This window comes from Schistocerca americana, chromosome 5 (genome assembly GCF_021461395.2).
Source record: "Schistocerca americana isolate TAMUIC-IGC-003095 chromosome 5, iqSchAmer2.1, whole genome shotgun sequence".
In the NCBI taxonomy this organism is placed as follows: domain Eukaryota; kingdom Metazoa; phylum Arthropoda; class Insecta; order Orthoptera; family Acrididae; genus Schistocerca; species Schistocerca americana.
Window position 1 is genome coordinate 332,882,089 of NC_060123.1, and position 72,089 is coordinate 332,954,177.

The 72,089-nt window shown below is 39.3% G+C and overlaps 1 protein-coding gene across 1 annotated transcript; it reads right to left on the reverse strand.

Annotated features, from left to right (window-relative positions):
• Positions 1 to 8,310: 8,310 nt before the first annotated feature.
• LOC124616349 (probable cytochrome P450 6a23) lies at positions 8,311 to 26,307 on the reverse strand. The gene is made up of 3 exons (XM_047144658.1): positions 25,857 to 26,307; positions 17,084 to 17,320; positions 8,311 to 8,489 (listed from the first exon to the last, which is right to left on the reverse strand). Exons 1-3 carry the CDS (start codon positions 26,305 to 26,307, stop codon positions 8,311 to 8,313), a joined length of 867 nt encoding a protein of 288 aa, XP_047000614.1.
• Between the last annotated feature and the right edge of the window lie 45,782 nt (positions 26,308 to 72,089).

Genomic DNA, 72,089 nt, shown 5'->3' on the forward strand with positions numbered 1-72,089 from the left:
GTCACTTTTGAACCGTCACTGAGACCAGACCCATATTTGACCACTCCGCCAAAATGTCCAGTTTACGCGGTCATTAAGTATTTTTCCAAATGCAAAAGATTTCCGGACACTGCTCCGAGTATCTGGAACAGCAACTGAGCGACAGATTATTCGACTATTATTACACATCACTAAACGCGTGCACGAGGGCCGGCCGCGGTGGCGCTGCAGTCCGGAACCGCGGGACTGCTATGGTCGCAGGTTCGAATCGTGCCTCGGGCATGGGTGTGTGTGACGTCCTTAGGTTAGTTAGGTTTAAGTAGTTCTAAGTTCTCGGGGACTTATGACCTAAGATGTTTAGTCCCATAGTGCTCAGAGCCATTTGAACGTGTGCACGAGGAAGTGACTGATTGTGTGGCACAAAGTGTGCGACGTACTTTAGAACAACGATATAACCACGTACCACTTTCAAGACGCTGTCTCATCGCCGTTGGTAAGTGCTTTTATGCGTGGCTTGGTGCTGGTGTGAACTTCCGCTTGGTCTTCAAAACTACAGCACGTAAGATGGCCGGTTCGTCGAGTGCGTATAACAGATTCCCAATGCATTGCTTCATGCTTGAATTTGTAGGTGAGCGAGTGCAATTGTAGTTTCATTATTAAATGACATGCGTGGCAGTGCAAAATTAACTATTCACGATTGAAACCGGTATCCAAATTCTGTGTGTTTCCAGTATAGACGTATTGTTGTACGCGGTTCTAGGCGCTCAGTCCGGAATCGCGCGACTGCTACGGTCGCAGGTTCGAATCCTGCCTCCGGCATGGATGTGTGTGATGTCCTTAGGTTAGTTAGGTTTAAGTAGTTCTAAGTTCTAGGGGACTGATGACCACAGCTGTTAAGTCCCATAGTGCTCAGAGGCATTTGAACCATTTTCGTATTGTTGTAGAAGTGAATAACATATATCAACTTTATGTAACTCGTAGGTCCATACTCATAGCGAAGAATAATGCAAACATGAATGGTGGACGTGTCATCATATGGAGCGGAAGGGAAGGCGTTTGGCTGATACTCTGTCATGTGCCATCGGATTCAGCAATAGGTGCTACTGTAACAGCAAATCCCTTGCAATTGATATATGTGCTTTCTTAGAGGACAATGCGCCTCTAAATTATATTTCAGTTATCACGGTAGATGCGCTGTCTTATTTACAACGAACTTTTTCATTTCCAAAATTATTTCATTTATTTATGTCTTCCCACCAAGGGATTACAGTGAGTACGTCGAGAGCGGAAGAGCAGTACTATCACTGAGCGCAACATATCTTCGTGAAGTATAAAGGTCGTGGTCTGTGGTGCTCGCGACACTTACCAAACGTTAGGCGGCCGCTAGACCGCCGCACGCCAAAATTAATGTAGTTTGCTTGGCGCCCCTGCTCGCAGATTTGTAACCACTGGCACCGATACATAGCAACAAGAATAAAAATTGTTTTCAATTGTATTACAGCATTTGGTTTAGTCACCTTGGTAGTGAGGTTGAATAACTCTCAGACTAACTAACATCTCCACCGAGCCTGCTAACTTCCAACGTGGTATGACCGTTCCGGAAAAATTTTCATTATGGTGCAGAAGGACGGGAAAATCTCAGTACTGTCACACCTAATGTGATGCTTGTGCTGCGTCAAAACGAACGGGTTACGTTCGCACTTACTCGTGCTGAGCATCCTACACGATAACTTAATAATAACACCTGGTGGTTACTGTAAATGTACTCAATATACATGTAAGATGCATTCAGAAAAAAATATGTTGTAGAAGAGCCGCGAACGTCGACGAAAGAACAGGTGGCGAGCGCGCGCGACTTCAGCGATGCAACAACTCGCCTTCGCTGTGTCCAGAGATGCTGCCTGAGCGACGCGCAGCAGCCGGCCGCAGTCGTAGGGAACTAACAGCACGAACGAAAAATTAATTCATTGTCAAAAGTTTTCGTGGCACTGCGTGTTTGTTCCTTTTAAATGGTTCCTGTGGTATGACATAAAGAGTTACTTAGTTCCCAAGTAGACCTCTAACCGACTAAGTGGATATATCGGTGTGCGTATAGGTCTGATACAAGAGCGACCCACTGCGTGGTGAAGTGAGGCACCGCAGCTGGCGGTTAAGGCTTGGGAGAGGGAAAGGAGTTTGGATTGGTAGTACCAGTACTTTAATTTGGGTACACTTCGCGGAGGCAGCGTGGCTATTTAATCTGTTAGGTCCCTGCTCATACACGTGGTTGTGACGGTTGTTTCCTCCCAACGCTGAGCAACGGAATATACAGAGATTCTGTGGGATTTTCTCAATAGTCGCTGGTGATACTATGGTTTTGGCAAATTTAGGTGCACGAGCTATCAATTGATTGTCGTCTTGTGATCAGTATCGGTCGTCATGTTTGCTGTGGTAAATCCAACGTGAGCCTGGTTAGAGGTAGACTGTAGGTGCTGAGTTTTTGGGAATCGGTGGAACCGATATCCTGTTCGTGTTGTACGATTAGTGGTCGCGGCTCGCCAAGAGGTAATTGGGTTGTTAGCCGTTTTGCTGAAGTGGTTTGGTAGTGGTCGGTGTGTGTGTGAGGAGAAGGGAAAGCCTAGAACACATGTTCGTAGTAGTTGTTTAAATACCACTATCTTACAGCGGACCGAGAATTGGCTCGATTAATACGACCTGTTTCGCTGTATTGTGATAGAGTGCCCCTGTAGTTGAGTGGATAAGCGACGAGGAAATAAAGGAACCCTTTTACAAGCAGCACGCAGCTAACAAAAACTTGATTAGCCAAAGTGACGAGTGGCCGAATTCAAGTAGAGAACTTAGCGGGTCGCGCATTGTCAACACCTGAAGAGGTTCAGAATTTTTTAAATTGTCACTTAAAGTTAGATTTCAAGTGGCCTAAGAGCTTTGCAAGAACTTGCTTCAATGATACCTATGCTTCTTTCTCATTTAAGGTCAATGTGGATTCAAAGTTAACATCAAACATCAATTTTCTAATGTCAGGTCCGACAAACACACCTTCTTTTAATTTAGCTTCTGAGAGGTGTGGAAACTTTTGGCAGAGATTCATAAAACATGGTCCATCTTTAGCCAAAGCCTTCACAAACTGTTTCATAAGGCCTAACCTTATATGTAGAGGTGGTAGGAGTACGTTTTTTGGATCTACAAAGTTTTTGCGTAGAATGTTCTTCTCGCCAGGTTCCAAAGACTCCCTCACAGGTCAGTTCTTTCTGCACCAGTGTTGATCCCTAACCATACTGTACCATTCAGACAAGAAACATGGAAATTTGGTAAAGCCACCTTGCTGACCAAGGAGCACGCATGTTACTTTTAGATCGGCACATATCATCCAACCATGATTAGAATAGCCTATTTTATTTAGCACTATTTCTAGGTTTTCATAGCTTTCTTTCATATGTACAGAATACCTAATAGGTATAAATGCATACTTGTTACCATTGTGTAGTAAAACAGCCTTTAAACTACTTTTGGATGAATCAATAAACAGCCTCCAGTCTTCTTTTTTGTATTCAGTATCAAACTCACTCATCAAACCGTGAGTGCCTCAGTAGTGCCATGCGGGATTAGCCGAACCGTCTCGGGCGCTGCAGTCATGGACTGGTCGGCTGGTCCGGGCGAAGGTTCGAGTCCTCCCTCGGGCAAGGGTGTGTGTGTTTGTCCTTAGGATAATTTAGGTTAAGTGGTGTGTAAGCTTAGAGAATGATGACCTTAGCAGATAAGTCCCATAAGATTTCACACACACATTTGAACATTTTTTTGTCTCACCAGTACACTAAATCACCTTCTTTTTGTAAAAACGTGGAAAATTGCTGCTCTCTCTTTCTATACATGTATATGCTGGTTCCAACTGCCAATAAATTATTTTCTTTTAATGTAGAGCCAGGGAGTTCAGCTTTTTCTTTCATTAAGCCCAGATCACTAACCAAATCGTAAAGCTCGGTCTTAGTAAGCATTTTGGGCTTTAAACTTTCTATATTACAATGGAATTCATCATCATCTGCATCATCTAAATCACACTGTACATCAGAAAATACTTCTGTTGGTATAGAATTTAAATCATCTGGAGGTTAAGGAACCGGCAAATCTACGCCATGCTCCACAGGTCGAATGGTGGACGGAAGGTTAGGGTAGCTTATTAACTTCTTGTTTTGCAAATTATGACCAGTAATAAAGGAGAGAAGGAAACATAGTAGGTGAATATGGATTGGAGCTAAGAAATGAAAGAGGAACCCGCCTGGTAGAATTTTGCGCAGAGCACAACTTAAACATAGCTAACACTTGGTTCAAGAATCATGAAAGAAGGTTGTATACATGAAAGAACCCTGGAGATACTGGAACGTTTCAGATAGATTATATAATGGTAAGACAGAGGTTTAGGAACCAGGTTTTAAACTGTAAGACATTTCCGGGGGCAGATGTGCACTCTGACCAATATCTATTGGTTATGAACTGTAGATTAAAACTGAAGAAACTGCAAAAAGGTGGGAATTTAAGGAGATGGGACCTGGATAAACTGAAAGAACCAAAGGTTGTACAGAGTTTCTGGGACAGCATAAGGGAACAATTGACAGGAATAGGGAAAGAAATACAGTACAAGAAGAATGGGTAGCCTTGAGGGATGAAATAGTGAAGGCAGCAGAGGATCAAATAGGTAAAAAGACAAGGGCTAGTAGAAACCCTTGGGTAACAGAAGAACTACTGAATTTAATTGATGAAAGAAGAAAATATAAAAATGCAGTAAATGAAGCAGGCAAAAAGGAATACAAACGTCTCAAAAATGAGATCGACATGAAGTGCAAAATGGCTAAGCAGGGATGGCTAGAGTACGAATGTAAGGATGTAGAGGCGTATACCACTAGGGGTAAGATACATACTGTCTACAGGAAAATTAAAGAGACCTTTGGAGAAAGGAGAACCACTTGCATGAACATCAAGAGCTCAGATGGAAACCCAGTTCTAAGCAAAGAACGGAAGGCAGAAAGGTGGAAGGAGTATATAGAGGGTCTATATACAAGGGCGATGTACTTAAGGACAATTTTACGGAAATGGAAGAGGATGTAGATGAAAATGAAATGGGAGATATGATACTGCGTGAAGAGTTTGACAGAGCACTGAAAGACCTGAGTCGAAACAAGGACCCCCGGAGTAGACAACATTCCATTAGAACTACTGACAGCCTTGGGAGAGCCAGTCCTGACAAAACCCTACCATCTGGTGAGCAAGATGTATGAGACAGGCGAAATACCCTCAGACTTCAAGAAGAATATAATAATTCCAATCCCAAAGAAAGCAGGTATTGACAGATGTGAAATTACCGAACTATCAGTTTAATAAGTCACAGCTGCAAAATACTAACGCGAATTCTTTATAGACGAATGGAAAAACTGATAAAAGCTGACCTCGGGGAAGATCAGTTTGGATTCCGTAGAAATGTTGGAACACGTGAGGCAATTCTGACCCTACGACTTATCTTAGAGGACAGATTAAGGAAAGGCAAACCTACGTTTCTAGCATTTGTAGACTTAGAGAAAGCTTTTGACTATGTTGATTGGAATACTCTCTTTCAAATTCTGAAGGTGGGTATGGTAAAATACAGGGAGCGAAAGGCTATTTACAATTTGTACAGAAAGCAGATGGCAGTTATAAGAGTCGAGGGACATGAAAGGGAAGCAGTCGTTGGGAAGGGAGTGAGACAGGGTTGTGGCCTATCCCCGATGTTATTCAATCTGTATATTGAGCAAGAAATAAAGGAAACAAAAGAAAAGTTCGGAGTAGGTATTAAAATCCATGGAGAAGAAATAAAAACTTTGAGGTTCGCCGATGACATTGTAAGTCTGTCAGAGACAGCAAAAGACTTGGAGAGCAGTTGAACGGAATGGACAGTGTCTTGAAAGGATCATATAAGAAGAACACCAACAAAAGCAGAACGAGGATAATGGAATGTAGTCGAATTAAGTCGAGTGATGCTGAGGAAATAAGATTAGGAACGAGACACTTTAAGTAGTAAAGGAGTTTTGCTATTTGGGGAGCAAAATAACTGATGATGGTCGAAGTAGAGAGGATATAAAATTTAGACTGGCAATGGCAAGGAAAGCGATTTTGAAGAAGAAAAATTTGTTAACATCGAGTATAGATTTAAATGTCAGGAAGTCGTTTCTGAAAGTATTTGTATGGAGTGTAGCCATGTATGGAAGTGAAACATGGACGATAAATAGTTTGGACAAGAAGAGAATAGAAGCTTTCGAAATGTGGTGCTACAGAAGAATGCTGAAGATTAGATGGGTAAATCACATGACTAATGAGGAGGTATTGAATAGGATTGGGGAGAAGAGGAGCTTGTGGCACAACTTGACTAGAGGAAGGGATCGGTTGGTAAGACATGTTCTGAGACATCGAGGGATCACCAATTTAGTATTGGAGGGCAGCGTGGATGGTAAAAATCGTAGAGGGAGACCAAGAGATGAATATACTAAGCAGATTCAGAATGATGTAGGCTGCAGTAGGTACTGGGAGATGAAGAAGGTTGCACAGGATAGAGTAGCATGGAGAGCTGCATCAAACCAGTCTCAGGACTGAAGACCACAACAACAACAACAACAACAACAATGTCAACACTGCAAAAGTAGCAATCATCAGAATGATTTCTTGGCTCCCTCCATATCACGGGAACGGCAAATCTAAACGCTTTTTTGCTTCTTTTTGGAGCATTTTCCAGAACTTCAACACACAAGTAACATAGCTTATGGGGCGCCCAAGATTTATCTTGATCATCAAGTTTAGAACCAAAGTATGATAGATAACTCTCTTTCACAAAATCTATAATGTTTCTTTGGTGTCTCTTAATCACAAATAAAACAAAAACTGTCAGCAGAGTTTGTACAACCACGACTAGATATTCTACTGACCATATGTACAGGAAATGGGAAAGTGAGGTTAGGTTAACGGTAAACAAAACACCATCTGTTAACACAAAAATAGAATCGACCTTTTTTGCCAGCAAATGTATTTCAGCAGTGCTACCAACGTCATCTACATCCATTACACCTCCTTTATCATTTGAGCTATCTAAAACTTTCTTAAAAAAATAAATCTTAAAAAATTGCTTTATTTTATAAATTTAACAGTAAAATGTGAAGAAATGGTGGGTGATACAGTTTTTTAAGTATCATATTTGGATTTCCCACCCTAAAAAACATAAGAATAAGATATTTTCAGCAAATTTTTTCCATCGTTGGCCTGTGTATTCAGTTGTAACAGGTGCCAATTGCTGACAGTGTAAAGAATGTGGCAAATAATGAAATAAGTACTGCGTATGAAGTTGATCCTACCGTTAAAATTAAGGACGACATAGAGGAGTGGGCAATAGATGATTCAGACCATTTTACATCTAAAAGTACTCGACTTCTGGAAGAGCCATTCTGCTTAAATTTTCAGAAAAAATACTTGTTGGAGAGTGAAACAACCAGCTTCTGTCAATTCTCAGTGAACTGAGCGCTCAGATTACCGGTGTAAATAATAATACTGCAGATGTAAACACCAATGTTGAATCTGTAAAATCCGATGTAAATTTAAAAGTGGAATCTTTAAAGTCCTATTTAAAAACCGAGCTGAGAAAGACAGAAGTAGTTAACCATTTTATTTGGCATTCTAAGCAAACAAAAAAAGCATGGGGAACAAAATTTGCAGAAATGGATTACACATATTTTCTTTTTTTATATATAGAGGAGGAGACCTTTTTGCAATTATTCTTGTAAATTACGTCTCTGACCAACGTCAGTCCTCGTTTACTTGTCTGAAACGCAAATGCTGCGGTCCTCATATCCTACAAATATTCAGAACGGTAGACTAGCAACAGACTTAATGTTCATGGTTTTGTTTCAGACAGTAGCATGTAGAGATGGCATGGAAGTAACTACACCGGGATAAAAGTAAGGATAGGAATTCGACACCTCTAAATGACGTCCAGAGACAACGAAAAGGAAGTTAAGTAGGAGACATTGCAATACATGCATATTTATGGTTTGGTAAAAAAGTAATAAAAATACTGTACAACTTTACAGTAATATCAGTCTTAATGATCACTCTACGTAACACAGAAAAAACTTACGCTTGTTGTGAGAGCAAATGTATCAGTTGGCGAATTATAATATCTCACTGTAAGGAATAAAATGACATTAATTTTCCATCACAACAAAGAGTTATTTGTTGGACCCGATTCTCTAGTAAGTGATTAAAGGTTGTGCAGAAAGTCTTCCAGAGTTATCCAGCGTGGCTTCAGTTTCAGCCGCGCTTTCAACTCACAGACATTCGTCGATGCTCCACCCTCAAGTCGATTCCGCCGATTGGTGTCAGCACGACGTTGTCTGGAGCCATACGTAGTTTCGACTGCTTGTCTCCAACGGGCAGAAAGTAAAATTTTGACAGTAGATGAACCATCGCCAACTTCATCTGCATCAGCCCAAAACGCATCCCTACAACAAAAGAAAAGTACCATCATTTCGTTGTAGTGTGACTGAAGATGTTACTTTTTTCCACTCTTGAGGTAAGACTGCAATGAATTTCGGAATAATTCCTTGTACTGAACTAGAGTTGATTCATACCGATCACAGAGAGGAACTAAGTGCACAGAAACTAAGAAATCCAGTAGTAAAACTGTCTGCACAACAAATTACCCCATTCCTTTCTAGGATTATTTCAGTACTGACACTGCTGTGGGATGGTATTCTTTCCCTCACAAATATCTTGATCATATTCGTTGGATTTGGGACAGTGAACCAGCACGACTCTAACTAGTTATCATCAGAACTAAAACTGGAGATAAGACAACTACTATTAAATCCACACACGTTACAAAAATGGATGTATGTATATGTTTGTGAGTGTATCTTCCACATCTCCCCCTAAAGCTCTGGACTGATTGCAGCCAATTTGGTACACAGTAATCTTACTGTCAGGCAACAATCGCTGTGGTGGTAAGAATTACCTACCTATGAAAGGGGTGGGAGTGGAGGGGGGGGGGGAAGCGTTAACAGCGATCAATGAATTCCCAGACTTTATTAATGCAGTATTTAGAATGAGAGCACTTAGCGATTTACAAAAGGCATCACACAGTAAGATCTTTAGGAAATTTTCTCAGGCTGAATATCCCTACAAAATGATGAAAGGTAAAATGTTTATTGCTTACTACATTTGCGCCGTTCACTCAGTAAAAGTACCGCGTGAGCCATGACGTTATAATTTATTACTTGTTTACTACGAACAGGATTGGTCAAACATTTTACAGACAGTATCCACATAAGCCGCTGAATGTGCCTACAAAATTATATCATTGTACGACTCATATTTCAGGAGATACGACGTCGTAACCATTAAGCACAAGGCCAGGCGCTGCTTGGTACAGGCATGGACGCACAGCTATAAATAAATACCTGGCCAACGCCGGGTTTCTCTGCTAGTGTCGTTATAAGGATACTACAGCGATCAAGAGACATTGAAAAAGAAAAATATACCCTCTGTTTCATACGTGTTAAGTTCGAAACAAGATACCGGTCGTAGTTTTCTTTTTCTTTTTATCTCACTCTTTTTAGCATTTACAGCTATTTGTATTTAATTGTAATTTTGCACCTTTGTTTTTTCTGGATTTTTAGTTCTAATGACTAAAACCATTTTGTGTAACTTCCTGTCATCGATGAATGGCATAAGGTTGTTGTTTCACTTTCTAAAAAGAAAGGTGCACAACGCTACACAGACAAGAAGCGCATCGAAAGTGAACGGAGAGATGGAACGTAGGTATTGTGGATCCACCTAACAAACACTTTGTGTTTGAACTCCGTCAGCTCCAGCATATTTATTACCAGCTGACTTAGCAATGATCTGATTTTCGTGTTACAATTTGCCTTAATATAAAAGGATAAAATAAAAAAAAGCACAACGTCTATGAAAGGGGATATGTGCCACAGGCTAGTAAATAATTTTATTATTTAAAAGTCACAACGACAAATTGTAAAAAAAGGTTCAGTAAATACATAATTTTAGCTCATCTCTGCCGAATAAAAGAGATCAGTTTAACAAAACAAATAATTCCGTAGGCTTGAAAAAGGAGGACGACGATAATCTGCCCTATAAAATAAGAGTATAATAGGGAAAAACATTAAGTTATCAGAAACTACGGATAGGAAAGCTTTTAAATACAGAAGTCTCCCAAGACCAATGTAAAATTAAAAAATAATAACAATAATAACACAGCATGAGAAATTAAATGGCATCATGGAGAAGAAGACTATGGAGTGTTGAAAACAGGAAACAAGGAAAATATTGAGTCTTCTTCCTTACAAAATCACGATTATATTCTTACATGACTAGATTCAAACATGTCACGTAATCATCTTCACATCAACACGCTGCACTGTGGTCTCAGACTAAGTCTGGACCTTATAGTGTTATGCAAGTTCCAGAAAGAGCTTCGTGTTTCATGTTGATATAAAGGTATAAAGGTCAAAACATGCAAACGTAGTCACGTCAGGAAATAAATAAATTTTCAACAAACAAATAATAAAAACTAGTGTGCCATCAACCGAATAAATGCCATTAACAACGCTACCAGTTCCAGTTTTCCGGAAATAAATTGCAGCCATATTTCAAGATATACCGAGTTGGTCCAGGTTTTAGTTATCAAGACACACTCAATACATTACAGGTTCACGATTCAGGTGATTCTATTTCAGCTACTGTATCACTACTGACTTCATCCTTTTTATTTCCGTGAATATCATTTACTTAATCAGCCGCTTCGCTTTGTGTTAATACAAGTGGATTAGATGAAACGTTTCGTGCACCAAACAGCACTAACTGTGAGCGCTTTTCATAGACAACTAGTAGCAGATTTATATTTTCGTTGAGTATAAAATTGTGAAAGTAGCATAGATAAAATACAGGAACCGTAAGATTATCTAGTAGAACTAAATCTCGCGAAGCTGATGGAATTATATTGGGAAATGAGGCGTTACAGTTAGAAGGCTGAGTTTTGCTATTTAGACAGGAAAATATATGACTACTGGAAATATTACGCAAAAACCTTTCTGAAAGGGATAAATTTTTTAACATTGAATACATATCTAAATCCTATAAATACTTTCCTGGAGATATTTAGCTGGAGTTTAGCCTCGTACGGATTATAAACATTCTATGCGAGAAAAGAGTATTTGAATACTGAAGATTAGACTGATAGATCGAATAACAAATGAGGAGATACTGAACCAAACTGGGGAAAATAGAGATTTGTGGTACGGCCTAACGAACACAAGGAATCGTTTGATACACAGTTCTACGGTATCATATCATCAAATGGTCGTCAGTTTGGTAATGGAAGTATGTGGGGAGGAGGGGGGGGGGGGGGAATTGTAAAGGGAGACCGTAGTTCAAATGGATGCGCGTAGGAGTAGTTATCAAGAGATGAAGAGCATTGAACAGGATAACCTAAAGCGAGAGCTGCATCTATCGAGTCTGTGGACTCACGACCACAACAACAGCAGCAGTAATGATCGAACATTATGAATGATTTATTATTCTAGTTTTTCACATTAACTAAATATATTTTCCTAAAGTACTTAACGTTTCTCTATCTGTTCGCATAATCGTAATTGGCACCAGATGCGCGTTGGTTAGAAACTGCATTCAACGTAGCTATCATTCTAATTGTCACATATGTTCGTAATTAAAGTTATTGTGACACTTTTGCATCGTCTGAACAAGATGTGAAGATATTTTCACATGAGTTACGTAAAAAAACGGAACAAGTGCGAGTGGGACTTGAGCTTTGCGGTTTCAGTACAAACTTAGCTATGTGAATGGACAGTTCATCTACTCTTATTAGTTTTGATGAGTGAGTTTGCTAGTATGTACATAAGTGACATAAAATGGCAACATCTTTTGATGTCTGACCACTACAGGACTGTAGACTGTAGTAATTGTTATTAACATGAGCTTGATTTTCTCTAACTGTTCCTAAGGAAAAGGGGTCTTAACAGACGGACAAAGAGAAGGACAATAGTGCGATGCTATTTCGAGTCTATTTTTACCTACTGAAGAACGGAATACTAAGCGCAATAAACAATAAAGATGAAAGACGGAATGACTCAGCAATGCAGAGGCGAGGCCCTTCACCAAAGGGTAGATAGCAGTAGGGATGCCTGGATGCCTTCTGCTCCTCAGAGAAGTGCTCCGGATCGAATTTCTCGGGGGTTCGAAAAAATTTCCTATCATGATGAAGTCCCAGGACTGGAATGAACACCTTAGTTCCTTTCTCCAAGACACAGTCGTATCCTGGAAGCTTGTAATCCTGCACCACCTCGCGATTCAAAACTGTAGCGGGCGGATACATACGAAGGGTTTCTGAAAATAAAAAAAAGTACAATGGAGGTGTTTTAATAAGTACTCCACAGTTGCCCTCGATGTCGAGTTTTGTTTCCCTTAGCGATTGTAGTTCATTTGTCTGAAAATAAGTCAAGGATAATATAAGAGGGTATTAGCCACAATAGAGAAAGAAAATATCTGTCAGTCTTAATTCGTAAACCGTTAGGTGAATTAATTATTTTTTGAAGGGCATTGCAAACCAGATAGTATTTTAGGAAATGCATCAATATGTGCTGTTTCATCAGTACCAGCTTAGTTAATAACTATCGTCACACATAAAAATTCGTATATTACTTACGTACCATGTCATGGTCTTGTGTGGCCAGCACTCTGGTGTAACCGGTATTTTCATTGTTCAGAGTTGCAATATGGGTATTAGAATATGATAGTACGAGCGGCACATTATTCGAATTATTCTTTGGAGAACTGAAAGTAAGCCAGCACTGAACGTCATTGTGCAGGTTTTCATGTGCACATCGCACGTTCATTAGGAGTGAAAAGAGAGAATACCTTATAGAAGAATTAATAAAGTATGTGAAGGTGATGGAAGTTTAATTCTTCGTGACTTAATGCTATTAGATTGAGGGAATGGAAGGTAGGGGTTGCTGCAGCATAGGATACTCATTAACAGCAGTCACTGTATATTCAAGTAGAAACACTTAATCTTGGGAGTGGAGCCACAACTTTTGAAAACCTTTTTTATTCTTCCTGTGTCCCCCATGCAATTATTAAGGTTAAATTGTTGGAAAAAACACTAATATAAACTTGATTACTCCATTCATATAAAATAAAAACTCATTGCTCTTTGACCGTTAACAACAACTTCAAATACAAACGTATCATAAATCTTCTAGAAATTGTAACAAATATGACTATCTAAGGTCCAAAATGTTCCGTAATTGTTGCTTTCAGTGGTCTGAGGCTTGCCGTATGGCCGATGCCCAAAACCAGTAATAAATCCTAACAAAAACTGTTTAAGGTTCTGTGTTGCACTCTGTGGCTGATAACAAAAGTGCAGAGGGTGCTTTGTGGGAAACAGTTAATAGCGTACAGTGCTGAATAACGAACAAATAACAATGGCAGTAAATACTCTCTGTTGAGTAAGAGAAGTGGCGTACATTTTTAGAACACTTTTCAGTCTTTCGCCTCTAGACAGCGGTGCAACAGAAGTTCAGTGTATTTAATTATTCTTTTTTTAAGTGATAGCATACACTTTTAATGTGCTGAATCTTTTTCTGAAATTACAATAATTTCTTCGGAAAAATAAGGTTTTACCATACGTGAAAAAAATGTTCCAGGATAAGACTTGGTCATGTACCTAAAAACAAAAATTTTCTTGAAATACGCAATGTTACAAACGGGAAAATCTTGTTAGTATTGCATTTAACGGAATATTTGTTACATTGTTACTCTACTACACTAATAATCGTTAAGTGAAATCAGACTAAGAGGAAACATTATCAGAAACCAGTTGATTTTTAGATACGTTTCGTAATAGAAACTATTGAAAACGAGCACTAATTTCCATTTCAAAGACGGGTGAAGTTTGTAAGACATTAAAGAAACTCAGTTCAATCGCAAAGATCACATGTTCCGTTGTAGAAGATCTTTTCCCGTTATGAGGTATAAGACGGTGAAGACCAATGGAATATGGTTTAATAATCCACATACACAGAAGTCTGCTCATCCTGAAATTCTATAACTGCAAAATTAACAAAATCTGTCAATTAGCATTAATATATTATGTCTAGAACTAAAAATGGTCCAAACGCTGCACGGAACACAACCTCAAGTCTCATAAGAACGAAACAAGCAGAAAGTGCACTATGCTATTAATGGCTTTCTTTAGTGCATATTGCTTCATGTGATTCTAAAATTAGTCATTAGATTAAAACATCAACCAAGAAACACCATATATTTCTTAGTACACTATCCTAGCATTCTTTCCTACCTAAATGACAAATAACAAAATCGGGTAATGGTAGGTGGCGATAAAGCGGGAGTCTTCTAGGACACATAGGCAACTTCTAAGGTCCTGAAGGAATGGTGGCAAAGTAACGGTTCGTGGACTATTCATTCTATTCATGCTTTTATTTGATGTAATGGTTTTATATCACTTGGAAATGAGTGATTTTTGCCCCCAGTGATCATACGACTGCCGTTCAATAAGTCATGCAACATTTATATTTTCTCGACAAATTTCGGTTCAAAAAATGCGGTATTTGTTGTGGGACGTCGTGAAATAGTTTCATGAAGTTCTGATACATGGTGGCTTTCTGCATAGCCTTCAAAATGGCTTCTGTAGTGGAGGTGCGTTCCAAGCAGAGAGTATGCTTTGAATGAAAACCAGAGCATTGCAGATTTTGCATAGGTGCTTGTGGAATGTCTACGGACACCTGGCACAAAAGCATGGGGAGTCGCTGGGAGAGGCGTCTGCCATCATCGTAACAACGTCGCGCAAACCTGTCCGATGTCCAGCGTGCCTGCCGGCCGCATTCAGCCGTGACTCCTGCAATGTTGGAACGTGTGGACACTCTTGTTCGAGGTGATCGACGGATCCCAATCAAAAACTCGCAGCACAACTGGGTGTGTCTGTTGGTAGTGCTGACACACCTGTTCAGCAGCTGGGGTACTCACAGGTGTGTGGCTGCAGGGTACCTCGCCGCCTAACAGAGGGCCATAAAGGGCAACAAAGGACTATCTGGGGGATGGCTTGAGAGTTACGTGGCTAATCGTAGCAATACTTGGTCGAACATCGTCACAGGCAATGAAACATGGGTTCATCACTTCGAACCGGAACAAAACGGAAATCCATTGAGTGGGGCCACATCACCTCTAATGTGAAGAAGAAGTCAAAGCCACATCCTCAGACAGTAAAGTCATGGCGACGGTCTTCCGGGACTATGGAGTGACTATTCTGTCTGACATCCTCCCTCATCGTAAGTGTTCACCTCTGAAGTGTATTGTGCTACCCTCAGGAAATTGAAGCCATCGGCCTTGCTGCAGTGGTAGCACCGGTACCCGTCAGATTACCGAAGTTAAGTGCTGCCAGACTTGGCTACCACTTGGATGGGTGACCATCCGGCCTGCCGAGCGCTGTTGGCAAGAGGGGTGCAGTCAGCCCTTGTGAAGCAAACTGAGCAGCGACGTGATTGAAAAGTAGCGGCTCCGGTCTCGAAAACTGACATACGGCCAGGAGAGCGGTGTGCTGACCACGTTCCCTCCTTATCCGCATCCAGTGACGCCTGTGGGCTGGGTATGATACGGCGGCCGGTGGGTACAGTTGGGCCTTTCAAGGCCTGTTCGAAAAAAATTTAGTTTTTTTTTTCAAGAAACTCAAGAAACGGCGTCAGCGTTTTTGTCGCCTCAAAAATGCAAACGAACTTCTCCTTCTCCATGGCAAACATGATAATGCAAGGCCTCACTAAAGGCTACGCATCCGAGAGGGGCTCACAAAACTTCACTGGACTTTTTTCTCCTCATCCACCCTACAGCCAGTATCTCTTACCTTCCAACTTCCATCCGATTGACCTTATAAAGGATGCACTCCGTAGGAAGTACTACGTGGAAGACTGGGAGGTTATTGACACAGCAAGACTTTGGTTCCGACGTCAGCCAGTAAGAGTGGTACCATGCGGTCATACAGGCCCTCGCAATATGGTGGTGTAAGGCTATAGCATTAAGCGGAGATTACGTTGGAAAATAGGATTTGTAGCCAAAAGAGTGAGCAATAATAAAGCTCGTCGGAATCCTGAATAAAACCAACCTGCTTTCTGAAAAAAAAAAAAAATGCCTTGCATTACTTATTCAGTGGCCCTCGTACATCAGTGATTGGCCTGTATTGTAAATATATGAGCATAAACATTCAGAGCAATACCGTTATGTATGGACGTCAGTGACTGATCGTTTTGTATGAGTTAACTGTGTTATAATACGTGAAAAAGGAGTATACGCAGCAAGTTACGTAATTATATCGTTTGGTTGGACTGATGTTCACAAGTATAGACATAATGTTTTAACTACCATCCCAAACATTTGAAGTTACGTAATTAATTTCTTGTTTCTATGTGGCTGCATGTCTCAGTCCAAGTACATACTGAAATCCCCATCCTACAGCAGAGGACGAATACTGGAGCCGAAATAAAATGACGCAGACACTGCCAAACAGAGATACGTGAAAAAGGAGTATACGCAGCAAGTTACGTAATTATATCGTTTGGTTGGACTGATGTTCACAAGTATAGACATAATGTTTTAACTATCATCCCAAACATTTGAAGTTACGTAATTAATTTCTTGTTTCTATGTGGCTGCATGTCTCAGTCCAAGTACATACTGAAATCCCCATTCTACAGCAGAGGACGAATACTGGAGCCGAAATAAAATGACGCAGACACTGCCAAACAGAGATGGGTTGCATCACTCTGGTTTGGCCCCAATAGCCGATTCCTACGACACTTCGGCGTGGCAATTTCATTGTGTACCTGCAGAGATATACCTGCATACAAAAACAAACAAAAAAGTTCCGTAGTTTAATATTTTCGATGTGATAATTGTAATTAGGCTTTTCTCTGCTAATGGCCATTAATGTGTTCAGAATCCTACTTTAATAATAATAATGTATGATCGAAGTAATGAAAAACATACAACGTACCATTCACCACCTTTTCCAAGTACGGCATCTGGGTCATTATAATGTCGTACGTCACATCAACGTTGTTCTTTTTCAGTACAACGTCAATTTCTTCTTGCACCTTCTTCTGGATATCTGGATGTCTAGCGAGCTCATACAGACAGAAGCTTACGGTGGTGGAGGATGTTTCGAACCCTGCGAGGAAGAACATCCACGCCTGTGCTGCCACCTCCTTGGTCGTCAGCGTCTTACTTGTCTCTGTCAGGTACAGAATATGTTCGTAAACAGACTTTTACTTGTGCCATAAAACAAATCACAAATAAGTTTAAAGATACGAACCATCTTCTTACATTGAATCATGGGATACTAGTTTCTGAAAAATTTCACCCTGTGAGAGCAAATAAAAGAAAGGCGTACTTTCAAAATGTTCTTACGTTATTAACGAACTACTACAGCAACAGTAATAGCAGAAACCCTACCTCTAATGCTTAATACTGCTAAATTCGTAATATGGAGAAAATAGTCCGCAAACTGAAACATAATACTTGTCAATTCATACAGGATGTTTGAAGCAGTTGGTCCCATACTCTTAGGAGGCAGTACTGGTGTAAACTAAAACAAAGCAGTGTAAACGTATGTCCTGAAAAAAATGCAGCTACGGTAAGATATGGACCTCTTTATTTGTTTCAAGAAAGACGTTCATTTCTTATTTCAACCGCTAGTTGCCTTTGCACTTCTCCCACTGTGATGATAGTCCGCAGCACGTGGCCTAGCGGCTAGCGTTGCTACCTCCGGGTCACGGGGTCCTGGATTCGATTCCCGGCCGGGTTGGGGATTTTCTCTGCCTGGGAACTGGGTGTTCCGTCTTGTCTTCGTCATCATCCTCAACATTCGTGACAGAGGCTAAATCGGGCTGTGGATAAATTGGGACGTTGTACGGGCGCTGTCGACCGCGCCGTTGACCGCCCCCTAGCCAAACATCATCATCACTGTGATGCTAAAGTCAGTAACGGCCAGAGTCTGACAATGACCGAGTACTGAAGACGAGCATTTAGTAGACAGCACTGTATTTACAGATATGGCGAGTTTGACACACAATTATTTAATAAATTAACATAATAACTACGTGTGGTCAGGTGTAAATACTCGATTTAACATGAAATCAAATGATGTGGTTCGACTTAGTATCAGTGTTTGGGTGTGTAGCGTAAGTGACTGGGTTCATGAGACCACGTATATTAAGAGAGTAATTAACAAGTGCTGTCTGCACTTTTTTTTACGATAAATTACGCATGCTACTAGAGAACGTTTCCCTTGCAGAAGGCAACGTGTAGGAATAGGGCAGTACGTTAAAGAAATGTTTAAATTGCGGTGGTCCAATAGTAAACCCTCCCATTCACCAGGCTTTAATCACTTATATTAATAATTTCATCTCATCTTCATCGAAGCGCAAGTCGATGAAGGGGCTTCAAATAGAAAGACTTGCGCCAAACATGCGAATAATACCAAACGGAATCAGCTCGCTATACGATCACTTCGCCAATCGACAACGAGCACAGCTTAGAAAAGATTGCATGCTGTTCATGTGACAAAATACGACGACTTTGAGATGTGTTCTCAAAAGAACGTGAACCTTTGGATAGGTGAGCTGAAAGGTGGGTAAGAGTAGCTAGTAAACATGTTGTTGTTGTTGTCTTCAGTCCTGAGACTGGTTTGATGCAGCTCTCCATGCTACTCTATCCTGTGCAAGCCTCTTCATCTCCCAGTGCTTACTGTAAACTACATCCTTCTGAATTTCCTTAGTGTATTCATCTCTTGGTCTCCCTCTACGATTTTTAACCTCCACGCTGCCCTCCAGTGCTAAATTGGTGATCCCTTCATGCCTCAGAACATGTCCTGCTAATCGGTCCCTTCTTCTTGTCAGATTGTGCCACAAACTCCTCTTCTCCCCTATTCTATTCAGTACCTCCTCATTAGTTATGTTATCTACCCATCTAATCTTCAGCATTCTTCTGTAGCACCACATTTCAAAAGCTTCTATTCTCTTCTTGTCCAAACTATTTATCGTCCATGTTTCACTCGCATACAAGGCTACACTCCATACAAATAGTTTCATAAACGACTTCCTGACACTTAAATCTATACTCGATGTTACCAAATTCCTCTTCTTCAGAAATGCTTTCCTTGCCATTGCCAGTCTACATTTTATACCCTCTCTACTTCGACCATCATCAGTTATTTTGCTCCCCAAATAGCAAAACTCCTTTACCACTTTAAGTGTCTCATTTCCTAATCTAACTCCTTCAGCATCACCCGACTTAATTCGACTACATTCCATTATCCTCGTTTTGCTTTTGTTGATGTTCATCTTATATGATCCTTTCAAGACACTGTCCATTCCGTTCAACTGCTCTTCCAAGGCCTTTGCTGTCTCTGACAGAATTACAATGTCATCGGCGAACCTTAAGGTTTTTATTTCTTCTCCATGGAGTTTAATAACTACTCCGAATTTTTCTTTTGTTTCCTTCACTGCTTGCTCAATATACAGATTGAATAACATCGGGGACATGCTACAACCCTGTCTCACTCCCTTCCGAACCACTGCTTCCCTTTCATGCCCCTCGACTCTTATAACTGCCATTTGGTTTCTGTACAAATTGTAAATAGCCTTTCGCTCCCTGTATTTTACCCCTGCCATCTTTAGAATTTGAAAGAGAGTATTCCAGTCAACATTGTCGAAAGCTTTCTCTAAGTCTACAAATGCTAGAAACGTAGGTTTGCCTTTCCTTAATCTACTTTGTAAGATAAGTCGTAAGGTCAGTATTGCCTCACGTGTTCCAACATTTCTGCGGAATCCAAACTGATCTTCCCCGAGGTCGGCTTCTACCAGTTTTTCCATTCGTTTGTAAAGAATTATCGTTAGTATTTGGAGCTGTTGCTCATTAAACTGATAGATCGGTAATTTTCACATCTGTCAACACCTGCTTTCTTTGTGATTGGAATTATTATATTCTTCTCGAGTCTGAGGTTATTTCGCCTGTCTCCTACATCTTGCTCACCAGATGGTAGAGTTTTGTCAGGACTGGCTCTCCCAAGGCCGTCAGTAGTTCTAATGGAATGTTGTCTACTCCCGGGGCCTTGTTTCGACTCAGGTCTTTCAGTGCTCTGTCAAACTCTTCACGCAGTATCATATCACCCATTTCTTCTTCATCTACATCCTCTTCCATTTCCATAATATTATCCTCAGGTACATCGCCCTTGTATAGACCCTCTATATACCCCTTCCACCTTTCTGCTTTCCCTTCTTTGCTTAGAACTGGGTTTCCATCTGAGCTCTTGATATTCAAGCTTGTAAACATATCGAGTGTCAATTTAAGATTGGGTGATGATACTATACACTCAACACGCTGGGTTCACTGCTTCCATTCTCACCGGCATTATTAACAAAAACACAAAAGTGCATGGCCCATACTGGCATAACTGTCACGTCCACTGACATAATTATTCTTAAGGATTTGATGCCAAGGCCGCTGAACTGTCGTGAACCATCTGGGCTTGATCCACAGCTTGGGCCACAGAAAGGAATGGAAATGACTGCTATATGAGCCATAGCATGACTTCACGACTTCTGATCTTGATCCACTACCATGCGCACTGTTTGGATTACCTGTTGGGAATATCATAGCGTAATGCAAAAGACATAAACTACCTACCTGAAGTAAACGCAAACTACCTACTTAAATCTCCAAGGTATGCATACCTATGTCGGCTTTTAACCTTGACAGAGCTGGTTGAGTGCTAGTAATGGCAGAAATACTCATTACTGTTAATTCAGCGCAAGAGACCACATCATAGTATTACCATGTTCCAGTATCCTGGGTCACACATCAGAATCTCCCCACAGTATGGGAAGGAATCAGAGCAAGACTCACAAGACTCACTGTTGATGGTGAAGTGATAAATATTTTTACAGGCACACACCCCTGGGGAAATAAGACGCCATTTACGCATCACTGAAATGAAGTGTGGCTGTTAATGAAGAAAGATCCTGTCAGCAGATTATCAAAGGGGATTTCTTTTGCCCAACTACTTATTCCTACTGAAACCTATAGGGATTTTGGATCCGACATTATGAAGGCTGTTTAATGGTATTAATATCATTCTTAAAGTATCAATTACTGTTTCTCAATTAGATTCCAGATACAGTTATTCTCCAAAACTTTTACCACTCTCAGAGTGTGATACGTGACTAATCCGTTTGACAACCTCTAAAGTAGAAGCGCTAATTATTACATATTTAGAATAAAAACGCTGTATGTAATGATGCCTTTGTATCAACAACATTAAATCCCATGTCATTAAATGAGATCTTTGTTGCCTCTGATGTGAATGAATGCAGAATAACAGTACAGTATCATAATCCATAATTTTTAGGCTGAAACTGTGAAATACAAGACATCTGTCAGTATCACATAAGGACCAAATGTGATAATGGAGGAGTCAAATTATGGCCAATAGCTGCACCTGACGGCTGAATCATGGGGGCTTACTGCATGGGTAGACTGACCTTATACGCCATGTGAAGGCAATCTGACTAAGGGATGAGACCCTAAAATAAAAACATCTTGTCCTTCAGGTTGGGGGTTGTACGATGGGCTGGTGCCTCAACCACATGAAGCATTGAAACACTCGTAAGTTTCACAGAAAGAAGTGTGATGGATACGTTGGAAACATCCAAGTAAAGGAAAAATGCCACTATTTGGCAGCACAGATACTTTGATGACTGATGGATAGAATGTAAGTGGGCTCAATGTGAAGTAGTTTGTGTTATAAAGAAAGTAAAAACAAAGAAACACAAATATGGCAATGGTTAGTGAAACTAAGCAAAAATTTAAAGGGCACCAAAATGTGGCTTCAGTACATACTGACAAATAGTGGGCTAGAACAGTAAAACAGGGTACCTGCTGGAATTGAAATGTCAAGAGACATGAAGTGGAAAATGAGCCTCACATCCTAGAGATATGTAAATGAGACAATAATTACTGCACGATAATAAGACTGAAAGAGAATATTTCACCAAGCAAAAGAAGGGTAGAAGACACAGAGAAGTTCTATCGTACACTGCAGGCAATAATAGACCAAACAAACAAATAACATTACATAATTCCGGGTGGAAATTTAAACATAAGAGTGGGGAATGTGGAATTGGAAAACATGGTAGGAAAATATGGATAAGCACACATTAACAAGAATGGTAAAAGATTTAGTGATTTCATTAGCCATAACAACCTAAAAATCACATACAAATTTTTCCAGAAAAAGAAATACACAAATATACTTCAAGTGCAAGAGGACTGAGATCACTAATATACTATGTATTAGTCATAGAAAAAAGAAGAGAGTGATACAAGACATACTAATCTACAGGGGAAGCGGCATATCTACATATATTTTTCTACTCCCTAGTAAAATGATTCCATGGTCAAAGTGGTGGAGAAGCAGTACACATGAGAAATATTCGAAAGATAATGAAAAGTTTAAGATAGGACTGCTATAGAATTTTAGTGTAAGAGATCTTATCAAAGGCGACTGACTAAATATATGTTAGAAATGCCAAGAGCAGAAGACATAGGTATTGAATAGAACAACATCAAACAATGCATTATAAGAATAGCTACAGAGGTAGGGGGAAAAGTAGAATAAATAAAAATAAGAAAGGTGTGAGGATATGGAATACAGAAATAACAGAGACATTAAGAGAAAAACAGAGCGCATTTTTTAATTTAATAGAAAATGACAGAGAAGAATCAAAAGAAAAACAACGAAACCAAGCAAAGGAAGTGATAAAGAATGCTGGAGTAGGTCCGTCACGTAAACAGAAAATGATGTATGTGTGTGTGTATTGACTTCTCTTATAAAACGTTGTTGAGAACTCTGAATAAGTTGGAGACAGATACTGTGAAGATGGATGTAATAGAAATTCAGGATTCGTTGAAAAACTATAAAAATCTATGGAGCAATGATAAACAGTTGATGGAAGAAAGTGGATTATGGAGACAAAAGGCTTGATCCCATTCCAGAAACACTACTGAAATATTGATTTTTGCAAGTGATAATTATGTGCTCAGTTGGAAACAGTATACTGGAGCAGTGGAGGGTAACAAATCTAGCATCAGTCTTCAAGACAGGAGTTACATCCAGGACAAAAAGTTTATTTGAAATTCAGTAAGGGTTGAGGAAAGAAAGATCTTGAACAGATAATTTACACACAACGAATACAGTTGTGAAGAAGTGTAGAGAATATAACCTTTTGAAATATATATCTCAATCACACATTTTAAAAACTTTTTTGGGAAGGTAAATAGGAAGATACAATAGGAAAATTAACAAAAACATGGACACTCTACGTCTCACATGAGGATTAAAAAACCTGTATTGGAACTCAACGATAGTTCTGCAGTAAGGAAGAGAGCATCAGGCAATAGTTATAAATTAGGAAGTAAGATTAGACTGTAGCCCTTCTCTGATACTTCTAGCACTATTATTGATTTCATGTAGATTTATCTCATATAACATATTTGTGTGCTTATGTTTAATCTCTCTGTCACCCAAGTCAGTTGGTTACTATCATGCAAACTGTTTACACCCTATGTGCTGAATGAGGTAAGAAGAGCAGTACGATTAATGAATATTGCCTCAAATGTGGAAGAATTTTGGCTTATTCTTCACGGCATATATTGGTTAGCTCTGAACTACGAAACTCCGACTCAAAGAAGAGAATTTTCAGAGCCTGTTATACAACAGGAGCCGTGACGACTTTGCTGCCTTTTTTAGTTGCCACAGAAGATCGCCACAGCCATCACCTTCGTCTCAAATAATCAGTTGAGTGCTGTAAAATTCTAAGGACTAGTAATTTAGTTTCTTACCCAAATGATAATGCTCTTCTGTTCAAACTTTGTGTTGAGACATATATTTTATCCTTAGTCATTTACCTAGGTGGAGATCTTTTCCAAGAGCTGCAACGTTTTCAAGTATCCCACTTAACTGAATAGTAATTGCTTTCTTTAATAACGTTGAATAATTCTTACAGAGTAGTAAATTTCTTTGAAATTTAGTGATTGTTTTTTCTGAAGTACTCTGCATGCTTTTTGTGGAAGGATAGTTGTAGTTTTACCGAAGTATAATTACAAAGGAAAGATCTAAAATTTTGTTTGGATGTAATTCTTATTGTTACCTTAATACAGTTACAAAGTTATTTGCATAAATCTGTGATTCTTCAGTGTAATTAATGGCTAGTAGTCCGAAAGGGCCAACAGGAAGAAAATTAATGTACAGGTTTGTAACTGTATTTATATTTTCATCTAAGTGCAGTTAAAAGTGTTTTCATACTGCGGCTTAAAGAAAGTGCTCAGCCATAGTCTGCGTCCCTGACAGAATAGTTCCTGGGTTCCCATGCTAGTTAATGATTAGTTTTGTAGTATTAATGAAGTGCATTGATGGTTTTTATAACATTTGGGTGCTATAATAAGTAACTGGCTGCACTATTCCGTCTATAGCAGATTTACGGACCTCACATTTCACTTGTTCTAGCTTCTATAGAGAAGTAAACGTTGCCTAAGAAATGAAATAACAGTAAGAATAGGTGATATGGTTTTTTGGAACCAATTTCAATGGCAGTTTTTTTTCTTATTAATTAAACTGAAATAAGATCCTTATGTCCAAGTTAGTAGTGTTCTAACATTAATAATCAATTGCATGCAATGCTTATTAACTTATAGTGTACAGAGAATAAGTGTTATTAAGACCCAACTGATTCCAAAACGTTTAATATTCCTTCCACATAGTTCATGTCGAATCACTTTTAAAATGCTTGCTAAGTTGTTCTAGTGTTTATGTTCTATTTGCAACACACGATTCCAGTATCAAGTAAAATCACTACCAATAGTTGGCTTTTTTTATGAACAGTGCAAGTACTTGGTACAACTTTGCCTAATTAAGATGGCGACCAAATTGCAGTTTACTACATAGCTAATAGAACCTTCGTTTGAACCCCATTTGTTTTGCTTCTGCTTCCTTCCTATAGCAAGCTTCCGTGAAACGAAAATTGCCAATACCTTTCCATTTCACAGTCATTATCAATTTTATTTCCTTTCATAGCAGTAACATTATACTGTTATATACTGTTTAATACATATTATTTGTGTGGCGCCATTCGTTTGCGGCAAAGTACATAAGTTTTACATAAGTTGAACCTCTGCTCAACTCAGTGTGACCTGAATATTCCCATAAACAAAACACAGGTGAAGGCTTTCACTGTAAGGAACCCCTTAAAAGCCAAAATAAAGACTAATAACCAGCTAATTGAAAGAGTCTCTGACTTTAGCTACTGTGGCTAAAATATATCATTTGCCGACGACAGAGACATAGAAATTAAATTAAATCGCTAACCAATGATATGCACATCCAAAAGAAGAACATGAAATAAAACTCTCAAGGACACTCACCTCAAATTAAATGTGTAATGGCTGTCCCTACGCTGCTAGTGGGTCATGGAAAATGAGAGAGAGAGAGAGAGAAGTTCTGTACAAACAGTGGAAATCAAGATTTGTAAGAGGATGTTCTAAACGACACCGATTTGGAAATGAAGAGATCAGAGGATTTTTACAAATATATAAACTGAATGGTAAAATACAGCTACATAAAGAAATGGAAAGATCAGCTAGATTAGAGAACCCCAGAGCCTGAGTCAGAAAAGAACGGATAGATGGGTTAAATATGCGCCGTCCCCACTGACGGAACTCTGCCTCTGGGTTGTGCTGGCTGTCAACGTCGATGCCGAAGGCGCAGGAAGCGATGACGTCAGTGGCGTAGCGGGCAATCAGCTCGCGGACTTCCACAACACTTCCCGCAGGTGTGGCGTCAGCCAAAATCTGCGCACAGTCGCGCGCTATGCCGAACATGGCGCGCATTTTTCTCGACGTGAACGTGGGCGTCAGCTTCTGGCACAGACCCTTCCACTTGGTTCCTCCGAGGAAGAAGAGGTGCGCCGTAAGGTGATCTGTCTCCTCGTCTACACAGATGCCCTGGTCGGGAAAGTAGTTGAAATCCTTCACTACGATCGTTTTGATTAGCTCTGGATCCCTCACAACGAGAAGAGGGTTGTTTAATGAGTAAATACCCACGACGTCCTTGCCTTCTGTTTCAAAATAAATGTCTTTCATATCTTCACCCGGACACTTCCTCATTAGCGCTGTGTTCCAGCCATTTCCCAATGGGAAAGACGCCTCCAAGTATGGCAGACCCTCCCTCTTCCAGTAGGTGTAATTAATTTTAAATGTGACATACAGTATCGCAAAAACTGTTGACAGTAGAGCCAACATTTCAGTCACCCATGAATCAAAGAAGATAGCCATTTTTGGTTCCTATGGTCCGCCCTCGTGGTCTCGAGGTAGCATTCTCGCTTCCCGCGCATGGGGTCCCGGGTTCGATTCCCGGCGGGGTCAGGGATTTTTCCTGCCTCGAGATGACTGGGTGTTGTTGTGTCGTCTTCATCATCATCATTCATCCCCATTACGGTCGGAGGAAGGCAACGGCAAACCACCTCCATTAGGACCTTGCCTAGTAAGGCGGTGCGGGTCTCCCCAATCGTTCCCCTACGCTCTGTAAAGAAGCATGGGACTTCATTTCCATTTTTCCATGGAAACAAAAAGAAGGATTAGAACATTAGTATAACTGGATTATATGCATCGTAACATTTACTATTTATAGGACATACTGTAGGATCAAGCAAATGAGAAGCACAACTAAGTAAAATAGTAAATATGATTTTAAAACCTATTTCTGTTACTGTATTAGTATGTTGGTTTACATTCATTACGTATGTAAATGAAAACGTAACGTTTATTTGTTCAGAATCGTGTCTCTCCGAAAGTTCTTGACCGATAACTTTGATATCTTGACACAATGTTGCATTTAAAAACAGAAATATTTTTGGTATTTTTCTTGCAACAGTGTGTCCCTATTACGAAATTCATATATACTTCTGTATTAAAGGTATTTAAAAATAGGTAAATAAAAAACTCAAATTTATGCCAATCAAAGACTGTGTCGAAATTTCGAAGCAATTTGTCAAAAACTTTCTGAAATTTGCGATTAGAAACATCTACATTTATTACATAAGCAAAAACGTAGATGTTCATTTCTGCAAAATCTCAAATGTGCTTAAGTACTTCAAGGCTTGCTTTGCAATTTTGACACTATATTGCATTTGAATATTCAAGTGTTTTTATATACCTACTGGAATGTCATTTGGTGTATATGTAACAAAATGGAAAATTTTATAAAAATGTATACGTTGGTTGTTGAGAACCACCTCCTGTAGTAGCTGGTCGATTGCTCTGAAATTACTGAGACATATAATATAAAAAATATACATGTAATATGTAAATGGAAAGCATTGTTACCAAAAATCTCAAAATGTACTTTTCCGACATACTTCAAATTTATACATCTTACTGTAATAAAAATTTAGACACATATAGATGATATGCCTTTTAATATACTGTACGTAATAGTGATATGTTGTTAGCAAACAGAAAATCTGTATTTATGGTTTACTGGTTTATGATTACAATGCTACTACAGAATTTGAATTTGCAGTTATAATAAACACGGTTCGAGAGAGGTGCGACGTTGATATGGAGAGAGGGGTGGTGGAAAACGAACATAGAAAATGGGAAGGAGGAGATGGACAGAGAGAGGGGTGAGAGCAGATGGAGAGTAAGAGGGAGGAGAAGATTCATAGAGAAGAGAGGAGGAGGCGATATACTGAGAGAGGGGTGGAAAGAGGAGGCAGGAGGAGATGAAGAGAGAAGGAGGATGAAAAGAAAATTGACAGAGTTTGGGGCAGGAGATGATGGACAGCGAGCTGGAGAAGGTGGAGGAGATGGAGAAAGAAAAGAGACAAGGGAGAGAAGGGAATTAGGATCTATATAACCAATTCTCATGAAGTTTAGAAACGTGTGCTTTCTCTTTCCGTTCTTTTCCGTTTAAGCAGACTGAGCCATAGCAAAGCGTAGCCAGGTACACCTAGCTACTAATTAAAAATGTATATCACTTGTGGCTGCTTTAGTGTGTTGTTTACTTGTTAAAATTTCGGAATGATTATCTTTTTAAACTGAGCATTTCAGAATTATTTGTGACGTTCAGTTTTGTATGCAACAGCACAACATGAGAAACAAAGGACTAACAAAACGATTAACAAACGTCTCTCTTGCAAATTGCTATCTGTTTTAGAACTGTAAATTATTTGTGATTACGTTACAGGTATTCTAGATCAAACATGAAAAACAGGTTCGAAACCAATACCTTCTAATTTCTCTCCTCTTTCGCATCAGACGTTTTTGTGAAAAGAAAACTAGTAGAAATGTGTAAATGTAATACTATGAAATTATTTCATTAATCATATGAGAATGTCTCAAGTAAGCGTTTGTAAATGAACAACCGCTTAAGTAGGACAAAGCAGCTTCACGGAAAAAACCACTGTAGGTAAAGCCATGTTGGATTTACTCACATTTTCCTAAAAATCCTTTGCGAGTATGAAAACTGAGAATAATACAGTGTATCTGCATATCTTCTTGGACAATCGCATGGGCATAATTCTGCTACACCTCGTATATAACTTCTTGTCATTCAGTGAGTGTTAGAACCGCTTAGTTTCCTACATTCATACACACACTTACAAACACACACGTACACACAAATGTATATATAGATACACTCCTGGAAATTGAAATAAGAACACCGTGAATTAATTGTCCCAAGAAGGGGAAACTTTATTGACACATTCGTGGGGTCAGATACATCACATGATCACACTGACAGAACCACAGGCACATAGACACAGGCAACAGAGCATGCACAATGTCGGCACTAGTACAGTGTATAGCCACCTTTCGCAGCAATGCAGGCTGCTATTCTCCCATGGAGACGATCGTAGAGATGCTGGATGTGGTCCTGTGGAACGGATTGCCATGCCATTTCCACCTGGCGCCTCAGCTGGACCAGCGTTCGTGCTGGACGTGCAGACCGCTTGAGACGACGCTTCATCCAGTCCCAAACATGCTCAATGGGGGACAGATCCGGAGATCTTGCTGGCCAGGGTAGTTGACTTACACCTTCTAGAGCACGTTGGGTGGCACGGGATACATGCGGACGTGCATTGTCCTGTTGGAACAGCAAGTTCCCTTGCCGGTCTAGGAATGGTAGAACGATGGGTTCGATGACGGTTTGGATGTACCGTGCACTATTCAGTGTCCCCTCGACGATCACCAGTGGTGTACGGCCAGTGTAGGAGATCGCTCCCCACACAATGATGCCGGGTGTTGGCCCTGTGTGCCTCGGTCGTATGCAGTCCTGATTGTGGCGCTCACCTGCACGGCGCCAAACACGCATACGACCATCATTGGCACCAAGGCAGAAGCGACTCTCATCGCTGAAGACGACACGTCTCCATTCGTCCCTCCATTCACGCCTGTTGCGACACCACCGGAGGCGGGCTGCACGATGTTGGGGCGTGAGCGGAAGACGGCCTAACGGTGTGCGGGACCGTAGCCCAGCTTCATGGAGACGGTTGCGAATGGTCCTCGCCGATACCCCAGGAGCAACAGTGTCCCTAATTTGCTGGGAAGTGGCGGTGTGGTCCCCTACGGCACTGCGTAGGATCCTACGGTCTTGGCGTGCATCCGTGCGTCGGTGCGGTCCGGTCCCAGGTCGACGGGCACGTGCACCTTCCGCCGACCACTGGCGACAACATCGATGTACTGTGGAGACCTCACGCCCCACGTGTTGAGCAATTCGACGGTACGACCACCCGGCCTCCCGCATGCCCACTATACGCCCTCGCTCAAAGTCCGTCAACTGCACATACAGTTCACGTCCACGCTGTCGCGGCATGCTACCAGTGTTAAAGACTGCGATGGAGCTCCGTATGCCACGGCAAACTGGCTGACACTGACGGCGGCGGTGCACAAATGCTGCGCAGCTAGCGCCATTCGACGGCCAACACCGCGGTTCCTGGTGTGTCCACTGTGCCGTGCGTGTGATCATTGCTTGTACAGCCCTCTCGCAGTGTCCGGAGCAAGTATGGTGGGTCTGACACACCGGTGTCAATGTGTTCTTTTTCCATTTCCAGGAGTGTATATAATCCTATGAAATTATTTGATTAATCACAGTAGAACCTTAACCACAGTAGAAATAGCCTGGAAATAAACATATCCGTTCGAAATTAGTCACAAATAACGCGCACGCTAACGTGTCTAAGAGAGAAAGTCATAGAAATGGTAAGATTAAATAAATGTTACGAGTCCTTCTGTTGACGCAGTTTCGGAGTTCCACTTCAGTACTGCTCTCTTCTTATTCTTGAAGAGAGTCACATACACCTGCACACTCTGTTTCAAAGATTTCTTTGCCTTGGCCATTTTACATAGCCAGTTTCCTATTCAGGATATTTCTTTCAACTCTGCTGTTTTGCTTTCACTAATTATAGTTTTTACTGAATGAACATTTTTCTTCTGATACTTTTTTTTACCTCCTTTACACTACTCTGTGCGATGTAGTCATACCATTCTGTTAAAACGCACTGAGTCATCATTTTTCTTACAGAAAGGTTTATGTAATTTGTTAACTTACGCATTGCCAATTTTTTCCATGCAGCGTTATTTTCGAACTGAAATATTGCTTTTAATTTCTCAACTATTTCTTCTACTATCTTGTCTTTCCCGATATCCCTCTTTTAATATCCCTTTCTATCCTCTATTTATCACAGCGTTTTCCCCTGGACCTGATATTCCATCCTATGTAGTCAACCCATTCTATTAAAATGTTGGGAATCAACCATTTTCTTACCACAAGGCTTACGTCATTTGTGAACTTTAGCATTAGCAATGTTTTAACTTGCACTCCTGGCCTGAAATATTACTTTTACTTCTTCAACCACCTCTTCAACTAACTTTTCTTTGCCGGCCGATATGGCCGCACGGTTCTAGTCACTTCACTTCGGAACCGCGCTGCTGCTACGGTCGCAGGTTCGAATTTCGCCTCAGGCATGGATGTGTGTGATGTACTTAGGTTAGTTAGGTTTGAGTAGTTCTATGTCTAGGGGACTGATGGCCTCAGATGTTAAGTCCCATAGTGCTTAGAGCTATTTGAACCATTTTTTAACTCGTCTTCGTTGATATTCCTCATTTATTACCTGCACTTCCATCTTTTATTAGTTTAGCACAGCGTTTTCCCATGTATCTATTGTTCCACACAATTCTCCTTAGAATTCAGAAGATATTACGTCGTCTGAGACTTTTTCTAGTTCGACAGTTACTAATAAGTTCCTTTATATTCCTTCATTCCATTTTCAGTTATGAAGTGCGAAGTAAAAACTCAGTATTTTGCCTGCAGGAAACCTTCCAAGTTACGTATATAAGTTTGCTGCAAGTTTCTTCACAAACGCTGCAAACATCGGCGTTACAACACAATAGAAAAACTATATTCTGCGTTATGGATAATTTTATTATCGTATTTGTTATAGATTGCTATTACAATGTTTGATTAACATTCTATACCACTGTATTTATATATGCCTGCGTTTTGTTTCTGCTGATAGGGAAATTGCACATTGCTCTGTTGAACGCCGTTAAACTGTTATTATTATTATTATTACTATTATTGCGAATATTACTACGTTTACATTACATGTTCAAGTTTACAGTGAGAAAGTAATGTAGCACTATTTTTCTTTTGATACATTAATCACCTCATTAATTCCATTGCTATTGCTGCCATTCCTTTTTCTGGCGTACTATCTGTTTGCACCTCACATCGCAATTGAAATATTCTCAGATCTTCGTGTACGGTTTTTAGTGTTGATTGAGATAACGTTCGTGCGGTTCTAGGCGCTACAGTCTGGAACCGAGCGACCGCTACGGTCGCAGGTTCGAATCTTGCCTCGGGCATGGATGTGTGTGATGGCCTTAGGTTAGTTAGGTTTAATTAGTTCTCAGTTCTAGGTGACTAATGACCTCAGAAGTTACGTCCCATAGTGCTCAGAGCCATTTGAACCATTTTTTTGAGATAACGTCTGCGTCAGCGCCAAAGAGAGCTGCTTCAACTCCATTCAAAAGAACACTTGACAGTGGAGAACGTTTACATCTAGGTCTACATCTACATCTGTGCTCCTCAAGACACCTTACGGTGTGTGGCGAAGGGTACCTCCAGTACCTCTGTTACTGTACTCGTTGCCTCTTGTTAGTAGAAAGATCGACTGTCGATGAACGTCTGTGTCAGCTCAGATTTTTCTGACTTTTTTCGTCTTAGCCATCATGCGAGACATATATATGAGGAAGTAGTATGTTGTCCAATGTCTTCTCTCGGAATGTCAACAATAACCTACTCCATAATACACAACGCCTCTCTTATAGAGACTGCCACTGGAGATTAGATTGTTGAAATCTGCTAAACAACTTCATGTTTACTAATCGTTTACATGACGAAACGTGGCACTCTTCGCTAGATCTACTCCACATCTTCTGTAAGTCTCTTTCGCAAGTTGTTGTGGTCTTCAGTCCTGAGACTGGTTTGATGCAGCTCTCCATGCTACTCTATCCTGTGCAAGCTTCTACATCTCCCAGTACCTACTGCAACCTACATCCTTCTAAATCTCCTTAGTGTATTCATCTCTTGGTCTCCCCAAATAGCAAATCTCCTTTACTACTTTAAGTGTCTCATTTCCTAATTTAATTCCCTCAGCATCACCTGACTTAATTCGATTACATTCCATTATCCTCGTTTTGCTTTTGTTGATGTTCATCTTATATCCTCCTTTCAAGACCCTATCCATTCCGTTCAACTGCTCTTCCAAGTCCTTTGATGTCTCTGACAGAATTACGATGTCATCGGCGAACCTCAAAGTTTTTATTTCTTCTCCATGGATTTTAATACCTACTCCGAATTTTTCTTTTGTTTCCTTCACTGCTTGCTCAATAATATAACATCGGGGAGAGACTACAACCCTGTCTCACTCCCTTCCCAACCACTGCTTCCCTTTCATGCACCTCGACTCTTACAACTGCCATCTGCTTTCTGTACAAATTGCAAATAGCCTTTCTCTCCCTGTATTTTACCCCTGCCATCTTTAGAATTTGAAAGAGAGTATTCCAGTCAACATTGTCAAAAGCTTTCTGTAAGTCTACAAATGCTAGAAACGTATGTTTGCCCTTCCTTAATCTAGCTTCTAAGATAAGTCGTAGGGTCAGTATTGCCTCACGTGTTCCAACATTTCTACGGATTCCAAACTGATCTTCCCCGAGGTCGGCTTCTACTAGAAGAAGAAGGATGCCAAAATGACGAAAAATACGCAGTAACTAACAGCACTTCTTCTCTTGCACCTGTCCTTTTACGAGTCACAAATAATAACAGCTTATATGTGTACATTTTTTTCCGTAATAATCTTTCAGTTAAATCGTGTTTGAGAAGACATAAGGGGTTACACATAAGTAATATTTGAAGGTTCTATTTTCAGTTAGTCGAAGTTCGTAGACCCAATGATTTTGACCTAAACGCTACATTTATAATTGTAATTATTGAAAAGGGCCAAAACAATGATTTGAAACCCCGTAAAAACACACAAAATATGTTCGTAAGAAAACTGGTGTCAATCCACAAGATAATTAGCAACACGAAAAGAATATAAAATTGTGTGTCTAGCCTTACACCTGATCAAAGTCTGCTGCGTCTAATTCCAGTAAAAATGTTCCTACAAACAGAGCGGAAGAAAATACCTGAGTGTGAACGCTGTTCAGCCCCACATGGTTTCTATTCGGAAGTTTAATGGAAGCGATCACACGCTTGTGACGCTCGTACTAACTGCTTGCTACGCGTTCTGTGGCTCATGATAGTGTCAATCATCGCAAAGACAAACAGAGTATGTACTGCTGTGGTAACCTGGACGTGCACAGGAAATAATATCAGGGACGGAAGCGTCAAGCTTTTACAGGTGTCTTTTGAGCCGCGGAAAAGTACGACAGCATCACATGAGTTTTCCAAGTCACTTGAGGGTAAATATCAGGCGAAAACTCCATCAAAATACGCAGTTGTGTATTTATTTCACTGAGAATATTGCTTCACTCCCGCTTGTATGTATGTACGTACAGTATGTATGTGTGTGTGCGTGCGTGCGTGTGTGTGTGTGTGTGTGTGTGTGTGTGTGTGTGTGTGTGTGTGTCAGGGAGAGAGAGAGTTTTTACAGAGGGTATTAATTAGGGAGACAGTTTGGCTGTCTCTATTTGACGTGAAATTGCGCTAATAAAATTTTAACAAAGGAATTAAACAGATTGACATGATAAAACGGATGAAAACTTGTACTTTATATACTCTTTGAGTCGCAATGTAGAATTTATCAACAAACAAACAGATAAATCTGTAAGAGGAAACGCTGTAGCTGTTAGAAAATATTAGCCTAATTAGAAAATGGACTTTATGCAGAGTGCACTGCAGTTTCATGATGTCCCCTTTTAATTAACTGATTGTGTGGTGACGAAGTTATGCTACTTCAAATATAATTCGAAGACATACAAGCATGAGTTTATGATCCTGAGCAAAGCAGTAGCGACATTTTATACGAAATTCATAGGAATTGCAATTCTAGCCCACTGTTGCCACATCTGACACCTCAGTCGAATTTTGACTAACTTGTATGTTTCTACAAATCAGACACGTGATACCAATTAACCGCAGCATTTGCCGTGAGAATTTAATTACAATTAATTAAGTAACCTGAAAAATAACGAATATAATCTTGAGAACGTGCACTAGGCCAGTTTGAACTGCGTCTGTTGATTTAATACCTGCACCGCAAACCATCCAAGAAGTATCTAGAGAAGTGTAATCGACTGCTTTATTGCGCTCACGGTGTGTATATGAGTACTGATAATCGCAGAGTATTCCCGGCTGGATATAGGTGAATTAGCAGTAAAAAGAAAAACAATTTAGGTGCTTATTCCTGCAGAATAAATTTTCTGCAAGCCTATATGTTATACAACTTTCAAAACTGAATAAGCACTAATTCTTTCGCATATTTATAAAGCTGATGAAGTAAAATACGTAAACAACTGCGTATCGAACGTGATAGACGGATACTTTTAGTGCAGCAAAATCTGAAATAAGTTGATAAATCTGAAAAAAATAAGCGAATTAATAACTCGTAGTGACTAACATGCGGTGTCGTTCATTTGCAAACACAGTCACACGATTAATGATCGATATTCCTCGCAGTAACAAGGTGGTAGTTGTGGCAGCATAGGAATCACTTATGAAATTTATGTCGACAGTGTAAGTAAATAAATTGGAGCGTATTCAGAAAACAATAAGCTAAGTTGCATTCCCCCAGATGAATAACAAGAAGCTTACTGTCGATCTTCGCAATGACGAAATGTTCGATCACTAATGCAAAATTTCTCGAGTTGTTTCTGAAGTAAAACGGTGGCCGTAAGCTATAATCGGAAACTCAGAGAGCGGGGAATAGATTCGGAGTTCCATCCAACCGCAAATATTATCCTGTGTTTGAGTAAAATATTACACCCACTCGGTAGCTGTACAGTGAACACAGGAATGCATTAGGCCTACATCACAGTTTCTACCGGTCTTGCAGCTTGTCAGTTCGTAAAAGCATTCTTTATGAGGAAGAAAAACATGGTGTTATGCTGCACCTACACTTCGAAATTTTTAATAAAAATAAAATAACTTTCAGAATACGTGCCTTAAATATCGCCATACCACCAGAACTAAATTGCCTCCTGCGTATTGGTTTTCCATTACTCGAAGTATCTCAGCGGTGAATATGAGTGTGGCAATCTTCAAGAACAGAGAAGAAAAATATGTTCATGCTATTGACATGGCCGAATCTGATGAAACGCGACTTTTATGACAAATTTCAATGTTTGTATGATGGAACACTATAGTTTGGAATCTTACATTACAAAGATGAAAGAGCTGAGAAGAATGTTCAGAAACAAAGGAATGCAAGAGAGAAAAACTGTACTTCACATATATAAGGGCCAGTAGTACTTTCACGTTAACGATATCGCGTGTTTGTATCTCAGTATTTCTCTGCAAAATACAATGTAAAGAAATGAATGAAATATATTACTAGCAAAGAATACATCACGTTACATATATGTCAGTTGTATCTCGAAAGTCTTTCGAACTGTATTGCTTAAGTGCAGTACGGGATACAAGCTCAGCGTAGTCGATTTCTTAGTTTCAACTAGCATTGCTGTCCTGTTGTTCACTTGAACTATGTATCCCCTGCTTCACTAAACCGTAAATGAAACACCCGATACAAATTAAAAGCTCATTCGAAGTGTGTTGCTTAAGTACAGTACGGAATACGAGTTTGTCGTAAGGCGATTTCATCGTTTTCACTAGCATTACTGTCCTGTTCTTCACCTGAACGATGTATCCTCCGCTTCAGTACACCCTAAGTGGAACACGGGATACAAATTGTAGATGTGCTGTTTATTTCGTCTCCGCTATTACTAACAGTCTTTTCTTACGTACATATCAGTATTACTGATGACAGAAGGACCTACGTATGTAATATATGTATACCAGACTTATCCGGAACACAGAACTGTTTTTGTGGTGTCACCGCCAGACACCACACTTGCTAGGTGGTAGCCTTTAAATCGGCCGCGGTCCGTTAGTATACGTCGGACCCGCGTGTCGCCACTATCAGTGATTGCAGACCGAGCGCCGCCACACGGCAGGTGTAGAGAGACTTCCTAGCATTAGCCCCAGTTGTATAGCCGACTTTGCTAGCGATGGTTCACTGACAAATTACGCTCTCATTTGCCGAGACCATAGTTAGCACAGCCTTCAGCTACGTCATTTGCTACGACCTAGCAAGGCGCCATTACCAGTTACTATTGATGCTGTAAAACATGTACGTCAAGAGCGATGTTCACCAATTATGGATTAAAGTTAAGTATTCAAGCAGCTACGTACTTTATTTGCTAGTCTCAATTACTTTACCTGTTCCAGACCTCACGCCAGCCTGCGTGAGCTTAAACGCGTGCCGTTCGGCTTCCTCCTAGTGGGTTGGCTGTCTTGCCAATCGACAACAGTTTTATTATCTATGCCTCGAAGTGAAGACATTACTATCTATGACTAATGTATGACGTCATTGGTCAAAGCCGACGGGTTGTATCCCCTGCTTCACTAGATCCCTGGATACTGGTTACAACAACACATCTGACTATCAAGGTTCACTAAGTTCGAAAGATAAACTACCTCCAAAGCCAGTATCAGTCACTAGGAAAACACTAAATACGAGAGTCTACGGGGAGTAGGAATGATGTATTTATTTTACCAATAACAGCAACCTATAGTCAAGCTTACACCGTGTGCTCTGGCAACATAGCTAAACACTTCCTCAATAACGTAGGTACGAATAACGTTAGCTTTCGCATACAAATGATGACTGCATCGTATAGATCCGTTACCTCTTGCAATTTCTCCTCTTTTAAAGCTTCAACGAATAATCGTATATACACTCAATCAGTGTGAACTTTATAAATTTTTACGTTCATTGGAGAATGTTCATAAGGCAAAGATATAATTTAATGTCACTTATCTCTCGTTGTCAATCAATGGTTAACCTGTATAAGTAGCGCCTTGCTACAACAATATCCTTGACTGTATTGAAACTTTGGAATAAAACGTAAAGTTACTTTTCCTATGTCAATAAAGATTAATAATCTTTCTTTCCGTTGCAAGTTATTACCTGAAAAATACAATTCCTTCTCTTTAATTTCTTTGAACTTTGCTTTTACCAACATTCAGTCTTTAGCTTTATTGACCTTTGAATTTTCATTATTACGAAAAGATATTCTCAAGATATTAGTCTGCTTTGAAAAAAAACTTTGATTACTTTTTTGTAATAGCTTGGGGATAAAGGACAAGTCGGGTACTGACTTTTTCAGTTTACAATCGTTATGTTCTAATTTCCTGCAATTAAATGTTTAAAGATACAAGTCAGCGCTTTACTTTATGAGTGCTGGTGCTCTATTTCAATATTCCAAGCCTACTAAGCGGAAATGTAATAAAAAAAAGACAAAACGGAAAACCTAAATGTTGCCGCCACTTTTCAACTATATGAACTTTAAATAATCAAACAAAACTCAACAACTTCAGGCATTGACTTTTGTGACGCACTAATATTTAAAACTCAAAAGCCAGCACTCGATGGTCTCTTTTAGAGAGAATTAGTATTTTCTCAAATAAATGGTTCTTGATGTGTCTTTTAGGGACAAAATGAAAAGCTATCAAATTCTCAATAACCTTCCCATTGTTTCTCAATAAATAATTATTGCCTAGGACGACCGTTGACCTTAACGTAGACTGCAAATTCAGTGATCCAACGAGATTTCCGGAATTTATTATATTGCACCGCTCATGTCAAGGTCACGCAATAAACGGTTCTAGGCGCTACAGTCTGGAACCGAGCGACAGCTACGGTCACGGGCTCGAATCCTGCCTCGGACATGGATGTGTGTGATGTCCTTAGCTTAGTTACGTTTAAGTAGTTCTACGTTCTAGGGGACTGATGACCTCAGACGTTAAGTCTCATAGTGCTCAGAGCCATTTGAACCATTTGAAACCGTAACCAAATATCGAAAAGTCACTATTCCTCGGTGCTTGCATACACCTATACATCCAGAATAATACAATGCAACGCTACCATCCCTTAGTGCGTGCTTTAATCCTCTAACACAAAATAATTAAACGCCTTCGCGTGAATCCATCTCTTCACATACACTATCCAACGTAAAATCTCACAGAAATATTGAAACACGGTACGTCTATACCATCGCATGGCTATTAGGCAGCACAACCCACCATAAATCACAAATAGGAGGAACTACTCTCACACTTCAATAAATCGGAGGTATTCCTGTACCTGGCGAGTCTACACTCTACCAAAATCGGCTAAAAAGTCATTTCCTACACAAGAAGATAATCATCTCAAAATATCTTTGAGCCAACGTGAAGTCCGTTGCAGACTAGCTCACGTATCCTACTTATGAGACGATCTTATCACACTCTTGTGATAATCTGTCACGAGGCTAACTGCTCGAACAATACACGGATACTACTGAATTCTAAAAGGACAAGCCAAGAACAGTTCTCTGCGGACAGACCTGCCACGCTAATTCTCTCTTTAACAACGAGTGTTTCTTCTTTGCAGTCGCCGGCAAACGTTCGTAGTGGCCAGCTGCACCGTAGTTATCTTTGCCGCAGCCGCGATTCAACAGTAGACTGGGCGCAGCAAACTCACTGCCTTTTTTTTTCCATGACGCAGCTTTCCTCGACCATCAACTGTCACATATCTGCAACGTTTTAACACAAAAATACAAGAAAGCTATACAAACAACTTAACAAACTCTTCATTCTACTGGACCATAAAAATCGATAATACGTTGACGCGATACATGCAAGTGATGGGCTTTTTTTCTGGCTGAAGACCGTTTGGCGCATTACTAAATAAAGTAAAAAAAATATTTAATATAATTACTTTTTATTTAGAACACAATTACATGGAACTTGTTGCCCCAGAAGTAGTTGGTACACCTTTTTTTTCGTAAGATTTCACCTTTTTCAGCAAGTATTTTTTCCCTTTTACGCATTTACAAAACTCCATGCAAGTCAGCCTGTAGTTAAATTGGCACTGCAAGACTGATTCCGTAGTGCCTGTCAGCAGCCCATTTCTTTCATCAGTCCACTGGGACGACATCAGCGAAACTACTCTTTCCACTGTGGCGTTAGGAGCGGGAATTGAAAACAAAGGTACTCGCACAATTTTAGCAATCAGCATTTGAGTTCAGAATTATCGTTTTCCTTAAAAGAGTAAATCGAACTTCCTTCAATGAGGTGTTTAGACTTCCATTCTTGCGAGTCATGCTTGGTTTATAAAAAGCTCGTCGGATATATATGTTCATGAAAACAACTGTCGCCTGTAACTTTCTCGCTATTTTAGTCAAGTACATAACAGTGTTTACTGTCGTCACCCAATCTGGGGTTTCAGATAGCGTCATCTAATCAAATACTTGATATTTATTTTAAGAAACAGCCCTTTTTCTACGTAATCAATCGCTATGTTACACAAAGCCAATGCCTCTTCCTCAAATTTCGAAATCAAATTAATTATTTCTTGGTCAGGCGTCTCATTCTTTAATTTGTTCAGATGCATCCTGCTCTGCGTGCCAGTAACACCGATTAATGTATTTCTTATTTCCATTATCGAGACTTTATTCTTCTCAATACTTTTTACATTTTTTTCAAAGAGGGTTACGTTTGACTGCACAAACATGACGTAAATTTCACTGATCGGACTACTGAAAAAAATTTGAAATTATTTTAGGCGGCCCGTTTCAGCGTAAAAAAATGTTTTCATGGAATCCAACGCCTAAGAATTCTCTCAGCTGCGTGCACTAACGACAGCCATCTTATTTTTGAGAGAGGTAGAAGACTCTGATGACCGACATCAACGTATAGGCAGAGCTCTTTCAGCTTCACTGTCTTACCGTGTATACTAAAAAATAATTAAATATTTTCATGACTATTATTTTAATGTCGAGAGTTAACGCTCCAGCAGCACCTGATATAGTATTGTGAAGAATATGGACAGGGCAGCTAATTCCTATTACGTTTTTTCCTCTTCTTTAATTTAGTGAAAAACATCTTGCTGGCCGCGTCGATGTAGCCCTCCGTAGTTGGAATTGGTATTGTCTCCATAAAAATCGATTAATTTACCTAATTTAATTTACAATTGTCCTGAAGTGTCTAGACGAAACTTCGCAGTTGTCTCCGATGTTTCGTTTTTCAGCGAATCGTACTTCAACAGGTTGGATTACGTCAGTTTGAGTAAAGTATTGAACAACTAAAGGAATCATCTTTTCAGCCTCGTGGTTCGATGCGTACATGCCTATGCCGTAAAATGAAACTTATTGCAATTGTTTTATACATTTGGACGCGGAGTGTAGTGCGGGAGTATTTTTAAATCGCCTTAGCTTTGGTCCTGGCTGTAGACTGCTTTGGCGCCAGTGTACATTGCGAGATTCAGTTTTACGGTACAGTCAAGAGAACTGAGGGATTGATGATGCTCGACAACTTTATAAGTGTTATTAGTTCTGCAGCAGCAACGAGCAATTCTTCCTGGGTATCTTCTTTCATCGTGAATGCAGAAACAGGCTTTGATTCTTCGTAGAAATGTGATGCCTCACGTCTGCGTTACCTCCGTGAGTTACTGAGATGAAACAGCTACAAATGTCACACAACGCTTCCTGATCCGTACGACCTTTCTTGACCAAGAACCAACTTTTTGTATAATCATCCGAAATGTGACAGTTTCTCTTTCCATCCTTAGGCATTTTTGTAAGATGTGATAAGTTTTTCAGACTGTAAACAGTCGACAGTAGCACTCTAGTCATCGAAGTACACGTCACTATACACTTCACGTCATATACCGTACAACCGCAGAAAACACTTCAAACATTACTAACTTGCAGTCGTTGTTGGTATTACGTTAAGAAAGAATCGACTTATCAGGTCGCTATACAGGTGGGAACTGTCCGATTCTTCCGCGCGGCGCTGCTTAAATAGCCCCAGTTCAGTACTTCTCGAATGATGGCGCTAGGTCTAGAAGGTTCTTGCACCGTCGATACACGGTATGCAACGTGCAACGCTATCTGTAGGACGACCTTATCAACATAAATAAAAGTAACTGAGGCTGCATTTACATGTTGCGCTAACAGATGGTGTTGCTTTATTACTTGAGCCAAGTTCGTAAGAATATACTGCAAAAACGGGATAAAAGTGTGTCTTGAGATGTCGGGACAAGAAGGTCCATAAGGGTGACGGTTCCAATACATTGGGACGTCTGGCAAACCTAGTGCGGCGTCGTCTTTCGTTGAGGTCGTTATCCCAATGTGTTTTCATTGTGTGTGAGTGTGTGTATTTTGCTAAAAGAGAGCAATGTTGTCGACGAATTTGTGATTCCGACTGTAGTCAATATCTGACATGTTAACATATTAATTCAACTGCGAGCAGTAATAGTGACCGCTGAACAAAACACATGCAGCATACACGTAGATGAAAGAAGAAGTTAACTGTTTCTTGATCTATATTGGAAGATGAGCTAGCGGGATTTTAGGTGTAAGGTTTACAGAACTAATCTAACATCGCCTTCTACCGCATGAGATGATGCAGTGGTTAACACATTCGACTCGCGTTCTGTGCGACGACGGTTCAAATCTGCCTCAAGCCACCCCGATTAAATTAATTATTGATGTCCCGAAATCGCTCCAGGCAAGTCCCGAGATGACTCCGCTGAAAAGGGCACGGCTGATTTTCTTCGCCATTGTTCCGTAATTCAAACTTGTGTTCCGTCTCTGATGACCGCTAAGTCGACAGGACGTTAATCTCTGATTTTCCATTGTTTATATTTTTCTTCAGTAACGTCTCCCAGCAGAGTTCGTTGGATAATTACGTGCAATCTCTCCTACTAGCCGAACTTTAACACAGCTCGCAGCTGTCCTTTGAAACATGTCTTGCGTTAATCCTCTCTGGTATGAGTCTCATTGAATAACATTCGCGAATTAGAAGAAAGAAGAATTTGTAAGCGACCTTCTTCGTCGATAAATTTGCCTTCCATAGGACTCCTCCGATAAATTATAGCCCAGCGTCTGTCTTCTCCACCTCTTGATTTAAGTGATCTTTCTACAAGTCTGATGTTTACACGTTCTTATGGGGATAGTCAGTCTTCTTCAGCCTGAATCGGCAGGCGAATGCATAATTCGATAAAAAGGGAATGACTGATTACTTGTCGTACAAAATTGCCCTTGTATGTATACTGTTTGTTACGGTTCACTTATAAATACTTTTTATTCCCTATTGAAGTTTTAATTTAAAATGTAAAGGTGAAGAATCGTAAATAGTTGCTGAGTGATGGGTGAAGGGCAACAAGGGAAAAATTCTATTAATTCACACTCTGGTAGAATTCAGTTACATGTCTGCTGCAAACGACATCTGAGGCGCCACGCAGCATCGCGCTTTGGGCTGGAGTACCCAGAAAACTAATGTGGTTGTGCTGGAGGCTTGCAGCAATAAGATGCACTACGTAACCACAAACCGATTTTTTTTTTTTTTTTGTAGGTAGAAATAATTATGATTTGATTGTAAAATGGCCAGTCTTTGTTTCGTATTGATTTTAAACTTAAGGAATGGAAATTTGCTCCAGGCTAAGGCTATTACAGTTATTACTGATTCAAGTCATTAAGGTACACCTACACAGGATCCGCAATTGTCCCGATCCGATCCCATCCGATGTCGACAGACTGTCGGAAGGAAAACAAACTGCAAGGCTACAATGTAAATCGCGTAGACACTACCATTGGAAACACGTTTCGTGCGGTGTTTCGCAATGTTTCTAGCTGTGTTTCCTGTCCCTGTCTACACTGTGTGTGAACATTTCTCGATGCGTATGCGCATTGTCTACAACGCTATTTGTCGTGCTGTTTTCGTATTGTCTGATGCGTTATGTCTAGTTACAGAGGAAACTGCAATGTGTGGCGCCAGATTATAAATACTCTAACGGTTTATTTTTGGCTTTCGGTTCGTGTCCATTCAGCCATCTTAGGTATGGGAAAACAATATGACAGTGTATAGGAGACGAGTGTATTGTCAGCTACGATGATATGAATGTAGAGACAACACCGAGTCCCCGAGCAGAGAAAATCTCCGACCCGGCCGGGAGTAGAACCCGGGCTTCCTTGGTTAACAATCTGCCGCGCTGACCCCGCAGCTACCGAGATGGACAAACTGGAATATCAACGCAAACAAAATGAAAGGCGTAATCGTCGTTAGTGGTCGAAAGCATAGAATAGAAGAAATGGTGGGAATAACTTTCTAAGGGAAATGAAAACGGTAGACGGCTCTGATTTCCATAATTTAACTCGTATGTCGTCTACCATTTTGAACCTCTGGCAAGTACCATTCGCTTCAAGAAAATTTCAGGAAAGTAACTACAGTCAATGAAAGACATGTTCTCTTTCTTCGTTTTTGTCAACGGAAGATTTATTTCAAAACCTTGCATTTTTATTTCGCTTTTCGAAACTAGGTAAAATAAGCGACCCTGTTTTTCTTTTCAAACAGTTTTTGTCAGTGCCAAATACAGCGGCAGTTCTGTGCAGAGCATCTTGTTCTTTACTGCCGTTGTACGCCGGGATACGTATACTCATACCCATTCCTCAGCCAGGTATATATGGCGACAACTCGACAGTCTGCTGCCTCGTCCATTTCATTTTCTTTCGGAAAAATTTAATGCAGCTTTCGAAAACATACCTAACAACGTTTTACAACAGACGACACAACGTGACAATTAAACATACACTAGCGTCATACACTGCTGACATATTTGTATGGCAGGTAGTCTGAAAAATTTTCCTTTGATCCTTACCTATGTTGTTATAGATAGCGGTTTCTATGTTTAGAAACATGCTCTGAAACATATTTCCAAACCTGTCTATATATAGTAGCAGGAATCATGTTTTGGAAATATGTTTCAGGCTCGCATGTACACCGCCTTAGGTGCCTACAGTGGAGGCGTACGCTCGATCCGACAACTGCCGATAACGGTCGAATACGGATCGACTAGTTGATGGAACAGACATGTTTGTTTCCAGTCCGACATCGGCGCCCAACGGCTCACAATGACTGGGCTATCTCTGGCTCGTACATACCTTATCATTAATAGTTTTTATTGACAATGGTAACATTAGTGTGACAACGTTACTAAACACAAAGTTAATTTTGTTCACGTATCTCATTATGATGGGAAGTTTTTCTTCTGGACTCATGCAATCCCTGAAGTTAAACGGAGCTGCAGGCCGGATCGAGAACATTTCTCCGCACAAGCGACACATCATATGGCGGGCACCCCGCTTCTCACCTGTCTCAGAAGTAAGTGGACATTCTTCGGTGTTTTAATAAGACCTTCAATAATAAATCACAATCTAGTTATCGTAGAGTGGGTTGCTACTTCGTATAAAACAAGAACTACATTGGCTTTGCTCAATAACGGAATTACGTTTGTCAGTGTTATTCCGGTGCTAAATGTTAAGAGACGTAACAATTGATTTTTATCTAAGATAATACGTCAGGTCCTTAAAAACTCTTATTGAAAAAAATGTCGTTGGTATACATACACATCGTGTTGTTGTTGTTGCTGTGGCCTTCAGTCCAAAGACTGGTCTGATGCAGCTATGAACGCTACTCTACTGTATGCAAGTCTCTTCATCTCCGAATAACTACTGCAACCTACATCCTTCTGAATCTGCTTACTGTAACCATCTCTAGGTATCCCTCTAAGATTCTTACCCCACACACTTCCCTCCAATACTAAACCGACGAGCCCTTGATGTCTCAGAATGTGTCCCACCAACCGATCCCTTCTTTTAGACGAGCTGTGCCACAAATTTCTTGCCTCCCTAGTTCTGTTCAGTTCCTTCTCATTAGTTACGCGATCTACCCGTCTAACCATCTGTGTTCGTCTCTAGCACCACATTTCAAAAACCTCTATTATCTTTTTGTGTAAACTGTCTATCGTCAATATTTCACTTCTATACGTAGCTGCACTCCACACTAATACCTTCAGAAATTATTTCCTAACACTTAAATCTATATTCAATTTTAACAAATTTCCCTTCTTCAGAAATGCTTTTCTTGCAGTTGCCAGTCTACATTTCATATCCTCCCTGCTTCCGCCATTAGAGCTATTTAGCTGACAAAATAGTAAAACTAATCCAATTAGTGTCTCGTTTCCTAATCTAATTTCCTCAGCATCACCTAATTTAATTCGTCTCCAATCCGTTATCCTTATTTTGCTTTTGTTTATGTTCAGCTTATATCCCTCTTTCAAGCAAAATTTGATTCTGTTCAACTGCTCTTGCAAGTCCTTCGCTGTCTCTAATAGAATTAGAATGTCATCGGCAAAATTAAACCTGTTCTGGTTTGGTAGGAGCTTTGAAGGAGCTGTAAGGTCCGAGCTAACATTAATTCAGACATTCTTCAAAAAAATTATTAAAACTGTTATTAAAAAACATATTGTCCTATGCCTTTTCTTTTTTTCTTTTAATGGGTAGCCATTACAAGCCTTATTATTAATTCATAATATTTACACTAACCAGTATCAGGGCTAAAATATGGGTGATACAGTATAGTCAAATTTCAGCCCAAAGCAATTACAACATCAGTTAAATGTTTCAACTTAAGCTCGATAAATGCTTCTGATAATGTATTTAAATTCCCAATGCTATCTAAAAAATGCATGTAGTAGCCCTTGAACATATTTATAATAATAAACTAACTGCAATTCAAACCTAAAACAATGTTCAGATAAATCCAGTTTAGCAAAAGCACTTGAAATACACAACAAGTTACAGCGTGAGCTCCTGATCACTTTGGAATGTTCATGTATGCTAATCGTTTATGGACTCGAAGGCCAATGATCTGGACCTATTGTAAATTAGTACTGTTTGAACAGGTTAGTCTGATTAATGGCTTGATAAAATAATTTTTCTGTTTAATAATGATTTTTACACTATGTTTTCGGTATTTGTGGGACAGTTTCTTACAACTCCAGTCATCCGTCACCTTGTGTCAAAAGTAATATGTTGCCCGACTGTTCCTAGAACGCATGCCCTCGGATCTTTTTGGCAATAAATCTCTCCGTGATTCACAAAGTCTTGTTTTTTAGCGTCTACCCCTGGAGTTTGTTCAATATCTGCTCACTGCTCTCAGGCTTACTACACGAATCCGTGAGGAAATGCTCCGTTCTTTGTTGGATCTTCTTCTCTGCTTTTTCACTGTCAGACTTTCGACTGGTTGGCAGCTGTCCGCTCGGATCTACACTGTGCAATAAAATTACAGAGCCACATTTTTCTCCCGTTGAGATATAGAAGTCGAAATTTGGCTCGAACGTGCCTGCAATCTTCTTCTATAAGGGCGCAAAAGCGTAGCGCCCTCCGACGCCACCCTCGGGTTCGACAACGTTTCGAACAGCGAGATGGTGACACATGCAAAAGAGAGGCCGCTAATCTGACGTTCATGTGAGGCGCAAGCTGAGTAATGGTGTCATATTGGTACCTAATATCAGTACAATTCTGCCCATCACCACCACCGAAGATCGCCACACTTCCTCTTATCCACATCTCAACATTTCTCTAGAGACCTCTGTGAGCTGGGTCAGAACCTCGATGGCCAGCTTTGAAATCAAGCAGTTTTCACAAGGAAAACGTTTCGGTAACACTGCTGCTCAAAATCGACACGAAAATAATACCCAAAAAAGAAAAGATGCAGTAAAGTGAATGAAGCATTAATACTTGTCCAGGGCATAAAATTTTCTATTTACAGCGATCACTTAACTTAGTGTCCCAGTGATAAACATCAAGTCAGATTGTTTCCATCAATACGTTATCCAAAGTCCTTTATTGTACAATTGTGGAATTCGTGCAGAAATTCATCTTTTCTCTACATAGTCTACCACTAATGAATTGTTGAAACTATAATTGGAGGGAATGTATATGAGGTTTATCATGAACTGATGAGTGCAGGACAGCTCTGAAAGGAATATCAAAAATAAGTAATAGGCAAGTCTCTGTTTAGGTGTTAGTGAGACGCATAAAACTGCTACATGTCAATATTTATAACAAAAGTACTCAAGTCCCTCTGATCTTTGCGAGGACTTGTTATAGTAACTTACATAAATAGAAATATATTTTGTATTATGGACCATGCAGGAATATTGTAACTGGATATAATACATTGTTCCATTTTAAAGCGTGGCAGAAAGCTGACACTTTATCACATATAATTTATGGACAATACACATGTGGATAAGTGACAAAATATATATTGAGTATTATAAAGACCACTTTTTCGAAGCAGTTTTGCTAAAAAAATGGCAAAGTATCTAATCTTGCATTGTATCTCATGTAGCAAGTACACCTGTACAAGAATCTGTCGTATTTCCCTACAAATCTCCTGCAGCAATCAATGTAGTAGATCAGCATCAGCCACCGCAACATCCTAAGGGCCTAATTTGTCAACAAGCTAGCTTCGCTCACAACATCTGTCACTCAACATATAATAGAACAGTTCAATTTAGACACGTGAAATAAGTGAAAAAAAATAAAGAAATTCGTATTAATCCTTTACATATTTCTTTTCGGATATTTATACCCTAAATTACAGTAGAATCACTAGTCTTACATATCTCTGAAACAGTCTGACACGCAGGGTAGCTATAGCCAGCACTTGCCATTCTTTCTATCAGTGTGTTGCAGTCAACCTAATTCTTGTTACTTGACTATGGCGGTCAAGGGGCTTAACAATGCAGCAAAGCATATAAGCAGTTATATGTTACGACACTAATGTTCGATTCATTCTTTTTGTTTCTCTAGGAATCAAAATGGCTATCTTCTTTGGTTCATGCGTTACCGAAATGTTGCCTCTCTTGTCAATGATTTTCACGACACTGTAAGTCACGTTTAAAATCGGGCATACGTACTGGAAGAAGAAACATGACACTAATGAGGAAGCGCCATGGTGAGGATCTGCGGGATGTCTATTTTGAAACAGAAGGAAAATATGTTGTCAGTATTTACTCATTACACAACCCTCTCAGCGTTGTGTGCGATCCAGAGCAGATCAAAACGATGTTTGTGAATGATTATAACTACTTTCCCGATCGGGGCAATTGTATAGACGAGGAGAGAGATCACATGTCGAGACACCTCTTCCGCCAAGGAGGAACCTGTTTCTTAGTAAAAATGGTTTTAATGTTTAAATATATACTTGACATATTGTCTAGACTACCATCCGCAAATATTTTTGCATTAAGATACAATTATTCTGCTCTCATCTAAAAAATTTGCATCGAAGTTTTCACTTAATGTCATGACAGTTAATGTCGTCGATTGTACAGGTACCACACAATCCAAATTTATTGTTATAAATCTATGATGATTATCGCTGCTAGTACAGAAGTTCTAAGTTAAAAGAACTGAACTGCACATCATTCTCTAAAAAGTGACCATAGTTTCGGATAGTAACCGTTTCTGAATGCCGATGGCCTACAAACGATTAATATGTTAAGAGCAATATTGATATCATATCTTGCCTTCACGCTACCAGCTCCATCATCACTGATATATCCTGTATTTGAATGTTTAACAATTCCGTTTTTACGATGAAACATTGGACAACAACCAGGTATCTCCCTGCTGCTGCACTGCAGTCCCAACCAGGATGGTGAACTTCTGACTGCCTGAACACTGACAACCCAGCTCTGTCATTTGCCATGGAGGTCATCCACTCCTGGCTCCTGCATTGTGAATGCTGGAGTCTGGAGACGTTCTTGCGCACGAAAAGTTTGCAACAGTTGTTCCAGAATTAAATTGTGTTCAGACCAGTTAGCTTTATCACTACTTTATATGATCCAGTGGCTGTTGCAACACTATTTAGTTGATGACATTTAAGCAGTTGTGTATCAGATGTCTTTGGTATATATTTGCTAGTGAAAGTGATAATAAAGAGTTTATATCGGGTGCAGCTGTATGATTGTATTACTAATGTAGAGAGTGAATCTACACTTTTTGAGAAGGCAGTAAATTCACCTGAGCTTAAAATCAACGAGACCAATATTACCATCACCTTTGGCGAACCAAGTACAGAGGCGAACACAATTAGTAAGAAATTAGCAATGAACGTAATCCGTGACACAATTATTTATTTCCAGACGTACGTTTATAGTATTTTTTGTTTCTTGGTTTGTAAGAGGTCCATTATTAAAGAATTTGTTGCTAGCGCACTCGAGCACATGTAATTTCGATGGATTGCTCACGCGCTGCCTGCGATATGTAAGCTATAAGAGCATCTTAGACCAGAGAGCAGTGTTGTCAGCAGTTGGAGTAAGTAGTTGCTACTTGCTAGCGAGCAGTCTGGTGTATGGAGTTGGCTGGGCCGGTCGTGGGGGAGCGATGGCGGAGCTTGATCGTTGTAGTATAAGGTAAAAGCAGCCTCGCGCATATCTAGTATTGTTATATCAAGTCCCATGTAAATGTTTTTTAAAAATCTTTTGACAATCATTCATTTCAATTTAAAGAATTTACTAATTTCTCCAATCCTTGGTCATCGAGATTATTGAAAATAAAAATCAGTTGTTTCTTTTTATACATGACAAATCTATCAGCCAGCATTGCACTGGGCTGTGCCAGAAAAATTTCTTGTAGGAGCAGATATATACGCGTTATCCGGCGACCTTATTGAAGGAAGAATTTTCAATTTATTCAGAATGATCTTTCAGGGCCATGACGCAGCGCTGCTGACGTCCAAAATTTACCAGTTTAAATTCACAGTCAATTATTGAATGGTTATAAGTGAGCCACAATTTTATTGAGAGATTAGTCACATTGTATTATTGGTAGGTTACGGAATTTTTTTATTGGGAGGTTACGCTGAATGTGAATGATATAACTAATTATATTTATTACTGTTGGGAGGTTTCGGAATTTTACTGCTGGGAAGTTACACTAAATGTGAATATTAGTCATTTTATTTTATTTTATTTTATATTATTTTATACTTTTTTTTTTTTTTTTTTTTTTTTTTTTTTTTTTGTGGGGAGGTTACACTTGTCGACAACCGGCCAGGATCGTATTTTCTTTGTGAATTTCTGAGAAGTAGTCATATATCTGCTCTTATTTACACTATTGTTAAATGTAGTTTGCGTCTGGCGCAACGCATTTACTGATTTGTCACTCTTTCTTTCACAGATCATCGGCAATTTATTGCTCTTTGTTGTCACTGTATTTGTTCCATTTTTGCTTTGTCTTTGTTTGATTTTGTGCTTAACTTTGATTTGTGAAAATGCCGCGAAAGACTGCTAACAATACATCGCGATGTACAATGAGTGAAAAAGCCGACTCGAATAATTTGACCGATAATACTAGCGACACTCAGTGTAATAGTGATAATCCTCTAATTACAGATAATCAATGCGTGCCAATCACTAGTATTGATTTAAATCCTAATGATGAGCAAACAAACTCAATTATGTCCACAGTAAATTTAACAATTGATGACGCGGCACGTTCCGATACAATGAACGCTGCCCAGTTTGACACACCTGATTTGCAAAATTTGCAAAGTGAACAGATAAAATTTTCTCACGAAGAACAATGTAGTCAAAATACGTCAGATTTATTTGATTCCGATGTATTGACCCACAGTGCACATCCAATTTCCAAACCTTTTCGTGACTCAGACAATGACCAAATGATTTCACAAAACGTTACAAATGCAGATACACCATCACACAGTACAGGGAATAGAGTCGGTAATTTTGGCATGGATCAAGTTGTAGCATTATTGCTACAATTCAATGAAAAACAAGACAACAATTACAAACAACTTAATGAAAAACTAGACAACAATCTCAAACAGTCGAATAAAAAACAAGACAATAATTACAAATAACTTAATGAAAATCTCACACAGATTAATGAAAAACTTGACACCTCTGCTGAACAGCTTACTGAACAGATTACAGCCGTTGCCGAGCACTGTAACGAAACTAAAAAACAGTTGCGTGAAGAAATTAAGGGTAGTGCTAGGAATAGTAGTGAAGAAATTAGATCCGTTGCACAAGAAATATGCAATACACATTATAAAATAAATAAAATAAAATAAAATATTAATTATGTATTATTGTATGATAGTGATTGGTTGTAATTAATATTTACGTGACGTTTAATTATTCGGTATCAGACGCTTGACAATGGCTTTTTCGTAAAGGCAATGTTACTCGTAGTTGACCGTGAAATAAAACTGAATAATCGGACTTCGTAATTAAATCGTTTCCAAAGACTGCTGCGGTAGGTGCGGACTCATAATCTAAATCTCAATATTACAATAATTTGCCAGCCATGCCAATACGTCGTACAGAGGTGATTGTCTACTAAACATAAAAAGTTTACACAGTTAGTTAAATCAGATATATTCAACGAATAAGCCTACAGTTAAATAATTCTACTTACTTTCATAAATATAAATTCTTTACAGATTCGAGTGCTTAGTAAGATTGCAACTCGCAGTGATCTTATATAACATTAAATATGGCGGTGTGCCAGTCAATAAAATATACGTGCTTCCCGCACCACTTCTCCAAGACCTCTCTCTCCTTAATCAAACATAAGAGTATCGTAATTGTGTTTTTGTTTTATCAGCGACACAGCACTGCAGTTCTGTGCCATAGGCTTTATTTATTTCTCACAGATTAATTATTTAATTAAGATTTCGCGTTTCCGAGGAAACTCACGCACGGCATGCAAATGTGCCTTTATATTGCCCCCTGAATTGCAAGGCGAAAGGACACACCTGCAGGCGAGCAATTCACCTAAAGGCACAAGAAAATCTAAGTTATCTACAACTATTTACATGACTTACATTATACTGTATATTATATACAAAATTTGAATGACGCGCGTGCGCCGAAAAAGTTCTAATGTTGGCAAAACAGAGTGCGCGCATGCGCAGAAGCGTCTGTGTAACTGCGGCACTGCCGTTATTTCGTAAATTTAGATCACGCGGCACAGTATTGCAGTTCATATTGTTCGTGTGCGCGCGCATTTCTTAGTCGTTGCACAAAGAAAATATTCCACCAAGATTACATATGAAGACTACATTCTATGACAGGTAACTTAGTTTTAAAATTACAATATTTGTTATAATACAATACAACTTTAGATTGTTGAATGTTCTTAGTTACATAGCATTGCAATGAAATGCTTCAACGAAAAATGTTCTGTTGTTTCAGGTGCGTTGACCTATACACATCGTGTCATTATTACAGTTCATATTCATCTATTGCACAGTACTGTTTCACAGGTTAGTGTCGTCGTGGTAAAGTTTTTTGATCACAGTAACATCGCTGTATAACAACGTGATTGATACATAAGCATGTCCATTTCCTATTTCCATTATAGTCGCTGTGATGCAGTTCGTTGTGACAAAAAGCATTGTTTATTACAGATCAGACGTGACCCGTCGAGTAATTAGTCCATATGCAGTTCGTTTTCGATATTCCGTGGAAGCTTGGTTGCAGAACCTCGGACGGCACATAGCTGGCGTCGATCCTTGGACAGTCCAGGTAAGAGTGTCCGTCACATTTCGAGAACATTTCATTCCCTGAAGTTCCAACCAGAATTCTTCCACCCGTCGTGTTGTTTTCTGGACAGGCACTTTGTGTCCATTTAATCCAGTTAACATCTTGAAGTTGGGTACTGTAGTAATGTCACTAGACGATGCACGAATTATGCACTTCACATATTCAGTTTTTTTTTTTTTTTTTTTTTTTTTTTTTTTTTTTTTTTAATATAGCTCACCTAAATGTTCGTAGTTACTCATCGCGTTTACAAAGGTACGATGCATCATGAATGTCATTAACAGTTTCTTTCACATAGGTTTCTGCGTAGTTGCAGACTTAGTAATGTACGTTAATGTCCGTGAACAGTGGTTCACTACGCATTTTTTTTTAAAAAAAGTTTTTCACATTTTGGCACTCGTTATCGTTCAAATTTTCACACAGTAACAGTTACATTATACATCAGTTAAAAAAAAAAACATAAGTAATCATACATATACACGTCACATATTTTCTTAGCATAAACATAATACAGTTACACATAAACATGTTTTCATCATTATTACATAGCTATAAATTATTACATTGTGTCACATTTGATTACATGGATTGCAGATATTTACGTCCTCTTTAACGGTTTTGCTGGGATTTTATCGATGTTTTTTGTGATGTCATCTGAAATTAAGATAGGTTAGACACAACATTCATTACATCAGTAGGCAAGACCAGGCGTTTTCACTACTCAATAAATATTCAAAATAATAAGAGACGGAAAGCTGTTAGATTCCTCGCGTTTTGTGCGTGTGTGTATAGTGTCTGTGTGACCTTGGCTACTGGTAGATGCTTTTCTTGCTGAGAGATGTGCGTCTAATCTATTTCTCGAAGTAAAAGATCGCTTCACAGATGACGTCTGTCGGTTCGTCAGGTGTCATACCAAGTCAGTGGTACCTACAGTCACAAATGTTCCGTGAAAAATTTATATATCATTCACTGCTACGTAATCATAAATTTTACTTTAATATTCAGTCTTCTCGGTGGTGCCGCGGCGTTGAAAGAAAAGTTCTTCTGTCTTCAACTGCGTCACTGGAACCGCTGAAATGAAAATTTCTATACTGCTTATTATCTGTGTTGTAGCAAACAGAGTTTTGCGAGTTGCTTAGCAATGTTTTCATGGGTATGACTTTGACATTATTTGGCATGAAATGCTCTAAGATCTCGGTGTGCGTATAGCCCAATAATTTTGTTAGTTCTAGGATGTTGTAACAGATACGCACCAGGATGCGGTATGTTAACAATTATATAAGGTCCTTCATATAGCAGACGCCACTTAGCATTGCGTCGTTTGAGTGCTACAGATTTATGATGAGTACGAAGTAGTACAAGCATTCCTACCTCGAATTTTTGTTTTCTTTTTATTATGTTTCTGTGATGTTTGTTTCGTATCTGTGCGTGATGTGTCAGTGTAGTCAATACTTCTTTTATTTTCTGTTCAGGTGTGATTTCCTTGTCTGACAACTTAGGTAATGGCTCTATCCATTGATCGTTCTGTTTGCAACTGAACATGATCTCGTTAGGTGTGTAATTTGTATTGTAAATATTTAAGTTATTGTGTACGTCCTCGAAAAGACTTAGGTAGGACACCCAATTAGTATGTTTTGATGAAATATAGGTCCTCATGAATCGATTTAGTTCTCGGAAAAGTCTCTCAGTCGCGTTACATTGTGGACTAAACTTTGAAATAAATATACTTTTAATGTTATTGTCCTTCAAGAAATTTCTCCATTTGTACCCAGAGTAGTATGCTGCATTATCTGACAGAATTGCTTTAGGTTTTCCCACGTGCGTCAGGTAATCACTTGAGAATCTTCGTATTATAGCATTTGCAGAGGCGGATTTTAAAGCATAAAGTTTTACATGTTTAGAAAATATATCGTAAAAAGCTAAGATATATTTGACGCCTCCAGAGCTTGCTGGATGCGGTCCACTGATGTCAGTACACAGAATTTCCAGGGGTTTACTAGGTAAAATAGAATGTAAATCTGTTTTTGTGGATAAATTCTGAGGTTTTGATTTTTGACATATGACACATGTTTTTAGTTCCCTATAAATTTTTCTTCTCATATTGCTAAAATAACAGTATGTACTGAGCTTTGCCAAACACTTTTTCGTCCCGTAATAACCCCAAACTAAGTGTGTGTGCCAAATTAGATTACGTTCAGACTCTTTGGGAACGCATACACACCAGTTAGTAGCATTTGGATGTCGGCGGTAAAATAACACATCATTGTGTAACTTGTAATACTTAGTCAAAGGATGGTTGTGTTTTTCTACCAGTAATGTTATTATCTTATACCAGTGAGGATCAGATTTTTGTAATTCAGCCATGTTTCTGCACATATCAATATAATATTGGTGATACTGCTTGTCTTGCATTAAGAGAATCCAGTAGTCATTTATATTTTCTAAGTCACTGTTGGTATCATTCATACCTTGTGGAAGTCTAGACAAAGTGTCTGCAATGGTGTTGTCCTTACCTCTTATGTACTTAATTTCAAAACAGTAGTTCTGAAGTGTAACTGCCCATCGTGATAGTCTAGGATGTACAAGTTTACAAGTTAACAAAAATGTCAGGGCCTGGTGATCGGTGTAAATTACCGTATGTTTTCCAAATAAATAATAATTGAATTTCTTGAATGCCCATACTATGGAAAGTGTTTCTAACTCAGTAGTGGAGTATGTACGCTCACATTCAGTTAGAGTGCGACACGCAAACCCAATAATTCTTATCTGTTCCTCCTCTTTATTCTTTACAACTTGAAATAAGCAACAGCCCAAGCCAGTACGTGAAGCGTCACAAGTCATACAAAAATCTAAATTGAAATCTGGATGGCTCAAAATGTTAGCATTCACTAAAGCATGTTTAATTGTATTAAAGTCATTCTGGCACTGTTCCGACCAGATCCAAACTTGATTCTTTCTGAGTAGATTTAGCAGATGTTTACTGTTCAAAAGTGGTTGTGGCAAAAAACGTCTGAAAAATGAACATAGCCCAAGGAATGATTTTAACTGCTTTTTAGTTCGAGGGCTAGGAAAGTTTCTGATAGCATCTAATTTACTGGGATCCGGACGTATGCCCTGTGAATTAATGATATGTCCTAAATACTTTATCTCACTGCAACCAAATTTTGATTTTCTTAGGTTGGCTGTGACTCCAGCTTGTGCAAATTTTTTTAAAATTCTTTGAAGAGTGTCAACGTGTTCATTCCAAGATTGTGTAGCTATCAGTATATCATCTACATAGTGTGTGACTGTCTCAACTAAATCGTCGCCAAGCACGGTATCCAGGGCTGTAATGAATACCCCAGAGCTGACATTCAGTCCGAAGGGTAGAACACAAAACTGATAGGTTCGCCCCCCGAACATAAATGCAGTATATTTCCGAGAATCAGGAGTGATACCCACCTGCCAAAACGAATTAGCGAGATCTATTGTGGAAAAATATTTTGCATCTAGAAATTTCTGTAATTGCTCTTCTAAATTTGCAGGTTTTGTGTGAACCGGTAAAATTATTTCATTAATAGCTCGTGCGTCTAACACTAACCTAATGCTTCCATTTGATTTTTTGACAACAAGTAGAGGACTACAATAAGGTGAGGTGGATGGTTCAATGACCTTCCAGTCTAACATTTGTTTTAATTCTTGCCACACAGCAGGTCGTTGAGATAACGGTACGTTATATGTCTTATGGTAGAAGATCTTGTGAGGCTTAACTTCAATCTTGTACACATACGTGTTGATAACACCTAATCGTTTGGTAAAAACTTGTAAATATTTGGATAACACTTCCTGTAGTTTTATACGTTCATGTACACTGAGAGCTGTAGCTTCACTTATCTTATGATCAAGCAATGTTTTCAAGTCCATTAGCTCTGTGTCAGATGAGTGTGTTTGCATGTCTTGAATGTCTTTGTCAAGTACTAACTGAACCTTGTACCCTGTACAGTGTTTGTCATGCTTTAGAGTTCTCCTGTCCAAATCAATAATAATTACACTGCCTTTATCATTTAAAATACATTTACCTTTGGAGAAGTCTATAATGCAGTCCTTCTCGCTCATAATATCTATTCCTAATATGCAATTTGTCACAAGGTTTTGTACAACCAGGAATGGTCATTGTACGGTTCCATTACCTATTTTAACGTTTACAAAAACTTGCTTCGTAACCCTACATGACTTATTACCTAGTGCAGTAGTTATTTTACAGTTTTGGGCAGGAAACTCAGGCACAGGTTCCAATTCACACATCTTTTTATAGAAATTAAAAGACAAAACGCTCACAGCTGCACCTGTATCTAGGATAATAGTAGTTGGAATCCCACCTACTACACCAGTAGTAGATGCTAAAACAATTTCATTTGTGTTTAAACGACATTGTGTACTGTCTTGTAAAAGTTCATCTGATATATTGTTATTGTGGTTGTATCTTATAAATAAAACAGGTAGCTTTTGTTTAGAATTATTAGGCACATCAATATTTTGTTGTTCAATTGTGGTGTCAAATAACTGATTAACATTGAAGTCGCCCCCCAAGAATTCTTCAGCCACGACCTGGGGCAAAGTAGTGACTGTTTCTAGTTTGTTGGATTATCATTTGTACTAGGAACTGACACAGATTGGGGTTGTGCATCAGGTGTCATTTCTATTCACATTCGGATATTGCCTATTATGATCTCCAAACTTTTGCGGTTGTTGTTGCTGTTGCGCATTATAACTTACCTGTCGGTCGTAAGGTATGCTCCAATTTTGTCCTGGTGGCTGCTGTGGTAAAGCAGTATTTGAATGAAAGTATTGATCGCTACGAGTCCAGCCTTGATGCTGTCTTGGCTCGTAGTTATTATTATTATTTCTATTTCTGTTTGTGTTTTTGTTGTTACATTTGTATCCGTTGTTACCGTTGTTGTTATTACCGCGGTGCCTTTTGTATGGATTGCCGCATGAAGTGTTATTACTGTTGTAATTGTTGTTTGTATTGGAATACGCGTGTTGATTTTGATTTCCGTATTGAGACGGCATGTGAGTTTGCTGTTTTTGCTGTACCGCGTATCCAACTGTGGGCGCGCCAGAATTGTGTTGGCAAGCCTGCATGTTTTGCATACCACTAGTGTAAACATTGTGGCTGCCGTTTTGCCGCGCGAAGCGCTGATCTTCAAGTAACATGTCAACCGAATCTAAAGCTGTTAAAAAATAATCTGAATCGTCATCCGGGATATGTAGAAGTTTTTCCTTAATGTTGAAAGGCAATTTGGCCTTCAACGCTCGGAGTATATCACGCGTTGCGACTGGTTCGTCTAAAAAATGTCCCATGTTCAAGTATTTTTCAAAATATCTGCGTAAGTTACCATTTTTACTGTTAAAAGTTTCAGGTTCTAAAATTTGTCTTCTGAGTCGCTCCTGGACGGATTGCGACCAGAATTTGTTCAGAAAAGCACGCTCAAACTCACTTTACGTGGTACATACGTCAGCTTGACTGTATGCCCAGACAGCTGCATCGCCTTGGATGTAACCGACAATATATGAAATCTTTTTCCGGTCACTCCAAGTGCATGGAAATGCGTTACTAAAAGATTTAAGAAAAATCACCGGATGAATGGTTCGTTTTTCTGGGATAAAAGCCTGAAATTGCCTGTGTTTTATTAAGCTTTCTTCTTCCTTTGCATTATGATATGGATTTGTTCCACTGTAATTACTGCAATGCTCAGCTGGCGAGTAATTACGATAATGTTGCTGTGGTTTACCATGATAATAGCTTGTGTTTGTGGTTGCACGTCGTGGTATGTGTTGTAGTCGTGGTGTGTTTTGTTCTTGTGTGTTTGTCGTGTGCGGTATGTGTGCGTCATACTCGAATGTATATTGATTTCTGAACTGTACATTTTGACTGATATTTTCGTTACATTCAGACTGTGGTTGATCGGTGAATTGTCTCATGGGTGCAGTGACGGATTGTACTGCGTCACTAATCAGCTGTTTGTTATTAGTGATGTATTCCGCTACGGAGTCGTGCACAATTGTTGGTAAATTTTCACGTATCCATCTATCAAAATGTTTGTCTTTGTTCTCTACCCAATCATGAAATTCTTTATTAATATTTTGAAAATGAGCTGTGGCATCAGATTGTAAGATGTCAGTCAGGTGTTGTTCAACATCGTCAAATTTATTCTGCACGTCAGTAATTCGTTTTTCAAGGTTGTCGTGTACTGAAGGATATGTTTGAATTTGTTCAGTAAGAGCTTCACACGTGACATTAAGGTTTTTTAATTGTGTCTGTAAAAGTGCTACGTCATTTGTAGTCTTTTCTTGTCTCGTATTAAGCTTGGAAAATTTCGTACTGAGTTCAGTCATCTGTTTGGTCAGTGTGGCGTCTATAAGTTCCACACGTTTACACAAAGTGTCATTACATGCCTTGATTGCTATGAGGTCAGATTTAATTTCGTCATTTTGTGTCTTTAAGGTTGCCATGTTTTCCGCGTTCTGTTTCATTAGCACTTGTTGGCAATGTTTACTGTTTGCAAGGTCTCTGCCCCCGCCGCGTCATTAGACGTGACGTCATGTATTAACATGGGCTCTGACTGAGACTTTGAAATTTTTGTGGTGGACGGCCTATTGTCAAAACTTCCGTTAACACTTGCGTCAATATTTGATGAATCGTCACTACCGGTTGCTGTCGTAAAGTCATTTTCTAACACTTGTCTCTCGTCCGAGTCGGATTGCGTCTGAATAGTATGTCGTTGCTGTTCCATCTTTGCGTATTGTTTTCTAGTTATGACCATGCCACACGTGATATATATTTCAAGAAATTAATGTTTGACACTGGTTTTAAAATAAAATGCAGTTGAGCATGAATCGCTCGTAGCAACAATGGCTGTTTGTTAATTTAAAAATGTAAACTGAATATGGGATTATTGTTAATGGCTGCTGTCCATGTTACAACGTATCGTACAGAAGTCGGCCATATTGAACACTCGTGTATTGGTATTGTTGCAGAAGTTATTGTTTAAGGAAAAGTACTGAGAATGAAATTTATCACTGAAAACTGCTACGCGCGAAAGAAATACTACAGAATCTACTGAAGAGCTAATACACTGAATTATGCGTCTGGTCAAGCCTGCCAATGCAAAGATGCTGCGTCTTACCTTATTTTGCTGGAAGCTTCATTGCGTCTTCCCGCAAAATTTTATAATTGGCAAATATCTTCAGATCTTTGTTATTTCTCATACATTCACGTCCAGGTTTTCATATGAAACAAAGAGAACAATGTAACAAATGACAAAATAACAAGTCCGACACGCAGTCGCCAATATAAAATAAATAAAATAAAATAAAATAAAATATTAATTATGTATTATTGTATGATAGTGATTGGTTGTAATTAATATTTACGTGACGTTTAATTATTCGGTATCAGACGCTTGACAATGGCTTTTTCGTAAAGGCAATGTTACTCGTAGTTGACCGTGAAATAAAACTGAATAATCGGACTTCGTAATTAAATCGTTTCCAAAGACTGCTGCGGTAGGTGCGGACTCATAATCTAAATCTCAATATTACAATAATTTGCCAGCCATGCCAATACGTCGTACAGAGGTGATTGTCTACTAAACATAAAAAGTTTACACAGTTAGTTAAATCAGATATATTCAACGAATAAGCCTACAGTTAAATAATTCTACTTACTTTCATAAATATAAATTCTTTACAGATTCGAGTGCCTAGTAAGATTGCAACTCGCAGTGATCTTATATAACATTAAATATGGCGGTGTGCCAGTCAATAAAATATACGTGCTTCCTGCACCACTTCTCCAAGACCTCTCTCTCCTTAATCAAACATAAGAGTATCGTAATTGTGTTTTTGTTTTATCAGCGACACAGCGCTTCAGTTCTGTGCCATAGGCTTTATTTATTTCTCACAGATTAATTATTTAATTAAGATTTCGCGTTTCCGAGGAAACTCACGCATGGCATGCAAATGTGCCTTTATAACATGCAGCCACAACAAAATTACTTAGAGATGAAATTAGTACAGTTGCTAAACAATGTTCAGAAAATGCGACACAGTTACGCAACGAGTTTAAATTAATGTCAGCAGAAGTTTCACGCACACTGGATGCGATAGTAGAAAACAAATTCGAACAACAGAACAGCCAAATTGACGAACGCTTTAATCACCGCCTACAAAACAGTGAAACGTGTTACTGTAAATTTATACAGGAACAGAATAAAGTAAAGAAACAAGTCATGGAAACAATTACGGCACAGAGACAGGACGATAAGCGTAAGTTATTTACGAAAGCAAAAACATACTTAGACACCAACATAGCGACAGTACCAGACGAAATTAATACTATCAAACAGTTGAACACTGAATTGCATGATGAACCCTCCACTCTTAAAACAAAAGCAGACACTCACACAGCAGACTTTCAGACAATGACCAGCAGACTTGAACAGTTGGAACTAATACAGGATCCCGATGCTATTAAAGCAGACATTAAGAAATTAAACAAAACCACACGTAAAATCCAAATACAAATTAATGCTTGTGACACTAAAAATTACGATCAGGTAAAAGCATTGACTGAAAAATTTGATGAATTGGCCAGTCTTATTGAGGTTATCGAAAATAACTATGACACTAAATCAGACGATACGTCACCAATTTCGTTCAATCCAACACCCGAATTACAAAATTTACAGCAGACAATCAGTGAGATGAGTTCGTCCAATAATACAGGGTGATTCAAAAAGAATACCACAACTTTAAAAATGTGTATTTAATGAAAGAAACATAATATAACCTTCTGTTATACATCATTACAAAGAGTATTTAAAAAGGTTTTTTTTTCACTCAAAAACAAGTTCAGAGATGTTCAATATGGCCCCCTCCAGACACTCGAGCAATATCAACCCGATACTCCAACTCGTTCCACACTCTCTGTAGCATATCAGGCGGAACAGTTTGGATAGCTGCTGTTATTTCTCGTTTCAAATCATCAATGGTGGCTGGGAGAGGTGGCCGAAACACCATATCCTTAACATACCCCCATAAGAAAAAATCGCAGGGGGTAAGATCAGGGCTTCTTGGAGGCCAGTGATGAAGTGCTCTGTCACGGGCTGCCTGGCGGCCGATCCATCGCCTCGGGTGGTTGACGTTCAGGTTTCATAACTAACCTTTTTCGTAGGACTCTCCATACAGTTGATTGTGGAATTTGCAGCTCTCAGCTAGCTCTGCGAGTCGATTTTCCTGGGCTGCGAACAAATGCTTGCTGGATGCGTGCTACATTTTCATCGGCCGTCCAGAACTTTTCCCTTTGCACAAACACCCATTCTCAGTAAACTGTTTATACCAACGTTTAATACACCACCTATCAGGAGGTTTAACACCATACTTCGTTCGAAATGCACGCTGAACAACTGTCGTCGATTCACTTCTGCCGTACTCAATAACACAAAAAGCTTTCTGTTGAGCGGTCGCCATCTTAGCATCAACTGACGCTGACGCCAAGTCAACAGCGCCTCAAGCGAACAAATGTACAACTAAATGAAACTTTATAGCTCCCTTAATTCGCCGACAGATAGTGCTTAGCTCTGCCTTTTGTCGTTGCAGAGTTTTAAATTCGTAAAGTTGTGGTATTCTTTTTGAATCACCCTGTATATTGCGTAGAAAAGTGTCGTCCTTACAGCAAGAAGTGACAGAGATGAAAAATGTTTCAGCCTCTAACACGGCACAGCATACGCCACATTCCGAACATTTCTCACACTCACACAGCCAATATAATTTAGGTAATTTACAGAGAGTACGTGACTTAAATTCCGAACAGTCACAGACAAACAGATTATCATACAATCCTGAACCTATTCAGACATACAGAGATGATAAATTTGATTATAAGCATTTTCTATCCGTGAGAAAATTTAAGGTATTTGAGAATGACAGAACACAAATTCACCCCTTAGATTGGATACAACAATTTAGTTTTTCTTTTCCACCAACTTGGCCCGTAACACACAAACTTGAACTTATTTGCAGTTTTTTGGAAGGCGAACCGGCAAGTCGTGTGAGACCGATCGCGAGACAATGCTACTCGGTAGAAGAATTTCAGAATGCTTTTCTGTCAGCGTACTGGTCGAAAACGACACAACGCGGAAACAAGGATCAATTAATTAGCTTACAGAATTATGAGAACTCAAATTTTCCCACTGTCATGCAGTTTTTTGAACACATGGTACAACGAAACCAATGCTTAAGTGAGCCATACACTGAATCAGTTATGTATTTCTAAATTACCACGATCGTTAAGAGTATCACTTTTGACAGGACAGCAGAAAGAAAATATTTCGGCATTTAGAGATATGCTACAGCTTTCGGAAGTTCAGCAATCAGACTATTCTTTCATAAACAAAAATTTTTTACATCATAACCAAGACCAACAAGCATGCAGTAATTACGACCAGCCACGCTATTTTAATAACAAAGGTGATAGACGCTCCAGGAATGACAACCACCAGAAATTAAATAACAGACAAAATTTTAATTATCAGTATCGTCAAAATTATCAGCAACAGAAAACACATTTTGGTAACAATAGAGGTTTTTCCCCCACAACAACAACAACAAAACCAGCCGGTTAGCATACCTAACCAACAATGTAATGTGCAAGGTCAACCAAGCTTTAATGTTTCGCCGACTGCACGTATAGCGTCGGCTCCACCAAATAGTAACGCACTGCAACAAGGAAATCAGAACGTACAGAAAACATATCATTTCAATTCCTATCGCAACCCGCCGTAAAGCAATGACTATCATGACAGACGTAAAAGTAATGAGCACAGATTTCAGCGTACATTTAATAACAGTAGGTCTTTCCAGCAGCAGAATCATCCGCAACAACAAATTATCACGAACGAACCAGACAGTCGATATCATCCCGAACCTAATACGTCAGGAAGAAATAACAGAACAGTACAAATAGTTGAAATGCCACAGCATCCTCCCGCAAATAACAGCACGTCAGAAAGACTTTGACTAGATATAGTACAGGTAGCATCTTCCAGCAACGCAAGCATACTTTTGACACAGAGAATCTTGTTCACGAAAATGTTATTACTTTTGACGACATCCGAGAGACTCTTTTGCATGAAAAACCAGTTATTCAAAAAACCATTTCCCACCCTGTCATTGAAGTAAAGATCGGATCATCCGCATTTTCAGCAGTAATCGATTCTGGATCACCTGTGACAGTCATAAATGAAGAAACCTTCAATGAATGTAACAAAGAGAATATTTATCCTACGTCACCATTAGGCAGAACTAAAGTAAAAGGAGCAGTATCTAGTAAAGGAGTAGATGTAACGTTACAGACACACTTACCATTTTGTATTGCAGGTCATACGTTTCACTCAAATTTTTCGATTGTTCCCTTATTGACAACAGACGTTATTTTACGTACGAATTTTCTGGTGCAACATGACGCAATTATTGACTTGCAAAATTCCTGTTTAATGTTAAAGGATGAGAATGTACAACTGGCATTAGAATTTCAGCATGCTTTATCTGCAGATGAACAGGCAGTTAACCGAATACAGGTCTTTTCTCCATCGCGTAACACGGACTGTCATTCCACATTGTTCACAGATATGTACGTACACAACTATAATACACCAGACGAAGCCGACTATGACGTTATGCAAATGATTTCTGATAAAGTAAAACAAAGCAGTGCAAATACAGACGACGAACGTACTCAACTACGCAATATTCTTCTACAGCGAGCTCCAGTGTTTTACAACATTCCTGGTACTATGTCCGGTTTTATGTATGAATTTCAAGTTAAACAGCACGACAGGTTTAAAGCCAAACATTATCCCATTCCATATATTCGCAGAGAACAGGTGAAGAAAGAATTGCAAGCTATGCTAGACCAAGGAATTATTGAACCGGCAGTTAGTCCGTACATAAACCCGCTCCATATTGTTAAGAAAAAGGATGGATCACTTCGCCTCGTACTTGATTCGCGTCATGTCAACGACATTATTATTAATGAAACAGATCGCCCACAGACACTAGAAGAACTTTTACAGAAATTTCATGGTACTGCTATTTATTCCACATTAGATTTGAAATCGGGATTTTGGCAAATTCAGGTCCATACGAACTACAGAAAGTACACAGCATTTCTCTGTTTTGGTGAGTGTTATCAATTTTGCAAATTACAGTTCGGTTTAACAATTTCTTCAGCAGCATTTATTCGCGGTTTGAATAGTATACTTCCGACAGAACTTAAAGACAGAATCACAACATATGTAGACGACATCCTTATTGCAGAAGCTAACTGGTCTGGACACAATTTAATTCTGGAACAACTGTTGCAAACTTTTCGTGCACAGGGACTGACAGTTAATCTTAGCAAATCACACTTTAGCAAAACTTCTATAAAATTTCTTGGACATGTAATTTCAGCAGAAGGCATTGCGCCTGATTCGGAAAAACTTCAAGCTTTGCGTGACATTACTGTTCCAACGACGAAGAAACAACTACGAAGCTTTCTGGGTTTAATTAGCTTTTTCCGTAAATTTATTCATTACTCTGCTTTAGACACCCCTAGATTATGCCAAATGACGGGTAAAAATGCTGTTTGGTCCTGGGATAGCCAAGCACAATCTGAATTTGTCAATCTGAAACAAGCTTTGTTGAACGCACCACTTTTATCACACTCAGATCCTACCAGAAATTTTTCCATTGCCACCGACCGTTCTAATACCGCTTTAGTCGTACACATTTTTCAAGAAATTGAAGAACATGGCAATACAGTAATTAAAAACATCACTTTTGCAAGTCTAATTCTGTCACCTGCTGAACGTAATTATTCTGTTACAGAACTTGAAACATTGTGTGTTGTATGGGCATTTACCAGATTTAGGTATTTTCTTCATGGAAGACATACTACCGTTTACGCAGATCATAGAGCTATACAGTTTTTACTTTCCGCTAAATTTACACATGACAGATTAAGCAGACGGAAACTTTATTTACAGGAATTTAATTTTACAATTGGGCACATTCCCGGTACTCAAAATGTTGTAGCAGACGCACTATCCCGTTCTCTCAGCAACAATCAGCAAGACGTCGCAACCAACTTCTGCCAAGAAAATTCTAGCGCCATGTATATTCAACAAGTTGCATTCGAAAATTTCATTTCGTCATCATTACAAGACATAGCACAAGAGCAGAGCAAAGACAACGTATGGAAAGAAATTAAACACCTTTGGCAAGATAGGAATAACGTTACCATTAGAAACCATTACACTGTACGCAAGAACATTCTGTTTCGTCGCTCTCACCCTGACAGCAACAACTGGTTATTGTGTATTCTTGACGAACTTGTTAACAGATTAATTCGGTACACTCATTTAAGTTACGCACATTATGGAGCCAGAAAATGTTTTCTTATACTGAGACAGAACTGTTATTTCGCCAACATGGAGAAACGTATTCGACGAGTTTTAGCGTCATGTAAAATCTGCCAGAAAGCTAAATCAGACGCGACTTCACATATTCCTCCGTTACATACCACTGTACCCGTTAAATTGAGACACATGGCCGCTGTAGACATTTTTGGTCCGATTCCCAGAACTAATAGAGGTTTTTGCTACATCTTTGTCGCTGTTGAACTCACTTCGAAATTTGTTACCTTCACTCCGTTACGCAAAACCACTGCGAAATCTGTTTCGAATGCATTTGTAAAACATTTTCTGTTTCATGTAGTGCATGTATTGAAAGTCATTTTCGACAATGATCCACAGTTTCGATCTGAGATATGGAAACGTATGTTAAGAGCTAGAAACATTTCTCCGATCTATATATCCAAGTATCACGCTTCTTCGAACCCTTGTGAAAGACTAATGAAAGCAGTTAGTTCAGAGATTTGCAAAGTATTCGTAAATTGCTTTTTTACCCTTTGTAAACTAATCAACAAGAAGCTACCATTTCCTATAACGAAAAATCGGTTTATCTACGAGGGGTGTTCAATAACTAATGCAACATTTTTTTCTGGAAGGAGGTTAATTTTTATTCACGTTTCCAATACTTCATATTGTTCCCAATTCTTTTGGCTCCAACCCTATTTTTCAATACAATCTCCGTTCAATGCGACGACCTTACACCACCTTACGAAGCCAACATCGATGCCATCGTCTTCCTGCATCCATAACCTCCCCATCATCCACGTACTGCTTCTCGCGGAGTGCATTCTTCGTTAGGCCAAACAGATGGAAGTCGGAAGATCCGAGATCCGGACTGTAGCGTGCATGAGGAAGAACAGTCCAATAAAGCTTTGGGAGCTCCTCTCCGGCCCGCAGATGTGTGTGAGGCCTTGCTTTGTCATGGAGAAGGGGATGTTAGTTTGCATTTTAGAAGCGAAGAACACGCTGAAATCGTTTCTCCAATTTCCTGAGGGCAGCACAGTTGTGTGTGGCCGGCCGGAGAGCGAGAGAGCGGACCCGTCTGCGCAACATTGCTGCTACGATGGCAGAAGCCTCGCCAAACTACCCACCGTACGTTTGTGCACTGCCAGGTCTCCAAAGATATTCTGCAGTCTCCTATGAACATCTGTGACAATATGGTTTTCCGCCGAAAGAAACTCAGTGACAGCTCTCTGCTTGAAACGCACATCCGTTGCAGACACCATTGTAAAAGCTGCATACAGGGTGTTACAAAAAGGTACGGCCAAACTTTCAGGAAACATTCCTCACACACAAAGAAAGAAAATGTGTTACGTGGACATGTGTCCGGAAACGCTTGCTTTCCTTGTCAGAGCTCATTTTATTACTTCTCTTCAAATCATATTAATCATGGAATGGAAACACACAGCAACAGAACGTACCAGCGTGACTTCAAACGCTTTGTTACAGGAAATGTTCAAAATGTCCTCCGTTAGCGAGGATACATGCATCCACCCTCCGTCGCATGGAATCCCTGGTGCGCTGATGCAGCCCTGGAGAATGGCGTATTGTATCACAGCCGTCCACAATGCGAGCACGAAGAGTCTCTACATTTGGTACCGGGGTTGTGTAGACAAGAGCTTTCAAATGCCTCCATAAATGAAAGTCAAGAGGGTTGAGGTCAGGAGAGCGTGAAGGCCATGGAATTGGTCCACCTCTACCAATCCATCGGTCACAGAATCCGTTGTTGTGAAGCGTAGGAATACTTCGACTGAAATGTGCAGGAGCTCCATCGTGCATGAACCACATGTTGTGTCGTACTTTGAAACGTCCCCTTTGAAATATTATACAAGACTGTGCTTAAACTGACACACAATATTTTTAGCGCAACGCAATCTGACTTTCAAAAATCCCTACAAAAGAATAGCCCTGACTAACATTAACCTATACCTTTCACAAATCACTTACCTCACCAAAAATCTTCGTTACTCGAACTACTGAAATACAGCGAGCGCCACTACTGCCAGCTAAATAAAAGATTCAAACTACTGAAGGCACTAACTACTAATAGGCATAGTTAGCAAATGAAAGATTTTAGTAGAGAACAAACAATCTATTTACCTTAAAAGTGTTGAAAAATGATAATATACATAGCAGTTCATGACATCCAGTATTACAAATTTCAAAACTCCGCCATCTCTCTCCCCACATCCATCACTGCTGGCGGCTCACCTCCAACTGCACAACGCTACGCGCTGTTAACATCCAGCTGCCCAACACTACAATGGCAGACAACAATGCAAACTAGCCACAGACTGCACACAGCACAGCCAGTGATTTTGATACAGAGCGCTACGTGGCGTTACCAATAAAAAAACCTAAACAGCCTACTTACATAGCCGACATGCTCCCCACAAAAAATTTTACAAATTGTTTTGGGCAGTGGCCAATACAGATTTGAAAAAATTTTTCATAATTACAATAACAAAGATATCAAATGCACACACTTATTGATACAATGTTGGTCATAAGCTAAAATTTTCTCACAGTTCATAAAGACAGTCCTGATCATTCATCACAGTAAAATTGCAGTGTTTTTCTCAAAGTCTGAGCAGTAAAAGAAAATGCACACGGAAGTAGTGGATTTCAATGCAGTCTTGAAGAAGTAGTGTCGTCCTTCCAACAGAAAGACGGTGCTGACTCTTGACATGCAGACGGGTAATTGTCCACAACAGAGCAAACCCACAGAAGAGTCAGTCGAAGTTTTGAAGAATATTCGTAGGTAGGTCGTCACAGATAGACCCACTGTAGTCCTGGTAGAGATTATGGTATTGGTGGGCCACCAGAGGTGCAGACCCACTGCAGTCCTTGTAGAAATAATGGTATTGCACTGTAGTCCTTGTAGAGACGGCCAGCAGCCATCTGTTGCGACTGTGCAGGTGCACAATCACCATTGAAGAGTCTTGCGGACAATATAGCAAGTCCATAAACCACCACTTGTGCACTCACAAAGTTTTTGGAATTGTCCTTAGAACCAGCAATGCTCTTATCCAGTCCCTTGCTGAATTATTAACACATGTGCAAACACTAACAGTCCCTACTTCTCACATATTGTCCATGTACTATGACCAACAGAAACGTGTGTAGGAAATGGAACTTACAAGTTAATAATGTGATGAACTGGTGTCAATTACAATTTTACAACATAAGAATACAATTACAAAGGTACAAAATACATCATTAAAGAACATAACAATACAGATAACATTTGTAGTACAGGCTTTACAAAAGAATCGAAATAACATATACATCAGTGTTACAGGAATTATGACATGAGTACATACATAAAAGATCAGAATAACTTTCGAAACATCAACTTCACACGTGAGCATTAAAACAGAACAGAATAAATAACATATTATCAGAAAAATTCTACAACATAACTCTTATTAGCTAAACACATTAAGACAGGAAAAACACAAATTCACATTGTGTAATAACACAAAAATACAGGACAGTGTTTGTTTTCAGTGTGACATTTGGTACTGCAGTCCACCCCAAAACTTCATTCCATATATCTTTCCTCTTAATTCAACAATTGTTTCAACCAAAATAATTCTATCCAAGCATGCTTTCTGTATTTCTTACCTCATTATTTATTTTCCATTATCTTACCTCATCATTTATTTCCAAGAAAATCCTACCTAAACCTGTTGTCCCTAAATCCTACTTTTTTTGCTTCATATCCTCTTTCAAAATACTTTTTTGGCCAAACCATTTTCTTATAGCTTCTCAATGCATTTCTTCCAATTCATCACAACTTCTTCTCTTATATGGCCTACCCCATCTTAAGCTAAATTAAATCTACTGAGCTCAGATGCTAAACTAGGGGACGAGGCAATGCAGCAGCACAAAACAATTAACACAAACAGCAATGACAAAAAAATGCAAATTGGCAAAGCAAGCAGCAATATTACAACTAATACAAGGCAATGAGCAGCAAACAAGAAAAATAAATCAGTAGTAAAACTGGCTTAACAGAGTAATGTAAAGTGAAATTTAGTAGCACTATGCCTGGCAAACAGCAGCAGCAAATGCAATAACTTATATCTAAACATGACATAGCTCAAGCAGAAAAAATATTGCAGTAAAAGTGGCCATGTTTAATACCTATGTCACATCTTAACACTAGGGTGAGGCCTCACAAAAACTTACTCTGCAAGAAAGTTACCAAGTCATCAAAAAATTATTTATGCAATTCCTGTGAAGGGAAATGTCTATTTGTGCTCTCTTTTCTAGGAAAGTACATCATAATCGTATTCTTTACTGGGTCTGTAGACAGAAAATAGTGATATTGGTACATCTATTAAATTTTATAATAACCAATGCTGCAGTGCAGCTAGAAACTAGATATTAAAGAAAATGAGCAAATATGTACAAAAGAAGGCATGAAACATCATTCATTAGCCATATGGCATTTCATAAGGTAGTAAAAAAATCTCTCAACTAGAAAGACAGTAGTCATAATCAGGTGTATAGACATAAAAATATTTCTCGTCATTTCATTAGGCATTTCAGTAAATATCACAAATTAAGAGCTCCACAGTGTTATCATATGTTTTCAAGTTTGAGTGTGTCATATTTGCAATGCTTTTTACAAAGGAATGTCAATAGCGAGGATAATGGCCCCCTTTTTTTTCTCCACCTGTGCCTCTGAAAGGCACACACTAATGGCTTTTTTCCAGGCGACTGTCGCGCAGCTGGGTGCCCACGACTCATTACGTGATGGTGGTCACGTAACTTTCTTACTGAAATTTTTATGACACCAGTTTCCATTACAGTGACAATCTCATATAAAAAATTTCACAATTCGAGAATTTGCGTTGCAAATGTGTAGAAACAAAATCCTATGATTATAACAGTGTTCAAAAAGTTTTCGTCGGCATTGTGATACATTTGCGCATTTACACACATTTCATAACTCTTAAAGTACGATTCTTGGTTTCCAACATCCTTTTCCGCAACTCAGAGTCCCTAACCACTACTCATTATTCATATACGTATTAGTCAACACTTCTTCAATATTTCATCAAAATAAACACGTAGCATAATCAAATTCCTCATTTACGGTAGCATCATCTCATTGATCATAAACATACCTCAATAGCATAATACACATTGTCGTCGTGAAAATAACATCATAACACCTCAGTCAAATCTCAAA

Bases quoted from the DNA above. Each gene is read 5' to 3' on its own strand.
- LOC124616349 (XM_047144658.1), bottom strand. From the start codon at position 26,307: ATGAGGAAGTGTCCGGGTGAAGATATGAAAGACATTTATTTTGAAACA. The intron at 17,321-25,856 runs GTCAGTGGGGAC...TGTACCTGACAG, and splicing joins CAACCCAGAGGCAGAGTTCC to AGACAAGTAAGACGCTGACG. The intron at 8,490-17,083 runs GTACGTTGTATG...CTTTTGTTGTAG, and splicing joins CTTGGAAAAGGTGGTGAATG to GGATGCGTTTTGGGCTGATG.